The following is a 65940-nucleotide window of genomic DNA, read 5'->3' as shown; positions in this document are numbered from 1 at the left end:
AATGAATTCCTGTTGGTTTTGGGCAGTGAGCGGAGCATGAGATCACTACTGGAACACACACGGCATGGGTAGCAGCAAAATACAGTTTTTTGTGAAGTCGGTTTTGAATTACCTCTGTGCCATGTCTGGCCGCGGTTCCACTGCACTTTCACATTGTTCTCCATTGAAAGTGAAGCTGCTCCTGATCTCCTGACACGCTGTTGATTGCCCATTGCAGGTTGAGACTTGAAAGCTTTGATGCTGCTTGTGTATTTCCTGGCATCTCTGAATAATGTGAACACAGGGTGGACTATTCCAGCCAGACGTTTATTGCTTGTACTGTACCTAGTCACCGTTTTATAGATGTAATAGCTGCGGTTTCTTGAATGACCAGATTTTGTTTATTTGATGCTTTCGAGGAGTTAAGACACAAAGAGATACAATCAATGGAAACTCCTTCCTCCCGAGTTTTGTTAAAACCCTTTGAGAAAATGCTTGGACAGATCATTTTGAGGAACTCTGTTTAAAGGTAAGTCGATAAAATGTGTGCAACAATCTTGTCTTAAAGGGCATAGTCAATAAGCTGTGGGGGTTCATATAAAATGAACCTCTCTAGCTGCCTCTCTGTCTATATCTCTGTCTCTTTGTATCTTTCTCTATCTCTCAGATAAATCTGCTTCGTCGAAGTGTTAGGTACTAGCCGTGGCTCAGTGGTCGCACTCTTGCCTCTAAGTCAGAAGATTGTAGATTCACAGTCCCACTCCGGTGACTTGAGCACAAAATCCAGGCTGACACCCCAGCGCAGTACTGAAGGAGTGTGGCACTGTCGGAGGTGCCGTCTTTTGGAGGAGATGTTGAACCCCATCTTCCCTCTCGGGTGAACAAAAACGATCCCATGGCACAGTTCGAAGAAAAGCAAGAGAGTTCTCCTGGTGTCCTTACCAACATTTATCCCTCAACCAAAATTTAAAATATAGATTAGTTGGGATGTCTGGTGGTCGTGAAAGGCGCTTTAGAAATGCAAGCCTTTCAGTAAAAGCTTGACAAAATAAATTCCAATTTCACAGCAGAAGCTGGCGCCATGAACACATTATAAAGGAACAGAAAGAGGAAATGAGTTCAGCGATAGCCTAGCAGCTAAACACACCACTTCAGACCCGTACAGATAAATAAGACCGCAGGTTCAATCCCTGGTCTTTGCAGAGTTTGCTGATCTCCAGCAGTTGGAATCCTACAATTGGCCGCAGTGCCCTGGGCTTGGGAGGAAAGTGAAATAATGTTGTTGTGTGATATCTCAGTGACTCACTCTTCCCCTATTTATGAAGCACCTTGAATCTTCTTTACGTTAAAGCCACTATATAAATGGAATTTGCTGTTTTCACAGTAACGGCCTTCAGTGCTGATGTATTGCTGTCATTGCCTCCAGATACATTCTCTCTTTTTGAGGTTCCACTATTTGCTGCATACTAAGAAAGGCAAACAATTCTCTCTTGCAGCATGTTTGTGATCATAAGAACATAAGAAATAAGAGCAGGAGTAGGCCAATCGGCCCTTCGAGCCTGCTCCGCCATTCAATGAGATCATGGCTGATCTTCTACCTCAACTCCATTCACCGGCCCTATCGCCATATCCCTTGATGCCTTTACTAGTCAGAAATCCATCAACTTCTGTTTTGAATATACCCAATGACTGAGCCTCCACAGCCCTCTGGGGTAGAGAATTCCAAAGATTCACCACCCTCTGTGTGAAGAAATTTCTTCTCATCTCAGTCCTGAATGGCCTACCCTTTATCTTGAGGCTATGGCCCCTGATTCTAGACTCCCCAGCCAAGGAAAACATTCTCCCACATCCACCCTATCAAGCCCTGTAATAATTTTGTAAGCTTCAATGAGATCCCTTCTCATTCTTCTGAATTCAAGAGAATACAGGCCTAGTTTACTCAATCTCTTCTCATACGACAGTCCCGCCATCCCAGGAATCAATCTCGTGAACCTTTGTTGCACTCCCTCTATGGCAAGTATATCCTTCCTTAGGTAAGGAGACCAAAATTGTACACAGTACTCCAGGTGTGGTCTCACCAAGGCCCTATATAATTGGAGTAAGACTTCTTTACTCCTGCACTCAAATCCTCTTGTAATGAAGGCCAGCATACCATTTGCCTTCCTAATTTGCACCTGCACATTCACTTTCAGTGACTCATGTACAAGGACACCCAGGTCCCTTTGAGCATCTGCATTCCCCAATCTTTCACCATTTAGGAAATACTCTGCCTTTCTGTTTTTTTCTACCAAAGTGGATAACTTCACATTTATCCACATTATATTCCATCTGCCATGTTCTCGCCCACTCACTGAGCCTGTCGAGATTCCCTTGAAGCTTCTTCACATCCTCTTCACAACTGACACTGCCACCTAGCTTTGCATCATCAGCAAATTTGGAAATGTTACATTTAGTCCCCTCATCCAAATCATTGATATAGATTGTGAATAGTTGGGCCTAAGCACCAATCCTTGCGGTTCCCCACTAGTCACAGCCTGCCATCCTGAAAAAGACCCATTTATCCCTACTCTTTGTTTTCTGTCTGTTAACCAATTCTCAATCCATGATCACATTAATTTGTTATATAAAGCAAAATTAATTTATAGCTACTCCCTGAAGAATACACCAAGGTTTGGCAAAGTGCACCAGTTATCATGCAGATTGCGGCTCTGAGAAGCAGGACAGTTGGCCCATACAGATGCCTGATAGAAACATTGGGCAGCTGGTCCACTATAGACAGTGGCTACAGGCACTGTAGGAACAGGGCAAACAGTGGTGGCTGGGGGAAAGACAGAGCAGGTGATTGGTTAAACACAGGGTAGACATTCCTGCATAATGCAGGCAGCTGGATTCAATATTAGTAGCTTTTGCAGTGCTTTGATGTGTTATTTGAGTTTGTTGTGACCTCGTGATCAATCAAAGCCAAGTAGACAAGAGCCAAATCTCACCCTGGCTGCATACGTCAGCACCTTGTCATGGAACCTGGCTCCACTCCAGAGTTTTCCAGTTTCTTGTTTACTTCCTCATACTCGTCATTGTCTTAACTTTTTGAAAGAATAGTGTACGTGACTATCTGTTATTGACAGTGCACGTGACCATTTTATAGACAGTGCATGTTACAGACAATGTTTGTTATAGACAGTATATATGGGTTTTTCAAATATAGGCAGTGTATAAGACTAATAGACATTGTAGAATCTGTTACAGCGAAATTTGAGGTTGTAGCGCTGGCCATTAAGGCCAGTTTTGTTGAAAAAATAGTGGCCACCTCGCTTGTGCCCGCTACCGGAGCAGAACATGGCAGCCACCAGTTTGGAGTGGTCGGCAGCGCTGCCATTGCCTGTGCTCGCTTCTCCCATGTAAATATGCAGATCGTGACGTCAACCATCATGCAAGGCCTGAATTGATGCACGCTGCGATTTTGGACATTGCCGCTCTCCATAGCGTCCTCTCCTGACCACGCATGGAAGAACGTGTGTGCAGCAGTTCTACAGAGACGCAATCAGCGCTTCTTAAAGGGACACACACATCTTTTGATTTCAACTTTTAGAGGTATTTTTTACATTTTATTTGAGTAGTGGCTTGGTGCAATACATTAAAAAAGTTATTAAAGTGTGCAGGGAGTGCTGCTGGATGCTTGCAAGGCTTTGGATATTAAAGGACGGCCTCTGAGAACACCACTTGCTGGGGGATCTAGTTATAGTCCCCTTGGGCTGCAGCATCACATGGAGATGAAGCAGAGGCAGCAAAGAGGACAAGCTGCTCATAGAGGGAAGAGGGAGAAGAAGAGGAGGAAGGAGGCAACCCAGACAGCCTCTTTCTGGTGGATATCCGAGATTGAATCATCTGCCTGCGGTACCAGTGACCACAACCCCAATTCCCCTTGCAGCATTTGTCCCACACCTTACCTTCCCTCTGTTACTGACCATCACAGCATCCTCTTGGCAACAATGCTGAAATAAATGCCACCACAAAGCAAACTTTCCAATCCAACTTTATCCATATATGCATCCAATATTACATCAAAAAATCAACTAATCACCCTTGTGCATTCCCTTAGTGAGTGTCTTGCATGTGCCTTTGCCCATCCTAGTGCTGTTACACAGAGCTACCTCAGTGGCTGCAGCATGGCTGGTGGAAGGCTGCTGACTTTCAGTGGGGGACACTGCAGATGGTCTTGCAGGACGACCTCCTGGATGGGAGTGTAAAAACAAGTGACGGTGTCTCTTCTTCACGTTCCTCTCCCTCTTCTTGGTCAACCACTGGCTGGGCAGGCTGGATTTCTTGCAGGTCTGAAATGTGGAAGGCACAAGGGTGGGGTTGTTGTGAGGGGAGAGGGGGAAAGCAAGAGGTGCATGCTTACACCATGTGCAGCTTGTAAATCACCATGTGCAGCTTGTAAATCACAAGAGATTGTGGGATGAGGGGGAAGTGGGGTGTGAGAAGGAGGATAACGTATGAGGAGACCGACATCTTGTATTCTTTCAGCCCCGCCGCTGGCCAAGGGCTCAGCTATGCCTCTGCCAAGACTGGCCAGCACCGTCTCCTCCAAGGGGGTGAGGTGATGCTAGGAATGTGAGGTGTGCCTCACGTTTGGTAGAGATTGTAGGTGATGAGGGGGGGGTGGTCGTGAATTGAGCAGGGTGTGAGGCTAGTGGTGCAGTTGGTAGGAGACGGCTTTTGAAGATGCAGTCACTGACCTTGACCACTCAGCTGAGGTCATGAAATTTCTTTGGGTACTGGAGCCAGATCCTGGGGGCGACACTGCTGGCAGTGACCGCCTTGGTGTTCTGGTCCCACATCCTTCTTTCTGGAGGGCCTCCTGGCCCTCTGTGGGTAGAGGACCTCTCTTCCAGTGTTGACCCACTGCAGAAAACTGGAGTGCTGTGTCCGAGACCCTGGGTGCTCTTTCCCTGGCCTGTCGAGCCATTTGTGTTAGTGCTGAAGCACTTTTACCATGTTTTACGTGCAGAAGGCAGTTCAGCTTTAAGAGCTGAAGACTGCCTATTCTTGAATGATTTTGAATTTTTTTTTTCAGAAGGCAGTTCACCTGTAATTCTGAGTTATGAAGAAAATTCATAGAAATAAACTTATTTTCATTAGAGAAAGATAAGACAATATCCAGTTTTTTTAATGCATACAGGAATGAAAGATGAAAGGTAAGTAGGATATTTAACTATGGACCATGAACCTAGAACTAGAGGACAGGAATATAAAATTAAAGACTTGAACAAGATTTGAGATTAGGATTTTTTTCCTCCTCACGGAGGTCTGGAAATGGGGAATTGACTCACAGATAAAGCAGTTAATGCTGTTTTGATTAAAACATTTTTTTTTTTTTTTTTTTTTTTTAAGTGCTAGATAAATATCTGGTTAGGAGAGGACTGAGCATTAAAATAAGTACAGATGGAGAGAATCAAATATGCTGTGGAACATAATTCCATGGCTCCAGTAGGTCAGGAACTATCATGCTGAAAACAAACTCCAGCATATATATCGTATGACTGCTTTTAAAACTGACAGCCTTGCTTTAAGAAAATGCAGTGTTGCTACAGCGACACGACATTGGGCCTCCTGCTGAGCGCACAGCCTGAAGCGGCGCATTTATCGCTGGGCTGTGCGCTAAAATCATTCCAATTAGCAGGCAGCACCAAATTAACGTGCTGCCTGCGCTTTCTAAACGGGTGCGAGGAAATCTCGCCCCGCGGTGCCCCCGCCTGTTTTTGGGACTTATCGAATTTCAGCCCCAGTGTCTTTTAGTGCAGATGTAAATGTAAGTTCTTTCTTTCTACGCCAATGTCTATTACGGTGCATACGACTGTCTTTCCATTATAGAGCATATATATGACTGTCTCTCAATTATATACTGCGTCTACCCATTATTGACAGTGGATATATCCACACACACATACCAGAAACAATGAATGTGTTTTTTCCCCATCACTTAAGAAATCAATAATTATGCTTTATTATAAAATAATAAATAACATTTTATTCAACAAACATTATATGGCACCATCCAGACATTAGAGGGCTTGCAGAAAGTGCTCTCACCTCTTATCAGGCTATGAAGCAAACTGCAAATGCTGGAAATAAAAACAGAAAAGGCTGGAAATACAGAAATCTGTCACATCTGTAAAAAGCAAAGACAGGTTAGTGTTTCGGGTATTAACCTTCCCGTATAACACTTGGGGTTTGACAAAGGCTCTACACCTGAAATATGAATCAGTCTTTTCTCTTTACAGATGTTGATGGAACACTGTCCATTGCCAGCAGTTTGTATTTTTACTACACATTACCAATTAGAAGAGCCACCCCTTTATTTTTTTTTAAACTTTATTAATCTCTGATTATAAACAAAGCGCCTCATCAGCTTCATCCAGTCTGATTGGAAGCTGAGTAGATCCAGTGTTACATTGTGTAAAATAAACGTTTTTAATACCTGTTGCTGTTTTGGCAGCCCTTGCATCTTCTGCTGTTTAACAGCGTACCTCGATAGTTTGTTTTGCCACTTCTGTAGCCGCTGCCTGCAGGACCTCTGCAACACTGAAGTTTCACCTTTTTTCATCTTTAGCCTTTTTACCTTTTTGTTGTTTTTTTTCCATTTCCCCTTTTCAAAATAATTCTGTAACCAGCGGCCTACATTCTCCGGACTTCACTTTTTCTCATGATCAATAACCTCTGCCATGAATTTTAATTCTAGATAACAATCTTGAAGATAGTCGGAGTCCCTGGAGATTTATTACACTCAGTTGAATAGTCTCTGGCCTAGAAATTCGTCGCGGGCGGTGGCACAAAACGGACGGTATCGGATCGGCCGCCCGTTATATGCAACGCCCGAGGTGAATTTCCAGCCCTCTCAGTCTATCAGCTACATATCTTACGATTGTTCGGGAAAGGCTGATATAAAGATTGAAGTAAGGATGTCTGAGGCAACCAGTGTTCACATCTTAAACAATGAGAGGAAGCCTTTTCCTTCGGGAATCTGACTCCTGGTCCTGCGGAGAAAGGAGTGGCGATGTTTGGAATCCCTGTACTCGCTGCGGTTTTGGGCGGAAGCATTCCAGGTCTGTTCAGTCTGCTGCTGGGTTTTGAGTTGCTGACTTATCACAAATTGCATGTCATCCTGTCAATAACACAACGGCAACAGTAAATCCTTCTGTCCATCAGGCAATCTAACAATCAAACCATGTATCTGTCAGTCTATAAGGTCTTTGAATCCATTTTTCATCAGTCCATTGACCCATTTATCTATCAATTCATCGATTGGTCCATCCAGCCAACTATCCCCCAATCTATCTCTTGGCATCCATTTATCCATTGAGCATTTCAGGATGAGATATTAAACCAAGGTCCCCATCAGGTAGGCGTAAAAGATCTTATAGGACTTTTTATGTGCAGGGGGTTCATCCCTCAACAAAGAACATCAAAACAGATTAACTGGTCATTTATCCCTTTGCTGTTAGTGGAACCTTGCAGTGTACAAATTGGCTGCTGTGTTTGCCTATAAAACAACAGCGAATTACACTTCTAAAGTGCGCATCAGCTGTGAAGTGCACTGGGACATACTGAGATTGTAAAAGGTGCTATATAAATGCAAGTTTGTTCTTTAAGTAAATCAAGCCATCTTTTTTTCAATCTATTTCCTCACTTATCAGTCCATGTTTACACTGGTTCATATATCAATCATTGCTCTATCAATCCATTTATTTATCTACCACATCATTCCTTCAATCCACACAATCGACTGCACTACATGTCTTGTATAATAGTCTTTTGATATACTGAACACATGGGTATAGAACCATAAAATGTTACAACAAGAAACAGGCCATTCAGGTCTGGGTTGGTGTTTATCTCCATGAGACACCTAGTCTAATCTCACTCTCCTGCTCATTTCCCATACCTATCAATATTCCTCTTTTTCAAGCAGTTCCCTTTCAAAAGAATTTATGGACTCTGTTTCGCCAATGATTTGTGGCAGAGAATTCCATATTCTAATCATCCTCTGTGTAAAAGATGTTTTCTAACCTTTCCTTTAAATCCCTTTATGATTATCCTAAGTTATACCCTCTTTTTTTTGCTTCACCCTCTAGTGGAAACAATCTACCACTAGTTACCTTGTCACAACCCTACATAAACTTGAATTACGTCATCCCTTGTAAAGGCTGCAGACATACCTGCCAGGCTTCTAGCTCCTGTGACAGGCCCACTTTCTGCTGAATGGTCTCCAGAAGCTGGGAATTCAATAACTTCATGTCTAGTTGACACTTGACCAGCTCCAGCTCCACTGCATTCTTCCTGTAAAAACACAATCCATTACTTATTACTTCTTCTGGTTTGACTGGTACAAGGTAAAGGATTGTTTCCCATTCATCTCTGTGTTCAATAAATAAGCCACCCCTCCCTTACCCTTCCACAAAAGAGTTGGTGTTGTGCCCAATTCCATTGGTCACATTAATAAAGACATCAGGACTTAAAAACAGCACAGTCACCCAACTAAAGCCTAATAAAAGATAGCTCCAGGACAGGGCAGGGCAATGGCTGAGCTAATATCCGCTAAATAGCATCCCTGCTAATAACAAGGAAGAGGGTCATATAACAGCTTAAGGCTCTGACTAGAAGGGGTAAGTGAAATAAAACAAGCTCTGTCACTCACTTTGCTATCGCAGTGTCCCGTTCACAGATGGCTTGCTGGAGGTGCTGATCACGAGAATCATTCTCCAGGCGGTGCCTCAGATCATCATTTTCCTTCCCGAGATTCACCAGATCAGTGGTTTGCAACTGCACCTAGAGGATTCAATCATATCACAACGTTGAGTGAAACTACAGCCTGAACTCTAATTGCACCAACCACTGCCTCACCACATCCACCCCAAAGCAGATCATAAGAGCCATGACCTGAACTTTACACTGTGCCAGACACTCCCCGCAACCCCGACACATCCTCGCCTAAACAGAAATAGAGACAGCAATTACATTTTAAATGATAAAGTCACTTAGTTGGAAGGATTTTTTTAGGCGAGGACCTTTCATCTCCTCAGCTCGAGACTGGTTGGGTGTTAGCTGTAAGAGTCTTACATTAAATGACTCTGGGCGCTCTCAATCCAGTCACAGTTCCTCGTGGCCACATGCCCAGAACACAGACCTAGCAAAAACATTAAGTCAGCAATCTCACTCAGCTAGGTTGGTGTGAGAGATGGAAAATTGTCACGCTGGTGCAGAGTGGGTCGGCTTCTGACATTAAAGCATACTGATGAGCAATGCAGTTGGAGCTTCATGCTAGATCGAATCTATGTGTAGTTTGGCGAAGATTTCAGTATTTCAGGCAGAATTAGAAATCCATTCTTTTACAACGGAGTTACAATTGCACTAGAAACATAGATTAGATACAGAGTAAAGCTCCAACTGCATTGCTCATCAATATGCTTTAATGTCAGAAGCGGACCCACTCTGCACCAGTGTGACAATTTTCCATCTCTCAACACCAACCTATCTGAGTGAGATTGTTGACTTAATGTTTTTGTTAGTTCTGTGTTAGAAACTGCATGACAGCCAGAGAAATCATTACCAGTGTCTTACCAGTAGATTCCAGCTTTCCAGTAGGATAGTGAGTTAGAGCAGGAAACCCTGACTGATTTTGCACTCCCCATTCCCAGGGTCTATTTTACCTCCACATCTTCCAGGCATTGGCCCTGGGACTTTGTCAGTCTCTAGATCACACCAGGTGGTTCATTTATCAGGGAGCCGGCCTGCGGCGTGTGGCTATGTCACCTCGTGTGCTGCAGGCAGCATTACCTGTCTCTGAAGCTCGTCAATCATCTGCTGCTTCTCTTTGCTCATTGCCTGCTCCCGGTAGAATTGTTGCTGCTCCTCCTGCAATCTCTTCTGACCACCTTCCATGAGACCCTTAGCAAAATGATAGAAAATGATTAAATATCAACCAGAAGGGGCATGTATCAGATGATTTTTATGGTTTCCTCTCCGAGTAAGATTAATGCCGCATTAGCCAAATTAGGGAGAGTTTGGGGCTGTGAGCCGATGCCCGTGTGGAAGTGGATTGGGATTGTTGAAACTCCCTTCTAGCCAGCAGACAGAGGAGACTCTCATTCCATCAGCCCAGGCTGGATTTCAACTCACATCCCAGAGGTGAAAGGCCAGTGCCTCACTTCGTGTGAACCCTGTCCAACCCCTCCCGTTGGTCCATTCCGTTCCCCACTGACGTTAACTGGTCGATAGGTGTAAGAACTTCTTTACCTGTGTAGCTGGGCCATGTACTAGACTGTGTACAAGATCCTTCAGGTGTGAGATGGTTGCCTGGAGACTGCACGTCTGGCATCCAATCAAGCTGTTGGAGCTCTCCACACCCGTCAAGGTGAGTAACTGCTGATGGATTTTCTCGATTTCATTCTTTATCTAGGACAAAGTACATGAGATAAGTAGTTCAGAAACAGCAAGTTCAGCAAATCCCCTGTCAAATCATGTCAGCTCTAAACTACTACAAAATTTAAGATGCTATAACCGAAAAGTCCTACACATTGGCTCCAGTAGATGCCTGTACCTGATCTTTCTCGGCCTCCCAGGTCTCAGTCTCAGTCTCCAGACTGTGCTCAATTTCTGACAGAAGGGAATCATTGCATTTTATGGATTCCTGCATCATCAGCTGTTCGCTCAGCTCCTGGAGTCGGGTCTGCAGCGGTCGATTTAGTGCCTGCAACTCGTTAACATCCTCCTGTGACAGGGTTAGCTACAGGTTGAAGAGAACGGCAAACATTCAGAGAGAAGTCACATTCTCAGCAATGTGTCATTATTGTAGAGATACACACACACACACACACACACACTGTAGGATTACAGAAGATAAGACAGATTGGAACAAGAGTAGGCCACCTGGCCCATCAAGACCACTCCTTCTGCACACCAACTTTCAGCAACCTCACCCGCCCACCTCCTCAAGCCGCTGACTCCTTCTGGGGGACATTCTATGGAAAGCATTTTAGCCAAGTGACCATTCCTGATGTTCAAGGCCAGCGAGTATCAGCAGGCCATTCAACTATAGAAGGCATCACCAGAGGACCAAAGCTTTTCTCAATTGACACTCACATTCCAGTAGGCATTACTGGAAATTGACCAGGGTCAGTCTGAGATTCCCCCTCCCCCTTTCAAGCCCAGGGGAACCAAGATAAATTGCAGAGATCAGCTGGCAGCACAGACTAATATTTGAACCTGGGACTTCAATGCTATGTCAGGTGGTGTTTTTGCCCACAAGGAGCTATCAGGTGAGCTTGACTAGGTACAACTTACCTGATCATGGACTCTCCCCCACCTATTCAATCTCCTAAAAGAAAGTTCTATAGATATATTCCCTGATACCCCAAAGCAGTTCCCTGACCACAGCAGCACAGGAACTATTGTGTCTGTGGAACGTTTAAACATCACAGTCTGTTTATCCCCACAACTTCCAGTCCCGCTCTTAACTAGAGATTTGTCCAGCTCTTGTTTTGATTGAGTTAATCAACACACACAGTATTACTGCTAAAGGAAAATGAAAACCAGTAAGTGCTAGAAATCTGAAACAAACAAGAACCGTGTACAGTCACACGGCAAGTAACATTAACCTGCCGATTAAACATAAACTCCACATAGTCACACAGCAAGTAACTGAGAAGCCTGTTGTCCTCACCTTTGGGCTCTACATGGACGATTGTTCTTGCTCACAGAAGCACTCTGAAGGGCTGCCTAGAACGTGAATGAAGGCACTCAGCCATCCCAAATGTGGAAACTTCTGAAAGTCCCACTTCCTCTCTAGAGAATTAGCTGACTCCGACTAATTAGCAACACCAGTAAAAAGCTCTGTCTGTGTGTATGTGTGTGTGTGTGTGTGTGTGTATGTGTATTGTGTGTATTTGTATGTGTGTGTGTGTATGGTGTGTATTTGTATGTATGTGTGTGTATGGTGTGTATTTGTATGTATGTGTGCGCGCATGTATATTTGCGTATGTTAGTGTATATGTATAATATATATGTGTGTAAGTGTATGCGTGCGTGAATATATGTGCATGTGTATATGTATGTGTATGTATGCATGTAAATATGTGTGTGGGCGTGTGGAGGTTGTGGGCGTGTGGAGGTTGTGGGCGTGTGGAGGTTGTGGGCGTGTGGAGGTTGTGGGCGTGTGGAGGTTGTGGGCGTGTGGAGGTTGTGGGCGTGTGGGTGCCTGAATGTGAATGGTTTGTGCCTGCTTTTGTTTACATTACAAGATAGGTACAGTTGATCTTAATTGATCCATTCAGAAAGCTCTTACATTCTCCCATCACTGCATCCAGTTATTTCTTAAATTATTCCTGGATTTTTGGCTTGACCGTCCACTGTGTGGGAAGAACACTTCCTGATATCAGTCCAAAATTTGCCTTTTACTAGTTTGAATTTGTGCCCGAACCTGCGTAGGGGTATACAAGATGGTAAATTATGTGGAAAAAGTAGATCCAGAAAATTACTCCGAGCTAAATGGTAAATGTAGGACAAGGGACCTTTGTCTTACACTTATGTTTAGTTTGAAGTAATTGTCTTTATTTACCTTTTTTTCATCCCGTTTACTATCTGATGTTTACCTCTGTACAGGCACCTCACACTCACCTCTTTTCAGGGCTGTAAAACCCAAAAAGGTTGATTTTAACAGCTGTCAGAGAACGGGCGGGCAGTGGGTGGAGCGCGGCCATCGTCTGCCGGCAGGAGGCCCGAACTATTTAGAGGCCTGGGCTTCATTTCCATTTCGCCGGCGAGCTCCCTGCCCGAACAGGTGTCCTACTGCAGCTCGCCGGCACAGGTAAGTTGCTGGAGGTGGGCGGGGTGGGGGGCGTTGAGTTAATGCAGGGGGCGGGGGGGAGCGATCCTGGACTGGGAATGACCCACAGCCAGGAGGAGCGACAACAGTGGTCACTTTAAGAAAATCATTTTGGGCAGTAGCGCAAAATAGGCAATAGCAAATTGGAAAAGAAAATTGGGTGGAGTGTAAAACCGGCTGCCGGCTCGCTGTTGCCAAATTTGCACTATTGCCCCAGATGAATTTCACGCCCCATTGACTGTTAAATCTATTAAAACCCCAGAGTCTCTCGCAACTTCATCCTTAGACACCATTCATGGACTGCTTATGGCAATCCATGTTTTTCTCTATACTGACTACTGACCCTGTCCTATAAACCTATATACTGGCTCCCAAAGACTGTCTTGTAGTTCTGTGTACTGACTCCTGACCTATAGGTCTCTGGCCTGTCTCCAGACGTCCAGCCCATGGCTCTCACCTGCAGCAGCTGCTCCTGGTTCTTTTGCTGCAGCTGTAAGAATCGTTCCTGCATCGTGTCGAGGCTGCTCTTCAGGGACAAGCTCTCCGTCTCCACTGTGACTATATGCTGCTCCAGTTTATGTTTCTGCTCAGACAATAGAGCTATCTGTCGAGAGGCAATGAAGAACTTTACCAACAGTGCCCACCTTAAAAGAGCCTCCTTAAGGTACTACTCAATAAATCCAGGGGGCAGTGATTCTCCGGTCACTGTCTGTAGTAGGATCATGAATGTGTTTGTGAAGATTTCCTCTGGTTTGTATTTCCAGCAGAATCAGAAATACTTTTGAAAAAAAAAAATCAGTTAAAATAGTGACCAAGAAATTGTTGACTGCTGGGGTTTTATCCCTTCACCAAGCAGTTAGCTCATGCTGGTCTACAGTTTCATACTCGCCAAGAGCTCACTATAGCACAAACCTGTTAATTAATATACATAAATAAAAGAAAGACTTGCATTTATATAGCGCCTTTCATGAACTCAGAACATCCCAAAGTGCTTTACAGCCAATGAAGTACTTTTTGAAGTGTAGTCACTGTTGTAATGTAGGAAACACGGTAGCCAATTTGCCCAGAGCAACTTCCCATAAACAGCAATGTGATAATGACCGGATAATCAGTTTTAGTGATGTTGATTGAGGGATAAATATTGGCCAGGACATCGGGGAGAACTCCCCTGTTCTTCTTCAAAATAGTGCCATGGGATCTTTCACGTCCACCTGAGAGGGCAGGTGGGGATTCGGTTTAGCGTCTCACCGAATGACAGCACCTCCCACAGTGCAGCACTCCCTCAGTGCAGCACCTCCCACAGTGCAGCACTCCCTCAGCACTGCACTGAAGTGTCAGCCTAGATTTTGTGCTCAAGCCCCTGGAGTGGGACTAAAACCCACAACCTTCTGACTCAGAGGCGAGATTGATCCCACTGAGTCACAGCTGACACCATAGATAAACCATCTGAACTTCTCCATAACTTAAGAAATTCTGGATTGTGAGATTCAGGACAAGGATACTCAATTTGAAATCAGCCCTATAGTTTGAATGCATGCATCTATATCACTGTTCCTATCCCCAGACAGTGCCTTTGGGTAGCCAGTTTACTCAGTACTGTTGAGTAATATCTTGCAGCAAATAGTGTATTAAATATATTCGAGTATTAAAATATCAGCAGGGAAGGCCTGATTTACAGGAGAAGTGTTTCTGGGCTGACAATTCCGTGCAGTTTTCAGGGACTGCTACATTGTCAGAAGAGACATCTTTCAGATGAGACATTAAACCAAGCGTCTGTCTGCCTGTTCAGGTGGATGCAAAAGGTCTGACTGCACTTTTCTGAAGAAGAGCGGGAAGTTCTCCCAGTGTCTGGGCTAATATTCATCCCACAACCTACACCACTAAAATACCATTCGTCTCATTGCTGTCCGTGGGATCTAGCTGTGCAGAAGTTAACTCTCACGTTTGCCTACATAACAAATGACCACGCTTCAAAAAGTAGATAATTGGCTGGGATATCCTGAGAACGTGAAAGGCGCAATACAAATGCAAGTTCTTTCTTTCCTTGATGCACCTGAACCTTTTAACGCTTCAGCGTGTAGATTATTAACGTTCCAACAGATGGAGTATTTCGTTCCAGAGAGAGCGAACGATAAAGTACAACAGAACGAGAAGGCAAGCACTGGCTAGGCTGGCATGAATACTTTGTGGAATTAAAGAACCAAGCCCCTCACCCCCCACATGGCTCGGTTAGTGAATGGACCACACTGTGTGGTGCAGAACTTAGAATGACATACAAATTACAACATGGAAACAGGCAAATTCGCGCAAGCAGTCTGTGTTGGTGCAATAGTCCGAATCTCATGTGCCTGCCCTGCTCCCATATCTTGTTAGTCCCCTTCCATTCAACCATTTATCTAACCTATTCTTCATTCACTAACTCTGGTAGTGCATTCCACAACCTTATAACTCTGTGTAAAGACATTTCTCCTGCTCTCTGTTCTCAATCTCTTACATTTAATCTTATATCTATGTTCCCTTACTCTAGGCCCCTCAAGCACTGAACACAATTTATTTCTATTTGTTCTGTCCCATCTCTTCATAATTCCAAATTCCTCTATCAAATTACCCCTTAATCTCATGTACAGATCAGGAAGGCGCTCGGCCCGGACTCTGGTCTGTGCTGAGTTGGCTGATCTTCACCAGGCCAGCAGTAAGGGTGCTACGATTGGCCTCAATGCCCGTGCGTTAGGAAGGAGACAAGCCAGCCAAGACTGTTGCTCCTGCTCTTGATCATCAGCCGATAGCTCCTGCTGTGAAGTGTGAGACTATGGATGTCGGGTAAAGACAGGATTGAGCTCAGCTGTAATGTCTCCCTCGAAGGAATAGCCCGACACTTGTTACATAGGCTTGCAAATGAAATATGGTCACTTAAACATAGTGGGGTGTTGGCACCTTTGAAATGTAGCTCAGCATTGGCCAGTGCCTGTGGGTGGGGGTTTGGAGGGGGGGCGGGGAGAGAATGACAGAACCGGCAAGAAAGGTATCAGCAAATTAATGTGTCAGCAGGAAGAGTATTAAAGTGCCGAGAGGGAAAGTGTTCAGACCCAACATGGACAGCATTAGTAAGTAGCAGAGTACATCAAAAATACTGACGAATACTTCGTTTTCAGCAGATTAAGTATTTAATTGCTGTAAGTTATGATAATATAGTCACTCAGGTTAGAACCGGAGCATGCAGTCAGGTGAGCAACCATAACTTCTAATATCTGCAAACTCTGTACCCACCTTAGGCCCAGGCTCTGTACCCACCTTAGGCCCGGGCTCTGTACCCACCTTAGGCCCGGGCTCTGTACCCACCTCAGGCCCGGGCACTGTACCCGACCTCAGGCTCAGGCACTGTACCCGACCTCAGGCCCAGGCACTGTGCCCAAACTCAGGCCCAGGCACTGTATCCACCTTAGACCCAGGCCCTGTGCCCAACCTCAGGCCCAGGCACTGTGCCCAAACTCAGGCCCAGGCACTGTATCCACCTTAGGCCCAGGCTCTGTACCCACCTCAGGCCACAGGCTCTATACCCACCTCAGCCCGGAGACTCTGTGCCCTTGTTGCATTCTCATTCAACAGAAGTTCCTTTCCCGTAAACCTGTCCCTCAGTGTGTGGATCTCATGGGTGAGGGTCTGCTCCACCTTCGCTGCCTGGAGAAAGAGGTAAATGAGTTACTGAGATGTGTACATATTTCACCTCCACTTCTTCCCACACAGTTCTCCAAACCAACACAGTTTCATTTACACGCAAAATATCTTTAAAAGCGGAACAAATATGTTATGAATGCTGTTTATTAAACCCATAACCTTGGGCATGTGCTCCTAGCTCACATTCCCCACGATGCACTCTTTGCTGCCTGCATCTATCAATAAACAAATATTAAAATGTACTAAAGATAATGGAATAGAGCTGCCTGATGGCTGATGGGCAAAGGCACTGCCTTGTGTAACACTGAGCCATGCAGCCTGAAGATCCCAGGTTGAATTCCCGACCTGTGCAGAGTAAGCTGATCTCAGTGGGGGCAGTAATTGAGGCACCTCAGCTGACCTCAGTATTCCTGGGCTAGGAAGAACAAAAATCACCCAGAATTCTTGCTCTGGATCACTATCCAATGGCTTTTACTGGCAACTGTGCTTGTGGGGGCGTCAGATAAGGGACTGGGTCAGATTCAGCTGTACACCCCCTCCTGGTTGAATGGCCTGCCCAATACCTGCTGCCAAGACTCTCACATGACAAATAGCCACTTGGATGAGGTCCTGGAGATGCAGCTAGCATCAGTGCAACGAGGACCCAGCACGAAGCAGCAACCTCAGCTAGAGGAGAGGAAAAAATTGGGAAAACAAAACAAAAAATGGATAGTGACCAAAACAGGGAATGGATACAGTGACCAAGCACAGAGTGGATGCTGTCACAATCCATACTACTTGCTGTCTGGTTGTTTTTCAGGCACTGTATCTGCAGGTGCGATCATTTCCTATCCTGCTGTATAATGTTTTCTCAGCACCAGGTGTAAAGTTCGCAGCCTTGCACTTTTACCTCCCCAGCCAGTATCTCCACTTCATGACTCACCACAAAAATTTCTGCTGTGCTTATGTTATTGTTATCTCCTTGTGTATATCCCAATACAGAAAACAATAGCACTCAACCTAACCAGCTTCAACCTAGACCAAGCACATTCTACGCTATCACCAGGACAATGTGTCCTGTACTTAGAACTGAGTGGGAGGCTTCAGGAAAGCAGGAACGAAAAACCTACATGTTTTATGTGCACGGCCAGCCACTAATGGAGAGATGAGGTGGGTGTGTTTAAAGCTGGCTGAGACGGCCTCACTGAAAACCTACCCAGGAAGGTCAATACCTAGAAAGGAAGTAACTTCCAATTTCTTCATTATTTGTCAGTTTCGGTTTTCTCCCCTCCTCTCGGAGGTCCTGACTCCTGTTGGGACCTGGTTTCACAGGCACCAGCTGTCCTCTGCTACCTCAGTCCAATTGCCATTCTTCACAGCTGAGCTTAGAGAGTGGCAGCAGGCACTATAACTGAGCCCACTCCCGTCCTCATCTGGCACCCATACATTTCCCGGCAGGAGTCACTGGAGAGTGAGCCTGATCACCTCCAGTTTCAAATGCTGGTGACAAAGCAGTGTGGCACAGCGTGAGGGCAGTAGGAGTCCGTGCCCGTCACTAATGCCCATCAGTCCGAGTGCCCGAGGCGCAATAGATATGACAAGTCGAGTCAGCTGCTATAACGTTCTCCTCTCTTCAGGAGAAGGAGACAAAAAAGAGAGATAATTGTAAGCACATTCTTTTCTTTAAAAATGACAATGGAACAGATCCTGTCACAAAACAAAGAATGGAGTATTCGCAAATCTACTCCGGTGCTGTGTGCTTGTTTTTCAGGCACCATATCTGCAGATGAAATTTCCTTCTATCTCGTTTCCTCACCATGTGACTTTTCTGTCATAGAGGTCCTGCCAAGCATTTTTACATCTGCAGCCAATATTTCCATTCAAAGGGTCATCTGCTATGCTTCTGGCAGGCCCCTACACCACATCTCTGCAACTCCCTGTCCCTACATCACACTTGTACAGGTACCTGCCCCTACACCACATCTCTGCAACTCCCTCCCCCTATATACCTGTATAGGTACCTGTCCCTACATCACAGCTCTACAGGTACCTGTCCCTACATCACAGCTCTACAGGTACCTGCCCCTATACACCTCTACAGGTACCTGTCCCTACATCACAGCTCTACAGGTACCTGCCCCTACACCACATCTCTGCAACTCCCTCCCCCTATATACCTGTACAGGTACCTGTCCCTACATCACACCTGTACAGGTACCTGCCCCTACACCACATCTCTGCAACTCCCTGCCCCTATACACCTCTACAGGTACCTGTCCCTACATCACATCTCTACAGGTACCTGTCCATAAATCACACCTCTACAGGTACCTGTCTCTACATCACATCCCTACAGGTACATACCCCTATACACCTCCACAGGTACCTGTCTCTACAGGTACCTGTCCCTATACACCTCTACAGGTACTGGTCCCTGCACCACACCTCTTCAGGTACCCGTCCCTACATCACACCTCTATAGGTACCTGTTTCTACATCACACATCTACAGGTACCTGTCTGTACATCACACCTATACAGGTACCTGTCTCTATATCACACCTCTACAGGTACCTGTCCCTACATCACATCTCCACAGGTACCTGTCTCTACATCACCCCTCTACAGGTACCTGTCCCTATATCACACCTCTACAGGTACCTTTCCCTATATCACACCTCTACAGGTACCTGTCCCTACATCACACCTCTACAGGTACTTGTCCCTACATCACACCTCTACAGGTACCTGTCTCTACATCACACCTCTACAGGAACATGTCCCTACATCACACATCTACAGGTACCTGTCCCTACATCACACCTCTACAGGAACCGGCCCTACATCACACCTCTACAGCGACCTGTCCCTACATCACACCTCTACAGGAACCTGTCCCTACAACACAGCTCTACAGGTACCTGGCCCTATACACCACTACAGGTACCTGTCTCTACATCACACCTCTACAGGTATCTGTCTCTATATCACACCTCTACAGGCACCCGTCCCTATACCACACCTCTACAGGTACCTGTCCCTATATACCTCTACAGGTACCTGTCCCTATATACCTCTACAGGTACCTGTCCCTATACACTTCTACCTGTCCCCACATCACACCTCTACAGGTACCAGTCCCTAAAATCACACCTCTACATGTACCTGTCCCTACATCACACCTCTACAGGTACCTGTCTCTACATCACACCTCTACAGGTACCTGTCCCTATACACCACTACAGGTACCTGTCCCTACATCACACCTCTGCAGGTATCTGTCTCTGTATCACACCTCTACAGGTACCTGTCCCTACATCACACCTCTACAGGTACCTGTCTCTACATCACACCTCTACAGGTACCTGTCCCTACATCACACCTCTACAGGTACCTGTCTCTACATCACACCTCTACAGGTACCTGTCCCTATACACCACTACAGGTACCTGTCCCTACATCACACCTCTGCAGGTATCTGTCTCTGTATCACACCTCTACAGGTACCTGTCCCTACATCACACCTCTACAGGTACCTGTCCCTACTTCACACCTCTACAGGTACCTGTCCCTACTTCACACCTCTACAGGTAGTTGTCTCTACATCACACCTCCTCAGCTGCCTACCCCTGGTGTGAATTTTGTGCCTATTAAGCTGAAGAAATTTGGGGAATTGAACACTATTTGAGTATCCAGTGTCAGCATTGAGCACTCCCAGACCAGGTATAGCATGGTTCAATACAGACTAAAATCCTTGGGGGCTAAATTCGGTTGATTTGCGCCTCCCGTTAGTGCCCTAAAACTTAAAATTAGCGCCCCCGCAAAGGTAGTGCTCCAATTTTTAACCCTTGTCCTTTGCCCAAACTTCAAAACAGTACCCTATTGCACCAGTGTGGCATTTTTCCATTTCCCACACTAGCCATCCTGTGGCTTCTGTAGGTGAGATTACCAATAAATGCCTATCAGTGTTGGCTTCTGTAGGTGAGATTACCAATAAATGCCTATCAGTGTTGCTCTGGGGCAATTTTGTGCTGCGTGTCCATACCCACTAGAAATTGGATTGAGATTGGCAAAAATCATTTCATGCTGCGTGCATTTAGTTGATCCAGTGTTCCAGGCAGAATGACTTTAGGAATACCCAGGTTTTACCCAAGGATGTCAGCCTGGCTCAGTTAGTAAAATTCTCACCTGAGTTAGAGGGTTGAGGGTTAAAACCCCAGTTCAGAACTGGAACATATAACCAAGCCAGACTTGTCAGTGGAGTACTGAGGGATTGTTGGAGATGAAACCTTTTGGACAAGACATTAAACTAAGGTCCCATCTACTTGTCCAGGTGGATGTAAAAATTCCCAAGGCAGCATTTGAAGAGCAGCAAATTGTCTCATTGTCCTGGCCAACATATGCCTCAAACATTACCACCAAGAACAGATTAACTGGAATTCATCTCAATTCCTATTTAAGAGGCCTCACAATAAGAACATAAGAAATAGGAGCAGGAATAGGCCAGTTGGCCCCTCGAGCCTGCTCCGCTATTCAATAAGATCATGGCTGATCTTGGGCTCAAAGCCACTTCCCCGCCCGCTCCCCAGAACCCTTCACTCCCTTATCTTGTAAAAATCTGTCTATCGCCACCTTAAATGCATTTAATGACCCAGCCTCCACAAAATGGCTCCGCTTGCCTACATAACAGCACTAATTGCACCATAAATAGTAATTAATTCCTCAGAGATATGCTAAGGCACGATATAAATACAGTCTTTTGTTCTTAAAGGGATTTGTGGTATGCAAAATGTACTTCAGTTTTACTGAAAGATGATTCAAGCTCCCTAAAAAATCCACAGGAACACACAGAACAGAGAGGAACAGGTCCAGCCTTATATTAAACAGACTGACTTGATATTCAGAGACATCAGCAGCACTGTGACCTGTCAACAGGACTAAAGAGAGAATACCACTGGCTGATTACACCACTTGTGCCAAAAGCAATCAACTGTGAAAGCTTTGAAACCCCCGAGTCGATTCTCAGGAACACAAAGCACTAGGGAGCAGCCTGACGCTGGTGCAGTCAATGTAATTAACAAGGTTTGGCAGTGCCCCCCGCCATCACCGTCACACGCTCCTGTGTCATACGAGCACAGGGAAACCTCAAATACACCATCCTGTATTTAAAATGTGAGACCTAGAAGTCTGCAGACACACAGCTAGAGGGGTTCAGAGGTGTGCGGAGATGAAACTCCAAGGTAAACACAAGCTGATTAGCTATATACAGCAGGTAAAGTACACCCTGGGTACAACACAACCGGTACAACACAGGCCGAGTACGGTACAGCACAGGGGCTGGGTACAGCACAGGGGCTGGGTACAGCACAGGGGCTGGGTACAGCACACTCACAGACTGGGCACACTCACAGACTGGGCACAGCACACTCACAGACTGGGCACGCTCACAGACTGGGCACGCTCACAGACTGGGCACGCTCACAGACTGGGCACGCTCACAGACTGGGCACGCTCACAGACTGGGCACACTCACAGCACAGCACAACATGGGTACAACACAGCACTTAAAGCACAGGCTAGGTACAGCACCATAGGCAAAGCACACACTGTACAGCACCGCAGGTACAGCACACATTGGATACAGCAGGTAAAGAACATACTGGGGTTGTGTGGGAGGTTAAAGAAGTTGAAAAACTGGATCCCAACCCCAACCTGCCCACTTACGATTTTAACGGAGCCGGGATGAGGGGAGCAGCCGCCAACCTTCTCCCAGGAGGCGGGTCGGCCATTTAAATATTATAATGTGGCTGAACGTGACTCATGGTGATCCACCATTACAAATTTAACTCTGGCTGGTCGGGTTTCATGGGCCTCGGGGAACCCCCAGCTAAAGTACAGTGAGGACTGCTGGATCCAGGAGGTAAGTCGCTGCCTCATCCACCCACCCGCGATCGGACACCTCCCCCAGGCCTCTGAACCTCCCACCCGCCGAGGCTTCCAGTTTTCCCCCCTCCCCCCCACGAGGCCTCCGATCTGTCCCTAGCCTCCACCCACCCCCACCCCCACCCCCCACCCCCCCACACAATGCTCCTCCGGCCTCCCCCCCCCCCCTCCGGTCCCAATTGTCCTCTGGCTCCTGACCACCCCCCACCCCCAATCCGAAGCTCCTCTGGCCCCTGACCATCCCCACAATCCTCCTCCGGCCCCGATACACCTCCGTCCCTCCACCCCCATCATCTTCCAACCCCAACCATATCCCCTGATCACCCTCCGGTCCTGATTCCCATCCCCAATCCCTCCCTTCCTCCTTGCTGCGGCCTAGTGCTGCAGGCCTACCCACCCGCAGCCAGCCAGCCTCTCCATCTGGCTGGCTATGGGCGGGAAACAGAGCTTTGAAATGTTAATCAGGCCCTGTGGTAAACCACTGTTTGTATTCCTGTTTGTCCTGTTTGTATTCCACTGTGTACATGCCTGGACATGCCTCGGCTGACTCCTCCCACAGGTCCTAGTATAAAGGTGACTGCTCCCCAGCCCTTGGTATCCTGGACCGGTCGACCACTCGAGGCAGACCTCCATTCTGTTGTTAATAAAAGCCTTTAGTTACTCTTCTAACTCTCAGTCTTTTATGAGTAATTAATAGCGCATCAGGCCCTGCCGTTAAATTCAGCAGGGCCTGCGGGAAACCCATTCTCCCGGGTTTCCCGACCACTTTCTAGCCCGCCCCCACTCCTCCCACTCCCGACGCGCCTCCAGATTAAAATTCCGGCCAGTGTTTCTGAGTGCTTTGCGTTATGAATCACTCAGCTATCTGTGCTTTTTGCCATTGCACGTCCCACTTGCTCATACTCTACAGCAGGGGATTTATTGAGGTTTAAATTCAGGCATAAATGAAAAGTAATGGAAGAGACTAAAGGAATCACAGAGAGGAAATGGTGCATGTTTCGCTAAAGTGGAACCACTTAAATTAAATGTTCCAGAGTATGCAGCAGTTTGTGTGAGAATGGCGCAATCTGCTGCCCCTGGTATCACCGTGGGGTTTCTGTCCTTTATTATTCAGATGCAAAACTTCCTGGAACACGTGTGGCTGCTGTGGGCATTTTACCTGCACTATTTTTAACTTACATCATAAAAAGAACAGGTCAGATTGTTGCCTGGAGCCAGTTTACATTATTGCTCTGGGTGGGGCAATGCAACCTTAGCAGCTTTGTGGGATGACGTTCACAGGCCAAAAAGCATTCAACACCATGACGTTACTGAAGGTTTTTCCAGTACAGTAACATATTGTGTAACCCACGCACAGTGGGCTTGACATCAATAAAAACAATGAGTGGAGCCAGCACAGAAACTCGTGAGAGTCTGGCCGGCCAGTCAGAGCTGCCAGGAAGATGCCAGCATCAGAGCAAAATGATTCACTTCAAAGTGTCCATTCCCTAATGGGAGTTAATGATGGAATCTCCACTGGAATGCACTTAATTAAAACTCATTTCCTTATGTTCCTATTATTCCAGCATGCACGATTTCACCCATTCGGACTGTTTAGGACCAAGCTGCACATTAAAGCAACAGGAAGCATTTATCCTTTTCTATATGTGCAACCCACACATCTTGTCCTTTAGCTTACTAGATAAACCCCTTTCCGTCCCTTGAAATCTGCACAGAATGTTCTGGAACCAGCTACAGTCTGTCCTCAGAACAAGGCCACCTCCTCTTCTTGCAGTGGACAGTTAGAACACGATTAAGATCAGACACAATGATCAAGATATTTTTCTATGTCTGTACATATGACGACATTTGAGGACAAGTGGGACAGGTTGAATTGAAGAGGGACAGATTATTGTCATAAGCACTGGAAAACAAATGACACTGATCTACAAGTTGCCTGTCAATAAATCCCAAATTGGGGCAATATAGTGGACACGTGCAGTATTGGTCGAGTTAGTTAAAGTATATGGGGACGGAAACAACAAATTACATTTACATAATGCTTTTAATGTAGAAAAATGTCCCAAGGTACTTCACAGAGGCTTAAGAAAAAAAGGATGCTGAGCTAAAGAAGGAGATATTAAGAGAGCTTGGTCAAGGAGGTGGGTTTAAGGTGAGTCTTAAAGGAGGAGAGGCAGATGCATGTGGGTTTAGGGAGGAACAGAGCATGGCCTTAGGTAGCTGAAAGCCTGGCCACCAATGGTGGGGAGAAGGGAGAGGGAGGATGGAGGAACAGAGGGTTCCGGGGGGGGGGAGGGGTTGTATGGCTGAAGGAGATTATGGAGATAGGAAGGGGCAAGGCCATGAAGGGATTTAAACACAAATACAAGAAATTTAAATTTAAGCTGTTGGGGGACCAGAAGTCAATGTAGGTCAATGAGGACAGGGGTGATTGATGAGCAGGACTAGGTGTAGGATAGGGTACGAGCAGTACAATTTTTGGATGCGCTGATATTTACAGAGAATGAAGAAGGGAGGCCGGTCAGGAGAGTATTGGAATAGTCGAGTCTCGAGGTTACAAAGACATGGATAAAACTTGTATTATTTGAGTTAGTTGAAACATTTGTGGAGAAGGCAGTGCATTGAAGTTCTGAAATATTGTTTGAGGAGGCTGCACTGTTAATGGAGTTAGTTTAAGCTCTCAAAGATCTAAACACAAAATTCAAAAGAAAGTGATTTGCAACTGTGCAGTTAATGGTATTTAAAACCAGAAAAGGTTTGTTACAGCTAGCTCCAATAAGGTTTTTTGTCAGTGAACATAATAATCAGATGAGCTATATTTGGGCTGCATCTAATAACCAGGGTAGATTGCTGGAGTTAAATCCAGTCACCATATAAACTGCCAATTTAAACTTCTAAACTTGAGTTTAGAAGGTTGAGGGGTGAGCTAATCGATGTATTTAAAATGATTAAGGGATTTGATAGGGTAGGTACAGATAATCTATTTCCTCTGGTTGGGGAATCTAGAACAAGAGGGCACAATCTTAAAACTAGAGCTAGGCCATTTAGGAATGAAATCAGGAAATACTTTTTCACACAAAGGGTAGTGGAAATCTGGAACTATCTCCCCAGAAGGTTATAGATGCTGGGTCAATTACATTTTTCAAGACTGAGAGTGATAGATTTTTGCTAGGTAATGGTATCAAGGGATATGGATTAAAGATGGGTAAATTGAGTTTAAGGTACAGATTAGCCTTGAGTGACAGAACAGGCTTGAGGGACTGAATGGCCTACTCCTGTTCCTATATACTAATCACACCTTGAACTATTCATTAAAATAACACTGTTTGAAGACCTATTTAAACCTGAATATCTGCTATGCAGGCTGGCTATCAAGTAGTCCCTCTGCTTTGGCCCTAAGTATGGAAGGATTGTTTAGTGAGCTTCACTTAGCCCTTGATTTAATAGAAATACAGTTCACAGAAAAATTAATAAAATTTAACAATTCCAATGCACACTGTGTCTGTAATAAAACAGGGGAGCTGGAGGCAATCATGCATTGCGAGGAACCTGACATAGTAGGGATTACTGAGACATGACTACAGAAAAATCAGGGCTGGGAATTAAACATTGCAGGGTATAACATATTTAGAAAAGGTAGAGAGGGGAAAAAGGGGAGGTGGAGTAGCTGTACTTATTAGGGATAACATAATGGCAGTAGAAAAAAGTGACGCAGCTATCAGCAAGACAGAAATAGAATCCATATGGATAGAGATAAAAGATAATAAAGGATCAATCACACTAATAGGTGTAGTCTATAGACCACATAATAGTGGAAGGGAGGTGGAGGAAGAAATATGCAGACAAATTAGGGAAATGAGTGCAAAACAGAATAATAATCATGGGGGATTTCAACTACCCTGATATTAATTGGACAGAAGAGATAGGTAAAGGGGATGGAGTTCCTACAGTGTACAGGACTCCTTTCTATATGTAAAAAGCCCAAGGGAGGATTCGCTATTGGATCTAATAATGTGGAATGAACCAGAACAGATAAGAGAAGTAAAAGTAGGGGAATATCTAGGCAATAGTGACCATAATATAATACGCTTTAAGATGATAATTGAGAAGGACATAAGTATGACGAAAACCAGGGTAATAGATTGGAGAAAAGCTGATTTTGCAGGGCTGAGAATAGAACTTGGGAAAATAAAATGGGCAATAATATTGGCAAACAACAATGTAGAACAGCAATGGGAAACATTTAAAACGGTGTTCAACAGAGTGCAAGAACAATATATTCCGCTAAAAGGAAAGAACAAACTAAATACTAATGAGACTCCATGGATGAATAAAGCCATAAGGGAACAATTGAGGGTAAGGAAAGAGGCATACATTAAGTACATAGACATCAGGGGGTGCATGATAAGGGAGAATATGAAGAGATTAGGAGAAAATCAAATGAACAATCAGGAAGGCAAAGAGGAACTATGAAATAAAATTATCAAGGAGCATAAAACAAAATAGTAAAATATTTTATAGGCACATCAATAAAAAAAGGAAGGTTGGGATGGGAATAGGGCCATTAAGGGATAGACAGGATAATACCACAGGTAACGACAGAGAGATGGCCGAAATATTAAATAATTATTTTGCTTCAGTATTTACCAGGGAGATAGAACAGGTGGACATGACAGTGGTTGATGAGATAAGTGCATTTAAAATAAAAAGAGGGGATATATTAAATAAACTAATCAAACTCAAAGAGGTAAGACCCCTGGTCCAGATGGATTGCATCCACACATTTTAAAAGAATCTAGGGATGAGATAGCAGAGACATTACTACACATATTTAATAATTCGGTAGAAAAAGGTGTGGTGCCAGAGGACTGGCAGATAGCTAACGTAATACCTATATTTAAGAAGGGGGATAGAACTTGCATCAAGGCTACCCTTTATAAATTACTCCAAATCCCAAGGGTTGAGGGGAAGGCATGGGGTCTTTGCATGTCCACCTCAGAGTCACTGCACACCCACAGTGTTGGTGCCATTCCTTGCTCAGTTTTTAGGAAGGATTGGAAAAGAAAAAGAGTGGCAAAGATGAGATGTATCCCTCCTCGAGACTTCCCATAGAGCTCAGCCCGGTAACTGACTTAAGTCACTGGCAAACTGGTTGTTCAAGTTCATGATAGTTAACTTGTAGATAACAGTACTTCTGTTTAATGCATCAAAGTCTTACTTTGTTCAGTTGCCCCACCAGTCTCTGGTTTTGTTCACTTAGATCGCATTCCATGTCTATTTTGACCTTCTCAACCTCCCGTAGGTATTGTTGCTGCTTCTGGAGCTCTAGCTGTAATCGTTGAAGATCACTTTCCAGTTCTGCTACTCGAGCCTCCCACTCACTCTCCCTCCCCTCGTGCTTCAGACGTGATGTGTATTTCTCCTGTTCAAGCTCCTAATGGAAATATAGACACAATGAGGAGGTTCAAGCAAATGACATTACATTACATTATTACTGTCATCACATATTTAATGCAGGAATTGGTGCTTAAACAATGACTCATATCATATCCATATTTGTTATGAGAAATTACTTGCACCAGAATAGTAAGTGATGATGTAGACAAACTGTGGCGATGAACTTCTACTGCTGCTGATTATTAATTACAAGATAATTATGAACAAGGAAAGCAATTTGGCCCATCACAACTCATCATTCCAGAAAGACCTTACAGTCCTCCCATTTCAGCATCTGATTGTTTTTTAAATTATTCCAGGGTCATCACCTCTGCTATTCTATCTGGGTGTCCATTCCAGGTGTTGATTGTTCTTTGTGTGAAGAACTTCCTGATACCTGTCTTTAAAATACCTTTTACTAATGTGAGCCTATATCCCTCACCCTACTTTTGCAATTTAATTCTGGATTTACCTTTTCCATTCTCTTAACCATCTTAAATACCTCTGTAAGATCACCTCACGCCTCCTTTCCAGTCTCAAAAAAACAAGTTGCTCTGGTCTTTCCTCATAACTCAGACCTTTAACACTAGCAATCAGCCTTATGGCTCTGCTCTGCACTGCCTCCAGTACCTGAATATCTCCTTTGTTTCTTGGTGACCAGCACTAGACACAGTACACAAGCTCAACTTCCTTAGCCTTTGCTTAGAATTTAAATTCTTGGTATGCAGAATCACCTTTATTGTTCCTTCTGGACTCGCTCAAGGGCAATAACATCCTTCCTATGATTGTTAACAGACTGCACACACAACTCCAGTTGGGAACTAGTCAATGCCTTATAAAATCTCTTTGGCTTTGTACTCTGTCCATTTAGTAATGTACCTTTTTTCACTGTACATGAATTTAAACATTCATCCAAAGCCCCGGCAATGTAACATGCATTAGTAATGCAGCAGTAATTGCTAGATTGCTACCATTGGTCTTATTTCAATTCTACGTAAAACGATGGATCAATTATCAGGAGCAAACTTGAAGATTATCTGTATAATATTAACTGAATAAACAGCAGTCAATGTGGCTTCAGAAGGGAAAGATCCTGCATGAAAAATCTCCAAGACTTTGCTGAGGAAGTTGCAACCCAAATAAACTATGGGAAAACCTATGATGTGGCTTAGGAACATAGAACAGGAGTAGGCCATTCAGCCCCTCGAGCCTGTTCTGCCATTCAATTAGATCATGGATGATCTGTATCAACTCCATCCACCTGCCTTGGCTCCATATCCTTTTATACTATTGGCTAGCAAAAATCTATCAATCTCAGATTTAAATTTATTAATGGAGCTAGCAGCTACTGTTTTCTGTGGGCGCGAGTTCCATGTTTCTATCACCCTTTGCGCGAAGATGTGTTTCCTAACTTCTCTCCTGAATGGCCTGGCTCTGATTTTAAGGTTATGTCCCCTTGTCCTAGACTTCCCCATCAGCAGGAAAGGTTTCTCTCTATCTGACCTATCAATTCCTTTCAAAATCCTAAAACATCAATCAAATCACCCCTTAACCTTCTATATTCCAAACAAGTAATCTTTCCTCATAATCTAACCCTTGGAGTCCTGGTAACATTCTGGTTCACTTAGACTTCCAAATGAAATTTCACTGGTTAAGTTCAAACCTGTGAGGATTCCGTCAAAAGACTAAGGAAGTCAGGCTTGATTTATTTGGTGACCTAATTGACATTTTCCAGATTATGAAGGGGTCTGAAAAAAATCAATCAAAGCAAATTGTTCACTGTGAGGAAACATTAATATCCCAGGGACATAAGTTAAAAATGAGGAAATTAGGAGCAAGAAGATAAATCACATAAAGGGTAAGAGTTGTGCAATAAGTTACCAGGGAAGGACTGTAACAAGCTTAAGGTCTTGCCTCAGGTACAGTAGTACCTAAGAAAGGATATACTTGCCATAGAGGGAGTGCAGCGAAGGTTCACCAGACTGATTCCTGGAATGGCAGAACTGTCATATGAGGAGAGATTGGGTCGACTAGGCCTGTATTCACTAGAGTTTAGAAGAATGAGAGGGGACCTCATTGAAACATATAACATTCTGACAGGGCTAGACAGACTGGATGCAGGGAGGATGTTTCTCCTGGCTGGGGAGTCTAGAACGACGGGTCACAGTCTCAGGATACGGGGTAGGTGGCGGTAGGGATTGTGGATGCATTGGTAATAATCTTCCAAAACTCCCTGGACTCAGCAAAGGTCCCGGCAGACTGGAAAACTGCTAATGTAACACCCTTATTTAAAAAGGGCAGTAGACAGAAGGCTGGAAACTATAGACCGGTTAGCCTAACATCTGTGGTAGGTAAAATTTTGGAGTCCATTATTAAGGAGACAGTAACAGGACATTTGGATAATCATAATTTAATAAGACAAAGTCAGCATGGTTTTATGAAGGGGAAGTCATGTTTGACAAATTTGCTGGAGTTCTTTGAGGAAGTAACATATAGGGTGGATAAAGGTGAACCAGTGGACGTAGTGTATTTAGACTTCCAAAAGGCATTTGACAAGGTGCCACACAAAAGATTATTGCTTAAGATAAAAAATCACGGGATTGGGGGTAATATTCTGGCATGAATAGAGGATTGGCTATCTAACAGAAGGCAGAGAGTTGGGATAAATGGTTCATATTCAGACTGGCAATCAGTAACCAGTGGTGTTCCGCAGGGGTCAGTGCTGGGTCCCCAACTCTTTACAATCTATATTAACGATTTGGAGGAGGGGACCGAGTGTAACACATCAAAGTTTGCAGATGATACTAAGATGGGAGGGAAAGTAGTGAGTGAGGAGGACATAAAAAACCTGCAAGGGGACATAGACAGGCTAAGTAAGTGGGCAGAGATTTGGCAGATGGAATACAATACTGGAAAGTGTGAGGTTATGCACTTTGGCAGGAAAAATCATAGAGCAAGTTATTATCTTAATGGCAAGAAACTTGAAAGTACTGAGGTACAAAGGGATCTGGGGGTCCTGGTGCACGAAACTCAAAAGGTTAGTATGCAGGTGCAGCAAGTGATTAAGAAGGCCAATGGAATGTTGGCTTTCATTGCTAGGGGGATAGAATATAAAAATAGGGAGGTATTGCTTCAGTTGTACAAGGTATTGGTGAGACCGCACCTGGAATACTGCATACAGTTTTGGTGTCCATACTTAAGAAAGGACATACTTGCTCTCGAGTCAGTACAAAGAAGGTTCACTCGATTAATCCCGGGGATGAGGGGATGGACATATGAGGAAAGGTTGAGTAGATTGGGACTCTACTCATTGGAGTTCAGAAGAATGAGAGGCGATCTTATTGAAACATATAAGATTATGAAGGGGTTGGATCGGGTGGATGCAGGGAGGATGTTCCAGATGATGGGTGAAACTAGAACTAGGGGGCATAGTCTTAGAATAAGGGGCTGCTCTTTCAAAATTGAGATGAGGAGGAACTACTTCACTCAGAGGGTGGTAGGTCCATGGAATATGCTGCCCCAAAAAGCTGTCGAAGCTACATCATTACATAAATTTAAAACAGAAATAGACAGTTTCCTAGTAGAAAAGGGAATTAAGGGTTACGGGGAGCGGGCAGGAATTTGGACATGAGTCTAGGTTTGGATAGGTCATGGCCCTGTGGGTAGCGGAGCGGGCCCAGGGGCCGTGTAGCCTGATCCTGCTCCTGTTTTCGTGTGTCTAATGCTGTTAGATTCAGGAGATAGTCCTGTCATAGTGGATTGGCGGTTAGGATCAGATCAGCCATGATCTTATTGAATGGCGGAGCAGGCTCGAGGGGCCAATTGGCCTACTCCTGCTCCTATTTCTTATGTTCTTATTTAGGACTGAGATGAGGATAAATTTCTTCACTCAGAGGGTGGTGAACCTGTGGAATTCTCTACCACAGAAGGTTGTGGAGGCCAAGTCACTGAATATATTTAAGAAGGAGATAGATAGATTTCTAGACACAAAAGGCATCAAGGGGTATGGGGAGAGAGCGGGAATATGGTATTGAGATAGAGGATCAGCCATGATCATATTGAATGGCGGAGCAGGCTCGAAGGGCCGAATGGCCTACTCCTGCTCCTATTTTTCTACGTTTCAAAGCGGTCTGAGCATCTTACATTTAGGGGTGTGGTTATACGCCCCAATATCTGACTATATTATAGTGTGATCAAAGGGTGTAACAATAGTATCACTTGGTGATCTGAACTTGATATTTATGTCTTCCGACATGTGCTTCTTCAATCTCTTTGAAGGCGAACAAAGGAAACACTTGTTAAGACGAAGCCAGATACAAAAAGTTACGATGCCTTATTTCACAGTGAGTGAACATATAGAACAACAGTTATGAGCAGATTCACTTAGTTCAAACAGCATAATAATACAAAAACAATAAACATGTTAAACTTCCCTGTACCAGTGGTCATCTAGCTTGATTTAAACAAAACTCCTAACTGCATTCCTGCCTTTTCCTTCTGAACCTGGTGACAGCTTGTCCTCGTGCCTTTCTGTTTAAAACCTGACAGACTCTGTAGCCTTTGCTGGGCCTCACTGACTGGTTTTTTTTTTACCACCTTCTGTTCACTGCCAGAAAGTACCAGAGACTTTCCAAAACAATGTGTGTGAGGTGTTTATCAATCGTCAAGATAGGCTAACAAATTGTTTCGTTTTTAGAGTCTATGGGGAAACAACATAAAAGTTTAGCATTTAAGCCACATATGTCAGTGTCATTTTTTTAAAACTTGCGTGAGTACATTTTACTTAAAAAAAACATTTAAAAGTAATTTTCCCACAATCCTTTCTATGGAAAAATAGTCAAAAATCCTGAAGCGTGAGAAAGACTTTAAAATAGAAAGTATAAATAAATTCATAATTGACTGTGTTTCTGGAGAGAAGGGGTTGAGGGATACGTTAAGAAGTGGGGTTGAAATCGATGAAAAATGGCTGGGCTTGTTGGATCTAATGGCCTTTTCTTTCTCATAAAAATTCTTTTGTTTGAATGTCTGAAAGTTAGGTAACTAAATTGTTACTTTCTTTGATAAATATTTTTTTTTTGTTGATGCTGATTTGAAGACTCCATCAGACAAGCTTGGACTTTTCCATGGCTTCCGATGCCAGCCAGCAAAAGTTACACCTCAGGTGTGGTGATATAGTCCAGATGTGCCCATCTCCAGATGTGCCCATCTCCCAGGAAGAGGGCCACACAGTAGAGTCCAGCTGTGAATCCACAACTTCATTGTACAAGTGATGACCAGTGCTGAAATTTGAAACTGCAACCATGGCATATGCAAGCATGCATTGCACCTGCTGCTCTGTCCGCCTCCTCTTGCTGGCCCTGGTTCAGAGGAAGGTGAAGTAAAATGATCCACATCTGCATGAAAGTTGACCCTAGTGGTAAAGCTGCCACTATGAAGATGACTTTCCATGAGATGTACACACTGGCAGCATGGGCACCATTTCTAATTAGCCTGACACTCACCACTGACATCACTTCCCCGGATTTAAATGTAGCTGGTAAAGCTGCCTAGGTCTTGGAAGAGGATTGTTCATTGCAGTCACTTTTGGCAGAACAGGCTCGAGCGGCAGAATGGCTTACTCCTGCTCCTATGTTTAGGGGTACTGTGAATCGTTCCTCTTCCAAGACCTGAGCAGCTTTACCAGTTACATCTAAGCCAGAGTTTGTTATGCCCCTTTCCATTGGAGTTAGTTTTTGATATTATTTCAACAAACACAAGGAACTACTGACAGAGCACACAGGAGATAGCCACTAGCAGACTGACAAGGACTATGTAGCATGGATGACAGCATTTGTATTTTAATTCATAGCTGCTCCTGTTTATCACCACACATCAAATACAACTCAGATTACCATGTTTATCCCCATATTGTGTTGTTCAGTGTGCCTGCAATATTTTGTTGCTAGCAGTTCCAAGACAGATGTGGGACATCAGGCCATTAATTCAATGCAACAGTTATTTACTATTTGCAGAGATCCAGTTAGGAGCTAGCTGAGCCAGTCAAGGCAGGCTAGGGGCTCCTGGGCAATTAATATTGCTACCTGCTCCAATCCTAGTCTGGACTATCCACATCAGGAACACAGCCTCACAAAAATACCCCTCAAATGTCAACATGGAGTGCTTGTTTTAACCAGGATTTTACATAAAAACATAATTTTATAACTGACTAAACAGGAGAATAGTTATTTCGATTATTAACTATTCTAAATTCAGAAAAGGGAAAAAAAGATAGAAACTGGTCTTTGGCTAATGCTTCTACTCTATATTTATCACCTTGCTTCAAATCACAAATCCTCAGTGCCCACAGCCACCAGTTCGCCAGCATAGTTTTTTGGTTGAAGGACCCTTTTTCAAATCGATCTAAATTATAATACTATATAATACATAATATGAAAATGCTACATGTAAAGAGCGTTTTAATAATGCTTTTAAGTAAACCGGTGTTCACCTACAGGTATCAGTGAAATGGGTGTGCCTGCTTCTCACACCAGTTCTGGGCACTCCGCAGCAACAGATGGCCACTATTAGCCACTCAGTGCTGGACAATTTTTAAAGCCGTCAGCGGGCTGGCCAAGGTGAATGATGTCCATGCACATGCTGGGATGCCGCTGGAAGCAAGACTCACTGCCATACTGTCCCACTGGCATGCTCTGTAACAGCTGCACTGTGGGATTGTACGTGTTTGCAAGAACACGTTCAGGCACGTGCTTGAAGGGCCCTGTAGGCGCTCTGCTCACACGTCGGGAGGATGCCACAGGGCTACGGTGCCAGGGAGAGGAATTGGCTTGACAGGCAGGGAGCGCTCATTGCAAAGTGACGGACCCCCGGGAAAGTCTCTACGGACCCCCAGGGGTTTGCGGGCCCCAGTTTGAGAAACAATACTCTAGCAGGGAATCTTGATCGCCTCCATGCCCTTCAATGGGACAGAGAAAATGTGTTTCTTTCTATTCTCCAAAGACAGTTTTATGATGTCTCTCACAAGTCTAACCAGCAAAAGTATCAAGGATGGTGAAAAACTGTGAATGTTGGAAACCTGAAATTAAAATGGTAAATACTGAGAATACAGAGCAGGTTTATAAGTACACAAAAAGGGAAAAGGTAGGTTCATGTCTGGATGTTAATCCTTGTTCAGAACGAAGGGCCTATATCTGAAACATTAGCCATTGCTTTCTATTTTTTCAAATGTTGATGGACCTGCTGTGTATTTGCAGCATTTCCTGTCTTTATTCCACCACTCCATTTGATAGCTCTAACCTTTGCCAGCTCAACCCCTCTTCATCTGTTGACATTCGTGGCTTCACTATCTGTGACCTCAACTGGAACTCCCACGTCTCTTCCATTGGTATATCTTATTCTAAGAAGGTCAGGCTCCTCTTTCATACCAAAGATTTCTCTGCCCTCAAAAAATCTTAACTTAGTCACACTCCAGGACATATAAACATATAAAAGCTGATCAACTGATTGGTCATCTTCCTCTCACCTCTAGCTTCCAGCTTTTCTCTTTATTCCAACCCTTGTTGTATTTTTCTATTTCATCTATACTACTATGGTCAACTTTCCTCTCTCATTCTTTCTAAGCTCCAATACAATAACTGAAGAGGTCTCCCTCGTCCCTATATCTCCACTCTGTTAAAAGCAAGATTTACTGCACTTATGTGTCTAACTTATTCTTTCCTAGGATATTAAAATCATGGAGCTCCTTAACTCCCTTTGTCTTTCCTTTTTCCTATAATCTTCAGGTTTTCAAACCCCAGCTTGGTGTCACCTAATTATTCTTCCTGATTTTACCTCATCTTCTGCTTTACTCTTTCCAACATTAGCAGTGCCCTCATGGGCTTTGGTGTTTCGCTGGCTTTCTCAATTTTTTTTTAAAACTGGAAAAAAGATCAAATAAAAAAATATTGCTAGACACACCAACAATCTTATTTGACATGACCCCATTCATTGACTCCTAATGTACCAAATTCTCCCATTGTTTGAAATTTCAATGGACATAGTACACCAATCTATCAAATTCCCCTGTCTGATAAAATCACCATTTATCAAATCCCTTCTTCATGAAATGGGATCCCAGTGTCCTAAATTCCCATGTCACAGAAACCCAAAGCCTCCTTGAAATGCAATGTTTCCCTTCCTGCTCCTTTGAAGGTAGTGGGTCATGGTGAGGCGATGTGAGGTTTCATGGGCACTCTCTGCTACTTCTCCAAGTACCCATTCTTCCTGTGTGAGCCTCAACAGTAAATGTTGGCAAGTTATTCATCCACAGAAGGCATCATAGCTGAGCTTAATTCTCTCATTGCCCAAAAGAAAAGAAAGACTTGCATTTATATAGCATCTTTACAGCCAATGTAGTCACTGTTGTAATGTAGGAACACGGAAGCCAATTTGTGCACAGCAAGGTCCCACAAACAGCAATGTGACAATGACCAGATAATCTGTTTTAGTGATGTTGGCTGAGGAATAAATATTGGCCAAGACACCAGGGAGAACTCTCCTGCTCTTCTTTGAAATAGTGCCATGGGGTCTGTTACGTCCACCTGAGAGAGCAAAATGGGCCTCTCATTCAAAAGACAACACCTCTGACAGTGCAGTGAAGCACTCCCTCAGTATTGCACTGGAGTGTCTACCTAGATTTTTGTGCTCAAGTCTCTGGAGTGAGACTTGATCACAAAACCTTCTTACTCAGATCCCACAATCTTCTGACTCAGAGGCAAGAGTACTACCAACTGAGCCACGGCTGATACTAATGTCCAGAAACAGTCACTTTTCAGATGTGGTAACTGAATAGGGATCCATTCCGATCAATGTGTAGTACCCCTACACTTACCCATCTGAAATCAACTAAATCCATGCAGATTTAGGATATAAATTAAGAGTTTTATGGTTCATAGGACTTTGCACCGCGGGGGAGAGGGTTGTACTTGGACACTGGGTCCATCCATACACTGTTAATGTTTCACCCTCAGTTCCCTTATCACTAACCTGATCTATTCCAGTTACCCAGGTTTCTCTTGGGGACTCGCTGTGCTTGACAGGCAGCTGCTTTTGATTTCTTTAACAACTCACAACAGTTAACCGACTAACCCCAAGCCTTTCAGACACGTCATCAGCTGGCCCCGGTACCTGAAATCTGCAGTCCCTTGCAGCATTCATGCCTTGGCGGAAAACAAAAGTAGCATAAACTGAACGAAGGTTCCTGAGAAACCTCCGTCTGTGGGGGTCAGTGAGAGTCCCTGAATCATCGAGTCAGGACCAAGGCTGCAAAACTATCCAAAAAGACTGTATTAATCGCAAAGCCGAGTGCACAAAATATAGAGGCGGCGCTAGGGTTGCTATCTGACGGCAGGGTTCGGGTTAGGGTCTTCTCCAATACACGTTCGCCTGCCAAGAAAGTGTAGCGTTTTATTCGATATGGACATAGAATAATGAAGAAAGTGCCGAGTCTGGGAGCTGTCCCCTTTATTCTCGCTAGATTCAGTGATAGATACATTATAGAAATACAGGTATATACATGGGTGATGCCCATCCCACTGATGTGTCCCCTTCCTGGTCACTCACCTCCAGTTTCTGGCCGTATTCCTGGTGTAGTTTCTCGTTCTCCCTCTTCAGGTCCTGGTTCTCGGAGAGCAGAGCTTTGCCCAGCTCGGCCGCCACATGCACTTCTTTCTCTCTCTGTTGGAGAAGAGACAGCAGGTCGGCGGGATCCACGAAAGCCGACACATCCCCAACACAGTCCCGAGCGAACGGGAAGAGCTCCTCCTCCAGAGGGGACTTCATCTCCAGAACCCCACCAGCGGTCATAGAGGACAAGCGGCCCCGACCCCGAGCCTCACCGCCCTGCAGGCATCGCCCGGCGGGGTTGGAGATTGGGTCCCGAGGAGCCGCTGAAAAGTTAGTGGGAAGTTTGCTCAAAGTTTGCGGAGGGCACGGGAGCTGTTGGTCCAGACTGCCCCAGGGTCTGGGGTGTTTGGGGCTTGGATTATATAGCCCAGCACGATGGAAATAAATGAGCGTCGCCCGATCGGCGTCTTTCCCCCAGAGGAGACAGATGGTGAAATGGGAGATGGAGGAGAATGAGAGGATAAGATCGGTTCAGGAGCTGCATCCAGCGTCAAACCTCCGCACCTTTCAATGGGAGTTCCGCGTTAGTGGGAGTGACTGAACCAAACTAATCACATCGGGGACTCCGGGGCAGATCCAAGCCGTCAGTCACCTGGAACAACGCGAGCCCATGAAAACAGTTGAAGCCCAGACAGCGTCCAAAATGAAGAGACAGAGTCCGACAGCAGTGACTGAGTCGCATCCCAGCTTAAATCAGGCATCAAAAAAACACAACCGCACAGAGCAACAATCACCATGGGTAAACACTGATTTAGACTGTTCGCTACCCGCGCCTCCGTTTCGTTTCTGACCCCTTCACACCAACTTCCACCTCTCGAACATCTCCCGCCTCCGGTCTATCTGCTGCTGGAACCCTTATTTATGCATTTGACATCTCCAGCCTCCATTATTATTCCAATATTCGTCAGCTCCCTGGGCCCTAAGCTCTGGAATTCCCTCCCTAAACCTCTCCCTCTCTTTCCTCCTTTAAGACGCTCCTTAAAACCTACCTCTCTGACCAATCTTTTGGTCATCTGCCCTAATATCTCCTTAAGTGGCTTGTGTCAAATTGTGTTTGATAACGCTCCTGTGAAGCGCCTTGGGACGTTTTACTATTTTAAAGGTGCTATATAAATACAAGTTGTTGGTGTTTGCCTCCACCCTCCATAAACTTCAGTTCATCCAAAACTCTGCCGCCCTCACCTGAACCCACATCAGGTCACACGTGCCCATTATACTCTGTCCTGGTTACCCTACGTGAGTGCCCACTCTCCCCAAGGCTCACACTTGATGGTGCGGGTATGAGGTGCTGTGCAAGTGCCGGTTTCAGGCACGTGAAGCGTAAGCACTGAACCCGCCACTGGCGATCAGATCATCCGCCTGCCCAGGAAAAGGGCCTCCGCGGGTGGAGAGTCGCGCTTTTTGCACAACTTCCGCCCACTGAATGACTGTCAAGTTCTTACGCCTGGTAAAAGGCCTGCTTTTACCAGCTTAAGTGTTTTAAAAAATAGAAAAATGAAAATTGATAACTCATTTATAAATTTAAAATACTCTTCAAAAAGGTAAGTTTATTTTTAGCCCTGTAAAAATATTTAATTATTTTCAAGAAATTAAATTTTTGTTTAAAATTAAATGGCATTTTAATTCATTTTAATTATGTATTTTAAAAAATTATTTAATGTTTTAGTGTGTTTTTAAATGTGATCCCCATTCATACTTTTGACAGTTCTTTGCGTACGGAACTGTCAAAAGTATGAAGGGGATTCCCTTCTTTGATTGGTTCACCTGGCCCACGTGATCCCAGGGGCGCTTGTGAACCGCCTGCGCCCCTGGGATACGTGGGCCTCTGCGCATTTCTACCAGGAGAGGCCCAGGATCGGAAGCCTCGGGATCTACGGAACCAGCAGGTAAGTTCGTAGATTTTTTTTCGATCGGAGGCATCCGCCCGCAGGAAGCCTCCGATTGAAAATTCAGGGCCATTCTTGTGTTTAAATTTCCCGTGGCCTTGCCCCTCCCTATCTCTGTAGCTTCCTCCAGCCCTGAAACCCCACCCTGAACCCTCTCTCCATTTCTCTGACCCTAACTTCTTGCGCATCCCCTTCCCTCATTTCGCTCTATCATCGGTTGCCATGTCTTCAGCCACCTGGGTCCTACTCTGGAATTCCTTCCCTAAACTCCTTAGTCTCTTCACCTTCTTCACCTCCTTTAAGACCCCCCCTTAAAAACCATCTTCTTTGTTAGATCCGTGTGTTAATGGAGACACGGAATGCAGGAGTTGATTTAACAAGTGTTTACTGAACAAAGTCTGGAGGTGAACTAACTACACAAGACGCTATACAGGCTTATATACCCGAGTGGTCACTACTGGTACTACAGTATACAGGGGCTTCAAAAACATAGTTCCTTTTAAATAACAACAGAAAATGCTGGAAAAACTCAGCAAGTCAGGCAACATCCGTGGAGAGAAATTTGAGTTGACGTTTCGGGTTTGACCCTTCTTCAAAACTGGAGAGAAAAGGAACTAGATCGAAGGCAGGGCTGCGATCGGACAAAAGAATAAAAGAACCAAAAGAAGTAAAAGAGATTAGAAGCTAGACGAGATGGTAATAGGCTTTTAAAGGTACATACACTACATTCTTGACCTAATCTCTCCTTCTTTAGCTCTACATCAATTTCCTTCACAACTCTGAAGTGCTTTGGGTTGTTTTTCTAGCTTTAAGGCATTATATAAATGCAAATTATCTCAGGCAGTATTGGTGTATATACAAAACTAATTTGAAAGGAACATCACTACCGTTATTTTATTGTTATTGCCCATTAGGAGTAGCACCTGATGCAAGCCATGGGTTGGGTTTAGCCTAATCCCGACTGGCCTACTTAAAATTCACATTATATCAACCTATTTTAAAATCGGAATAGAATCCTTTCAGGTTACCCATAGCTTACTGCTGTTGACTCTTGAGTATCAACATGTGGGGTCTACCAGCTCACTAGAAGCCATTGTGACTGGTGGACCATGTGGAATTTTTGTTTTGATTTCCCTTCATTTTAATTTCATTTTATTTACTTTTTGTCAGTTTGTTTAAAGCTAGATTGGGTGAGCCATCCCTCCTTAGAATTTTAATGCTTCCGATATATCTTCCTTTTTCCCCACCTGAGGATTCCCCTCTACTGTGGTTGACATGGCCCTCGACCGTGTCCGTTCCATTTCCCTCACTTCTACTCTCACCCCTTCCCCTCCCTCTCAGACCATGATAGGGTTCCCCTTGTCCTCACCTTTCACCCCACCAGCCTCCACATTCAACGGGTCATCCTCCGCCATCTCCAGCGTGATCCCACCACCAAACACATCTTCCCCTCCCCCTTCAGCATTCCGAAGGGACCACTCACTCCGTGACATCCTGGTCCACTCCTCTATCACCCCAAACACCCCTTCCCCTTCCCACGGCACCTTCACATGCAAGCGCAGGAGATGCAATATCTGCCCTTTTACCTCCTCCCTTCCCACTGTCCAGGGCCCCAAACACTCCTTCCAGGTGAAACAGCGATTTACTTGTACTTCTTACAATTTAATATACTGTATTCGCTGCTCACAATGCCGTCTCCTCTACATTGGGGAGACCAAATGTAGATTTGCGGAACACCTCCGTTCAGTCTGTAAGGGTGACCCTGAGCTTCCGGTCGCCTGTCACTTTAATTCTCCGCTCCACTCCCACTCTGACCTCTCCGTCCTCAGCCTCTTACACTGTTCCAGTGAAGCTCAACGTAAGCTCGAGGAACAGCCTTTCGATTAGGCACTTTACAGCCTCCTGGACTCAACATCGAGTTGAACAATTTCAGACTGTAACCTCGACCCCTATGTTTTGTTTTTTCTCTCACATGGCAGCTGTCGATCATTCTGCCATTGCCATTTACACCTTATCTAGAGTCATCTTTTGTTTCTTAACTTGTCCCATTACCATCTCCTTTTGCCTTGCACCATCATCCCTTTTGTATTTTAATCCCTCCGGCCTTCCAACCTATCACAGACCTTCCCTTTTGCTCTTTCCTCCCCTTCCCCCTTTTCCTGCCCCACACTTGCTTAAAAATCTGTTACTTCTCCAACTTTTTCCAGTTCTGACGATAGGTCATCGACCTGAAACGTTAACTCTGTTCCTCTCTCCACAATGCTGCCTGACCTGCTGAGTATTTCCAGCATTTTCTGTTGTTGTAGCAAAGCTCACTGTCTAGGCTCCCATGTGTAAAATAGCCCTTTGGTGAGGTACTAGCTTCAAGCACTTGAGGAGAGGAGGGGAGAATAATGGAGAAGAAAAAACATCTGCAAAGCATATCTGAAACAAATTACTGACAAAAGTTAGGGTTCTGCTTCTCCGTAGTTGATAATCCTAATTTTCTGACTTGATTAACCCATAAATCTTTCCTCATGAAACCTTTCATATTTTCTACTGGGACCAAAGTTTACCCAAACAGGAGTTAAAGTTAGCACAGGAAATCTGTCCATTTCTGGCCATTGCCGGTCTCACACTTCTACATCGGCTCAACAACCATTTAACTCATTCAAGTAGCTCCTTCACAGAACAGATTCAATTCACAGTACAATTTCCCAAAAGAAAGTATGAGATAGCTGACCAGAGGAAAAGCCCCATTTGCTGATACAGCTCTGTCAGGGTGCAGCTCTGTCGGGGTGCAGCTCTGTCGGGGTGCAGCTCTGTCGGGGTGCAGCTCTGTCGGGGTGCAGCTCTGTCAGGATGCAGTTCTCGAGGGGCAGGATTCACCATCGCAAAGGACAGACAGCAACATCACTGCCTCTATTTTGAATCTGGGCCAATTCAGTGACATAGGGCATAAGCTAAATGCCACCAGGACAAATACCTCTACAAAGGCTCCCCGGGAGAAGGGCACCATTAATATAGAAGAGGTGGCCCAGTCAAACTAAAAATGAAATGGTGATTCATTCTCATCATTAAGATAGACAATATCCTGTGGTGCCCACTGGATGTAGAAAGCTTCAAGTGAACTGGCAGACACTGCCTGATCATACTCCAAGGCCACTTGGTCGTGCACTGGGTCTTTATAAAAGCAGCAGACGTGTCCCTGGCAAGATGCTGCAGTTGGGGCAAACCTTTTGTCCTAACGCCTTGGACACAGGATTAGGTCGGCAAAAAATTCAATGACCTTTGAAATGCCACCAAGAGAAGGTAAGAGCAGTTAAAGGAAGATAAAAGAACACATTGGGTTTGGGAACTATTGGAAACCACTTGTAATGTAAGCATCCTGTTACCATCACAACATAAGCTGCTTATGGTTATGATAGTTTAAATTAATATGTAAATGTTACACAAAGACCACTATTCTTTACTTATTAGGCAATCAACCTGTCATATTTATAAAGAAACCATACACTATCCTATAAAGGCATGTGTCTCACTGAGAGACAGCTTCATATCAGTATGCTGTATGCGTGCCTACTGTCATTCACGTTCTATGTTTGAAACACTGAGTGAATGGGTATGTATGATTTTGCACAGCAGGGCATAAATGGCACATGTTTTCCTCTGAATCTGAAGTGCTACCCCTGACTCACCCATGCATATAAAACAGCTCCATCTGTTAACTTTTCACCATTACCAACATTTTGTAGAACTATACTTTTTACTTCTGCTAGGCCAAGTTATCGTACATCAAGAAGGGGAGGATTGGGAACTTAATATTTTTGACTACCAGGTATTCAGGAAAGACAGGGAAGGGAAAAAAGGATGGTGGTGGCAGTATTGGTCAAAGAAACTATAGGGATGATGCAGTTGAGGGGTCAGAGACCAAATCTATATGGTTAGAATTAAGGAACAATAGAGGAGCTGCTATGCTACTGGGTGTATACTATAGGCCACCAAATAGTGGGAAGGACATAGAGGAGAATATTTGCAGGCAAATTACAGATAGATGCAAGGACTATAGAGTAGTGATAATGAGGGACTTCAATTATCCTAATATAGTCTGGGATAGTAACAGTGTAAAGAACAAAGTGCGAGAGGAATTCCTGAAACGTGTACAAGAGAACTTTCTGGATCTGTATGATTCCAGCCCAACGAGGAAGGAAGCCGGGCTGAATCTAGTTCTGGGGAATGAAGTGGGGCAAGTGGAGCATGTTTCAGTGGGGGAGCATTTGGGGAACAGTGATCATAATATCATCAGGTTTAGAATAGTTATGGAAAAGGACAAGGAACAATCAAGCATAAAAATTCTGAACTGGAGGAGGGCTCATTTCAGTGAGTTAAAAAGGATCTGGAATCAAAAATTGGTATACAAAACAGTAATTGAACAATGGGAGGTATTTAAAGAGGAAATAGTTCAGGTACAGAGTAGACACATTCCCACAAGGGGGAAAGGAAGGGCATCCAAAGCTAAAGCTCCCTGGATGACTAAAGATATGAGGGGAAAAATTTGCCTCCTTTGTGCCTGCCGTTAGTGCCTCCGGGGGGCGCTAACGGGGTGCAAAGGGCTTATCGCCCAGTAGGGGGGGGCGATAATAACGCCTCCCAAGAAATTGATGTCATCGCCGAGCGATGTGACCCCTTACCACCCCGTTGCGGCCCCTTACTGCCCCGCTGCAGTAATTCGGCTGCGCCCTGCGAGGCTGGCGCAGGCGATGTCAGCGACAGCCTCGCGGGTCACACCACTGGTGGGGTGGTAATTAAAGGGGAGATCCAGCTGCACCCTGCATCATCACTTTATTCTTTTGGCTGACCTCCAGGCCGGCCCCTCGTGGCAGCCCTTGGTGTGGTCCGTGGCCGCCATCGCGCAGCCCAACACCGTGTCTCAGTGCTGGGCTGCGGCCACGGCACCACACCACCCTGGTGGGGAGATAGCCCAATTCAGCGGCCAGGGCGGTACTCCCGCGCTGGGCACTAAATGTCTGGCGCTAATTCAGTTACCGCTCCCAAACAGGGCATAATCAAATTTTGCCCCCATAGAGATTAAAATGAAACAAAAAGGAAGCTTATGACAAATGTAAGATTCATAATACAGTAGAGAACCAAGCTGAATACAAAAAGTACAGAGGAAATCTAAAAAAGGGAATAAGAGGGGCAAAGAGCATGAGAATAGACTAGCGGCTAACATAAAAGGCAACCCAATAGTCTCCTATAAACATATAAATAGTAGAAGGGTAATCAAAGAAAGGGTGCAGCCAATTAGGGACCAAAAAGGAGATCTTGTGGAGGTAGAGGGCATGGCTGAGGTACTAAATGAACACTTTGGCCTCAATTTTAACTGACCCATGGAGTCGGGATTAAAGTCCCGAATTCGGGGGTTCCGACACCATCCCGCCCCTAACCCACCTCCATGTAAGTTTCAAAGGAGACTGGGACCCGCCGACCCGAGGCTGGAAGGGATTAGTGACAATTTTTAAAAACAGGCAGTTTTTAGCCTAATCCCTATTTTTAATCTTGAACTGTGGGATTCCCAATGGCTCCAAACCACGCCAAGTTAGAGGAGTCGGGCCGTCGGGTTGAAGGACTTGGAGGGGTCGAGATGTCGGTGTTCAGGTGAGTGATGGGTGCATGAGTGCAAAGGTAAGTGTGTTTGGTGTGTCTAAAGTGTGTAAAGAAGTTTAAGTTACCTGTACTTACCTTTTTAGCCTTCCTTCCTCTAGGTTTCGGGAGTCCATCATCCAGCTGGCACAGAAAGCAGAACGGCTGCGAACTGTCAAAAGTGACAGCCTGCAGCTTTCTCTGCCGGTGAGATTTCTAACTGAGTCTGTGGAGAAGGACTCAGGTTAGAAGTAAGACTGTCAGTGTTTGACAGCTTCAAGCAGCTATGAAACACTAATATTTCATCTGTCAAAACGTCTTGACAAATGAAATTTCAGTCTGTGACGTCACCTGTTGCAGGGTGGCCCTTAATTGGCCTGCTGAGCCCACTGGGCAGGCTCAACAAGGTCAATCAAGTTAAAATCGCGTGGATTGGCCACATCTCAATGGAGGCGGGACTACAACCCCGAAAGTTGCAGTCCTGCCTCCTTCCCGACTTCTGAGTGAAAATCACCCCCTATGTATCTATATTCACTGGAGAAGAGGATTCTGCCAATGTAGCAGTAAAGGAGGAGGTAGCAGTAATATTGGATAGGATGAAAATAGATAAAGAGGGGATACTTAAACGGTTGGCAGTACTCAAAGTAGAAAATTAACCCAATCCAGATGAGATGCATCCCAGGTTACTGAAGGAAGAAAGGGTGGCAACTGCAGAGGCTCTAGCCACAATCTTCCAATCGTCCTTAGATAAGAACATAAGAACATAAGAAATAGGAGCAGGAGTAGACCAATCGGCCCCTCGAGCCTGCTCCGCCATTCAATAAGATCATGGCTGATCTGATCCCAAACGCCAATCTACTATCACAGAACCATCTCCTGAATCTAACAGAATTAGACACACGAAATAGGAGCAGGATCAGGCTACACGGCCCCCGGGGCCGCTCCGCTACCCACAGGGCCATGACCGATCCGAACCTAGACTCATGTCCAAATTCCTGCCCGCTCCCCATAACCCTTAATTCCCTTTACTTCTAGGAAACTGTCTATTTCTGTTTTAAATTTATGTAATGATGTAGCTTCTACAGCTTTTTGGGGCAGCATATTCCATGGACCTACCACCCTCTGAGTGAAGTAGTTCCTCCTCATCTCAGTTTTGAAAGAGCAGCCCCTTATTCTAAGACTATGCCCCCTAGTTCTAGTTTCACCCATCATTGGGAACACCCTCCCCGCATCCACCCGATCCAACCCCTTCACAATCTTATATGTTTCAATAAGATCGCCTCTCATTCTTCTGAACTCCAATGAGTAGAGTCCCAATCTACTCAACCTCTCCTCATATGTCCATCCCCTCATCCCCGGGATTAACCGAGTGAACCTTCTTTGTACTGACTCGAGAGCAAGTATGTCTTTTCTTAAGTATGGACACCAAAACTGTATGCAGTATTCCAGGTGCGGTCTCACCAATACCCTGTACAACTGAAGCACTTACTCACCAATAACCTGCTCACCAGTGTTCAGTTTGGGTTCCACCAGGATCACGCAGCTCTAGACCTCATTACAGCCTTGGTCCAAACATGGACAAAAGAGCTGAATTCCAGATGGGGGTAAGGGACAAACTCTCTGGCTGGAGTCATATCTAGCACAAAGGAAAATGGTTGTAGTTGTTGGAAGCCACTCATCTCAGCCCCAGGATATCGCTGCAGGAGTTCCTCAGGGCAGTGTCCTAGGCTCAACCCATCTTCACCTGCTTCATCAATGACCTTCTCTCCATCATAAAGTCAGAAGTGGGGATGTTCGCTGATGATTGCACAGTGTTCAGTTCCATTCGTAATTCATCAGATAATGAAGCAATCTGTTTCCTCATGCAGTAAGATCTGAATAATATCCAGGCTCAGGCTGACAAGTAACATTCCTGCCACACAAGTGCCAGGCAATGACCATCTCCAACGAGAGAGTCTAACCACCTCCCCTTAACATTCAATGACATTACCATTATCAAATCCCCCACCATCAACATCCTGAGAGTCACCATTGCCCCAAAACTTAACTGGACCAGATACATAAATACTGTGGCTACAAGAGCAGGTCAGAAGCTGGGTATTCCATGGTGAGTGACTCACCTCTTAACTCCACAAAACCTATCCACCAGCAACAAGGCACAAGTCAGGAATGTGATGGAACACTCTCTACTTGCCTGGATGAGTGCAACACTCAAGAAGCTCGACACCATCCAGGACAAAGCAGCCCGCTTGATCGGCACCCCATCCACCGCCTTAAACATTCACTCCCTCCACCATCGGTGTACCGTGGCTGCAGTGTGTACCATCTACAAGATGCACTGCAGCAACTCGCCAAGGCTTCTTCGACAGCACCTGCCACACCTGCAATCTCTACCAACAACAACAACAACTTGCATTTACATAGCGCCTTTAACATAGTAAAATATCCCAAGGTGCTGCACAGGAGTGTTATAAGACAAAAAATTTACACTGAGCCACATAAGAAATTAGGGCAGATGTGGTCAAAGAGTTAGGTTTTAAGGAGCATCTTAAAGGAGGAAAGAGAGGTAGAGAGGCGGAGAGGTTTAGGCAGGGAGTTCCAGAGCTTAGGGCCGAGGCAGGTGAAGGCACGGCCACCGATGGTTGAGCGATTATAATCAGGGATGCTCAAGAGGGCAGAATTTTAGGAGCACATATATCTCGGGAGGTCGTGGGGCTGAAGAAGATTACAGAGATAGGAAGGGGCGAGGCCATGGAGAGATTTGAAAACACCTAGAAGGACAAGGGCAGCTGACGCATGGCAACACCACCAGTTGCAAGTTCCCCTCCAAGTCACACACCATCCTGACTTGGAGCTATATCGCCGTTCCTTCATCGTCACTGGGTCAAAATCCTTCTCAAGGGCAATTAGGGATGGGCAATAAATGCTGGTCTTGCCACACCCACATCTCATAAATGAATAAATAAAAGTTAAAAAAAAGGCGGGGAAACTTTTAGAGCCAATAATCTAGGACAAAATTAATTGGCACTTGGAAAAGGTTGTGGTAATAAATGAAAGTCAGCACCGATGTGTTAAAGGCAAATCATGTTTGATGTGTATGTGGACCGTCAAAAAGAGGTTTGACAAAGTGCCATGTAACAGATTGGTAAGCAAAATTAAAGCCCAATGGGATTAAAGGGACAGTGGCAGCATGGTTATGAAATTGACTAAGGGACAGAAAGCAGAGAGCAGTGGGGAATGGTTGTTTTTCAGACTGGAGGGAAGTATATCGTGGTATTCCCCGGGGGGTGGTATTAGGAGCACTGCTCTTTATATTAATAACCTGGACTTGAGTACACAGGGCATCATTTCAAAGTTTGCAGATACACGAAACTTGGAAATGTAGTAAACAATAAGAAGGATTGTAACAGTCCTCAGGAGGACATAGACAGACTGGTGAAATGGGCAGGCATATGGCGATGAAATTTAACAGAGAGAAGTGTGAAGTATTTACATTTTGGTGGGAAGAATAAAGAGAGGCAATATAAAGTAAATGGCACAATCTTAAAGGGGGCGCAGGAACAGAGAGACCTGGGGTGGGGGGCGGGGGAATGTACACAAATTTTTGAAAGAGGCAGGACAAGCTGAGAAGGCTGGTGAATAAGCTTTATGAATAGAGGAATAGAGTATAAATAGAGTATTGTGTTCAATACTGGGCTCCACACTTTAGGAAGGATGTGAAGACCTTGGAGAGGGTGCAGATGAGATTTACTAAAATGGTGCCAGGGACCTCAGTTATGTGGAGAGATTAGAGAAGATTAAGAGGAGATTTAATAGAAGTGATCTAAATCATGAATGGTCTGGATACAGAAAATAAGGAGAAACTGTTTCAAGTGGCAGAAGGGTTGATAACCAGAGGACACAGATTTAAAATGATTGGCAAAAGAACCAGAGGCGACATGAGGATTTTTTTTTAAACGCAAGTTGTTGTGATCTGGAATGCACTGCCTGAAAGGGTGGTGGAAGCAGATTCACTTTCAAAAGAGAATTAGATAAATACTTAAAGGGAATGAAATTACAGGGCTATGGGGAGTGGGATTAATGGCTGGCACAGGCTTGATGGGCCGAATGGCCTCTTTCTGTGCTGTATCATTCTATGATTCTATAAATGAACACAGCATGTGGGCCAGCATCATCTGTTAAAAGGTTTTATTTTAAAACATCGCTCCACCAACACCACCAAAAAATGAATTAACTTGTATTTCATCTCATTTGTATTTTATGGGATTTTACTGTGCACAAATTGACTGCTATTATACAACAGGTAACTGCACTTCAAAAATAATCCATTGGCTGTGAAGAGCTTCAAGACGTCGAGGATATAAAGCACTGTACTAAATACAAGTTCTTCAACTTATCACGAGGTTTCTGGGTGGTTGGGTCTCCATGTAATATCTTTTGCAGGGTCTCCATGCAGAGAGAGTGCTTCCACTTGTGGGGAAGAGCAAAACTAGAGGCCATCAATATAAAATAGTCCCCAAGCAAACAGAGGGAATTCAGAAGAAGCTTCTTTACCCAGAGAGTGGTGAGAATGTGGAACTCGCTACCACAGGGAGTGATTGAAGCAAATAGTGTAAATGCATTTAAGGGGAGGCTAGATAAGCATATGAGGGAGAAGGGAATAGAGGGTTATGGTGATAGATGAGGAAAGACACGAGGAGATTCAAGTGGAGCATAAATGCCTGCATGGACTGATTGGGTCGAATGGCCTGTTTCTGTGCTGTATATCCTGTGTAATCCTTTGTAGAATCTCTTAATGGCACCACCTTCCCCATAATCCTATTCCCTTCACTTAAGGAAACTACCTCTACATCCAAAACTTGTGAAGCAGTTGATGTGTGTGTCATATTCCTGCAATGTAGAAAGGAATTCTAACACAATGTAATGCATTTCAGATCACAACAACTCACTATGTAAAAAAAATGTTTCCTCTTGTTCTCGATCTGTAATTTGTAGTGTGAAGCAAGGTCTGGATGTTCTGAGAGTCAGCCACAGATCTTGAACATCCTAGATAAGAGGATTGAGAAATACATTTCTAGCCTGAGATCTGTGATGCAGCGAATCCAAGTTGTGGCATATGCTATAGCAGCCTCAATGATAGACCCCATAACCATTGTGCATGTGAGATGCACGCACTCTCACTAAGGAATCGTTGAGAGACAAGCTACAGGAACCCATGAGGGCCTGTTTAGAAGTTACACTGTAGGCCATCTTGGAGAAGGGATTGCACGAGCTGATACAGGTGCATTATTCAGTTCGGCAGCAGGCCAGTGCAACTAATGTGTCCATGTCTTCCAACAGCGTGAGATGCGGCACTGGACAGGATTTTCTAGTTGGCTCTCATGTTGGCAACTGCCCCGTACCAACACCAACACAAGTCTTAATGGGAACACTACACATTGAACATCAGAGCAACATCTCAGGAAATTTCTGGGATTGATGCTCCTGAATCACGATTGACTTCACTGCATAGAGGCAATGGCTCCTCTGCTTGCCCAGACACCAACCGTACACTATCCCCACAACTGTAGGTAGTTTAGGATATATAGTTTGAAGAAGGAGCACTCTGACCACCCAATCTTCTTCTTCTTCTTAGGCAGTCCCTCGGAACCGAGGATGACTTGCTTCCACATTAGAAATGAGCTCGCAGGTGGCTGATGAGTCCAATGCGGGACCTACAGTCTCTGTCACAGGTGGGGCAGACGGTGGTTGAAGGGGCGGGTGGGTGGGGTGCTTAGGTTGACGTGCGCTCCTTGCGCTGCCTGCGCTTGGCTTCGCTTGCTCCCGGCGAAGAGACTCGAGGCGCCTTCCTGGATGCTTCTCCTCCACTTTGTGCGGTCTTGCGCCAGGGATTCCGAGGTGTCGGTGGGGATGTTACACTTTTTCAAGGAGGCTTTGAGGGTGTTCTTGACAGCACAGCAGTAAACACAGTCACAGTTAAGTCATCTCCCTTTATTCATTTATTCGCACTTACATCCATAGTCTAGCACAGAAATTGTTACACATTAATGTACCTTTTCACACCACCACAATTCTGTATATACTCTCCATAGTAAAATGCAAAGCACAGTCAACACAGTTCTGTACAATAAGGCACGGTAACAATAAATGTTGTTACTAATTAAAATATCATGCTGTCTATACCTGTTCTGTGTAGACCAATTCAGTGGATACCAGGAGAGCAGCACGGCATCAGCATGTACCATGACAGAAACATGTGCCATGACATTAGCCAGTAACCATCACAGTTAAAATGTAAAGGAGTAGTGCTGAGCAGCCAGTCACTAAAAGCATCTTTATATTTGCCATGGGAAGGGGTATCATTAACCTCACCAGGTGGGATACAGTCCAGTTGGCGTTTAGCAGACTTGACCAAGCCTTTAATTAGCATTAACAGTGAGCAACAAACTAACAACAAAAGATTAGTGCAAATAAAAGCAGAAAACCAGCAGTGCACCAGAAACTGTAGCCACACAACTATCCTGATATTCGGTCCCATTTACAGCCACCTCTATTGGTGCTAGCAGCAGAATACATAGCCTAAGAGGCACTAATCATTGAACAGGCATTAAACTGCACAACGGTATTCCTTGCAAAAAAATAGAGAATTAGGTATCTAAAACACTGACTTTAATAAATGGATCTCTCAACCTGCTCACATTAGTGCCATCAGTCAATCAGGTTTCATTATAGCAAAAGCAAAATACTGCGGAAGCTGGAAATCTGAAATTAAAACAGAAAATGCTGGAAATATTCAGCAGGTCAGGCTGCATCTGTGGAAAGAGGAACAGAGTTAATGTTTCAGGTCGATGACCTTTCCATTGTCTACAATGGATTTTGCCTCACTCTGATGAATGGCCTACTTTAGTCAGCCCTGGGGTAAAGAAGAAGGAGATAAAAAAGGATGAGAAGGGAGCCACCAGCTCTTTCCTAGAAACAAACATAAATCACAGAACACAGATAATCAGAGGTCCTAACGTCTCTCAATTATACAGGGAGCAAGAAGGCACAAGGCAAATCCCTGAAACCCCAAGCCACACCCCCTGCCATTAGTTGCACCACCGGGAGATGTGGCGAGACCATTGTGCCCAATGAGGTCACACATAATATGCCAATAATAAAACCCAATTAGAGGGGCCAAGTCTGAAGACATTTATACTGCTGGAAACATAGGCCCGGAATTTGCAGTCAGCGGCGAAGCAAAGGCGTTCATCGCTGGCTCTGAAGAAAGCTGCCCACAGAGATCTCGCAATCTCGCGATCTCTGTGACAAGAAGTTAGCCTTTGTCGACGTATAAGAGATTGCAGCGCTCTATTATGGGGAATCCCTAATGCGATCTGCTGTGATGGCAACAAGCTGTCTAAGCAGCCAATCATAATGCAGAATTCTCACAGACGAGGAAGCAGGAAATGAAAACCTGCTTTTATTCCGACTTTTTAAAAATGTTACAGGGAGCAAAGCAAAGATTGGAGCTCTCCCATGGGTATAAAGTAGAACCTAAAATAATCATGAGTAAACTTTAAATATATATTTAAAAGGTTTTTTCAAAAGTTTTTAAAAACTGTAATTTTTATCATACTAGAGAAATTTGACACTCCACAAAATTAAAATGAGATTTTAAGGGCTATAACATTTGTTTAGCAGTTAATACGCTGTTCAAACCCCAGTTACACCGAATCCAATAAGGCCTAACATTTAATGGGTATTTAACAGTGATATTACCGTGGAAAAGCCCAAGTTTTTGTCAATTTCACTGATTACACTGATTGCTGGCTTGGGGGTGGGGGGGGTGCACCGCGCAGGCATTATCAGAGCAGTGAATGACTGATCACAACTTCAGGATTTCCGCGTTTAGATGCGCTTGCGCGACATCCTGAGTTTCAATGGGGCAATAACAGCAAACGCTGTTAGTTCGCCGTTATTACCCACTGCAAATTCTGGCCCATTGTCTTCTCTGACTGGGATTTTCCAGCTGATGTTAACCCAAGCAGACTGCAAAAGCAAATTAGGGAAAATTAAAGATAAACAATTGTGTTCACGCAAGACAGGTGAAATTAGCTAATCACTTAACTGAAGGGCACTGTAGTAGTTAGAGAGCCATTGTGTGTTTTGTAACACCATCTACAGTATTTTATTAGTAATCTCCGCTCCATGATTTATGACCGATGCAGACAGCAAGGATTGCATAGTGGGATAAGTCACGAGCGCACAGCTAAGAATGATGAAGTTACATGTGAACAGAAGGCTGGTCCGTGTCCTTTATTTACCACAAACACATGCTCAAAATAAACTCTCCTTTTAACCACATCTACCAGGTAGCAGATGAAAATGAGCAGCAGACGAATACAATTTCTCAGCTGGAGATATTCAAACTCACCCCCCCCCCCCCCCACCCCTCCCCACAAACTAAACCCGTGTAGCAGGTTAGGACCAAATCTGCCCCCCATTGGATGTGAATTGAAGTTAATCCACAAGTCAAACCAAAATCTGCTCCCACATGTGCTGGATGTGTCAAGGTTGCCCCCTATGGTTGAAATGAAAATCTTTATCTAGGAATATGAAACTGTCATTTGCTATCCTGTACCAGGTTAGCATCCATCAGTGAGAGAGACATCACATACTGGAAGGGAGTGGGGGAAAGAGAAGAGTAAAATGGAGGTAAATGTTCTTCAAGGGGCTCAGGTGACAAGGAGGCAGGCATGCTGTATATATGAGAAGTCAGCCATTATTATATAGAGAGCACTTTTTGTTGGTAAAGTCTTTTCTTTACTTGTTGATTTTACATAAACCTGCTACTAGCTGGGACGTGCCCTCTTCCAACCCCTAAGAAGCACTCGACTTTGCCTCAGTGTTCCTGGATTAGACAGGGGAACCTCAGCCAGGTGTCCAGGTCTCGATTGCTATCCAAAACCTCTGCTGAAGTGCGTTTGTGTGGACATCAGGTGAGGATTTGGACAGACTCAGTGATATTCGGCAAGGTTAAATAGCATACCGACATTTGGTATCTAGGGAACTAAACCTCAGCAAAGAATTAGCAACTTCAGGAGAGGTGAGGGAAAAAAACTTTTTATATCTAGCATATGAAGAGCTCGTTCATGCCCCAGTAGGTAAAGGCACTAAAGGTGTTGTGGCACTAGGCCACAGACAAGGTGGTTACCGATTTTATTCCTGTTGTGTTCGCTGTTCAGGCAGGGCAGCAGTTCAAGGCTACAAACACCATCCAGGACAAAGCAGCCCACTTGATTGGCACCCCATTCACCACCTTAAACATTCACTCCCTCCACCACCAGTGCATCATGGCTGCAGTGTGTACCATCTACAAGATGCACTGCAGCAACTCGCCAAGGCTTCTTCGACAGCACCTCCCAAACCCGCAACCTCTACCACCTAGAAAGACAAGGGCAGCAGGCGTATGGGAACACCATCACTTCCAAGTTTCCTTCCAAGTCATACACCACCCTGACTTGGAAATATATCATTGTTGGGTCAGAATTCTGGAACTCCCTCCTTAACAGTACTGTGGGAGTACCTTCACCATATGGACTGTAGCGGCTCAAGAAGGGGGCTCACCACCACCTTATCAAGGGCAATTATGGATGGGCAATAAATGCTGGCCTTTCCAGCATTGCCCACATCCCATGAACGAATTTTTAAAAAGCCTCCGTGTCCCTATGTGGGAGAAATCACATCGGGTTCCTGCTCCTGATCCACTGACTCCAGCTGGAAATCATTGGCGGAGGACAGGGTCAGGTTTAGCTATGACAGTAAAATTGCCTGCTGACTCTGTCTAGGCTCACAAAGAAACAATAGCATCTTTAGGAAATGTATCAGAGGGTGCCTTGCACTAGTACCCCAACAAGAATCAGTGCCTTCAGGAGAGGAGCAGACAAAATCGGCAGGAAGGGGGAGTAGACTGGATTTAAAGTCACAAACTGTAATGCATTCTTCATAAGATTGATGAGAGTAAATATGAACTTCCCATCAAAGTTATCAGAGTGCACGGACCAGCTTGGCTGGCATTTCCCTGTTCAAGCTGTGGAAAAGCCCATCTCTCTCCCCTGGAGCTCTGTACACTGGTTGACCTTAATAAATCCAGGAATTCATCTCAGTTCCGTGAGCACTGATTTATAGTCAGACTCCTCCCAATCAACAAGTAGCTTTGCTAAACACCTCAAGCTTCTGGGTTACTGAACAAATGGCCCAGCGTGAAGTAGCATTCAGCACATTGTGGAGGGGGACCCTGTCTTTGTATTGCCACGAGTATCAGGGTTAGAGAGGTCAGTGAAGGGACAGACGCCCAGTTGATTATGTTACTCACAGGTTGCTGAAGTTGCCTTATCATGTAGTGATCAGTCGCTGTGGTGCTTGGTTTGCTTCAAGCCATCTGCTCTGCACACAGCATTTTAGTATAGCAGCCTCAGCCTTGGCTCCAAGAGTCGAGTTCTCAACCATTATGCTCCAATACTTGTGCTCACAGTAATGCCTGCACTGTGAGCTTGCAGTAAGCAATGGATGAGTGAGTGCTGAAGATAGTTCATTGAAAAAAAGCTCGTAATCCAATATGTAATTCCTATCTCATCTCCAACCTTCACACACACGCACCTGTCCGTCAACATTTTTTGAACCTAGTTTCTCCATTTTAATGATACATCAATAGTCATCAATCCACTTAACTTCCTTCCCAAGCTGAAAATGCATCACCTTACACATACGCTCTCCTCAGTGTGTTGAAATCAAGCCTCACCACACTGGTTCCTACTCTAACTCATTCTTCCCAAGACCTCAAGTCTGTGGAACTCTCTCACTTCCCTCAACCTTTCTTTCCATCTGTAAACTAGTTTTCTTCCAACCTAATCTTATTATCTAATAACTACTTCCTAATTTATCCCATCTTTATGGCCTTAACAACACAAATTGATAAGGCCATAAAGAGTGCAAACAATGTACTTGGGTTAATTTCTAGAGGAATAGAGTACAAAAGCAGTAGGTAATGTTAAATTTATATAGAACTTGGGTTAGACCATACTTAGAGTACTGGTCTCCATTAGGTTGCCAACTCTAGTTGGAGGCATTCCTGAAGGTTTGATCACGTGGCTTCTGCAAATATTATTGCATTTATCTTCGAAAGGTTGGTCCCCTGTACTTGTGCATCTTTGCTCGTGGTTTCGCGCCAGCAGCTGTTGAATGAGAAGTTCAGGAGGCACATCCGACACCCCCATCCCCAGTCTCCCTCACTCCACCCCTCAACACCCCCCTTCCTCAGTCTCCCGCTCACCCCCCTGACACCCCCCATCCCCAGTCTCCCTCACTCCACCTCTCGACACCCCCCTTCCTCAGACTCCCGCTCACCCCCCTGACACCCCCCTTCTCAGTCTTCCGCTCACCCTCTTGACACCCCCCATCCCCAGTCTCCCTCACTCCATCCCTCGACACCTCCATCCTCAGTCTCCCTCACTCCACCCCTCGACACCCCCATCCCCAGTCTCCCTCGCTCCACCCCCCGACACCCCCCTTCCTCAGTCTCCCTCACTCCACCCCTCGACACCCCCCTTCCTCAGTCTCCCTCACTCCACCCCTCGACACCCCCAGTCTCTCTCACTCCACCCCTCGACACCCCCCTTCCTCAGTCTCCCTCACTCCACCCCTCGACACCCCCTTCCTCAGTCTCCCTCACTCCACCCCTCGACACCCCCCTTCCTCAGTCTCCCTCACTCCACCCCTCGACACCCCCAGTCTCTCTCACTCCACCCCTCGACACCCCCCTTCCTCAGTCTCCCTCACTCCACCCCTCGACACCCCCCTTCCTCAGTCTCCCTCACTCCACCCCTCGACACCCCCATCCCCAGTCTCTCTCACCCCACCCCTCGACACCCCCCTTCCTCAGTCTCCCGCTCACCCCCCTGACACCCCCCATCCCCAGTCTCCCTCACTCCACCCCTCGACACCCCCCTTCCTCAGACTCCCGCTCACCCCCTGACACCCCACATCCTCAGTCTCCCGCTCACCCCCCTGACACCCCCATCCCCAGTCTCCCTCACTCCACCCCTCGACACCCCCATCCTCAGTCTCCCGCTCACCTCCCTGACACCCCCACCCTCAGTCTCCCGCTCACCCCCCCGACACCCCCATCCCCAGTCTCCCTCACTCCACCCCCCGACACCCCCCATCCCCAGTCTCCCGCTCACCCCCCCCCCGACACCCCCATCCCGTCTCCCTCACTCCACCCCCGACACCCCCATCCCCAGTCTCCCCACCCCAACCCCCCTTCCCCAGTCTCCCTCCCCCCCAACACCCCCATCCCCCTCTCTGCACCCCCGACCCCCCTTCCCCAGTCTTCCTCTCTCTCCCCCGACCCCCCTCCCCCAGTCTCCCTCCCCTCCGCCAACACCCCTTCCCCAGTCTCCCTCTCTCCACCCCGACCCCCTCTCCCTCAGTCTCCCTCTCTCCCCCCGACATCCCCCATCCCCAGTCTCCCTCTCTCCACCTCGACACCCCCATCATCAGTCTCCCTCTCTCCCCCCCGACCCCCTTCCCCAGTCTCCCTCTCTCCACCCCCGACCCCCTCAGTCTCCCTCTCTCCCCCCGACATCCCCCATCCCCAGTCTCCCTCTCTCCACCTCGACACCCCCATCATCAGTCTCCCTCTCTCCCCCCGACCCCCTTCCCCATCTCCCTCTCTCCCCCGACACCCCCTTCCCCATCTCCCTCTCTCCCCCGACACCCCCTTCCCCAGTCTCCCTCTCTCCCCCCGACCCCCTTCCTCGTCTCCCTCTCTCCCCCGACACCCCCTTCCCCAGTCTCCCTCTCTCCCCCGACACCCCCTTCCCCAGTCTCCCTCTCTCCCCCCGACCCCCCTTCCCCCCTTCCCCGTCTCCCTCTCCCCCCGACACCCCCTTCCCCAGTCTCCCTCTCTCCCCCCGACCCCCCCCTTCCCCATCTCCCTCTCCCCCCGACACCCCCTTCCCCAGTCTCCCTCTCTCCCCCTGACCCCCCTTCCCCGTCTCCCTCTCTCACCCCAACCCCCCCTTCCCCAGTCTCCCTCTCCCCCCGACACCCCATCCCAAGTCTCCCCCTCTCCCCGAACCCCCATCCCCAGTCTCCCCCTCTCCCCGACCCCCCATCCCCAGTCTCCCCCTCTCCCCGACCCCCCATCCCCAGTCTCTCTCTCCCCAATCCCCCATCCCCTCTCCATAACCCCCCATACCATCTCTCCCTGACCGCCCATCCTCTCGCTCCCCGACCCCATCCCCTCGTTCCCCGACCCCCCAATCCCTTCACTCCCCAAGCCTTCATCCCCTGCAGGAGTTCCTCAAGGCAGTGTCCTAGGCCCAACCATCTTCAGCTGCTTCATCAATGACCTTCCCTCCAACATAAGGTCAGAAATGGGTATGTTCGCTGATGGCTGCACAGTGTTCAGCGCCATTCAGAACTCCTCAGATAATGAAGCAGTCCATGCCTGCATGCAACAAGACCTGGACGACATTCAGGCTTGGGCTGATAAGTGGCAGGTAACATTCGCGCCACAGAAGTGCCAGGCAATGACTATCTCCAACAAGCGAGAGTCTAACCACCTCTCCTTGACATTCAACGGTATTACCATCGCCGAATCCCCCACCATCAACATCCTGGGGGTCACCATTGACCAGAAACTTAACTGGACCAGCCATATAAATACTGTGGCAACAAGAGCAGGTCAGAGGCTAGGTATTCTGTGACGAGTGTCTCACCTCCTGATTCCCCAAAGCCTTTCCACCATCTACAAGGCACAAGAAAGGAGTGTGATGGAATACTCTCCACTTGCCTGGATGAGTGCAGCTCCAACAACATTCAAGAAGCTCAACATCATCCAGGACAAAGCAGCCCACATGATTGGCACCCTATCCAACACCTTAAACATTCAATCCATCCACCACCTGCGTACCGAGTCTGCAGTGTGTACCATCTACAAGATGCACTGCAGCAACTCACCAAGGCTTCTTTGGCAGCATCTCCCAAACCCGCGACCTCTTCCACCTAGAAGGACAAGGGCAGCAGGTGCATGGGAACACCACCACCTCCAAGTTCCCCTCCAAGTCACACACCATCCTGACTTAGAAACATATCGCCGTTCCTTCATCATTGCTGGGTCAAAATCCTGGAACACCCTCCCTAACAGCACTGTGGGAGTACCTTCACCACATTGATTGCAGCGGTTCAAGAAGGCAGCTCACCACCACCTTCTCGAGGGCAATTAGGGATGGGCAATAAATGCTGGCCTTGTCAGCGATGGTCACATCCTATAAACAAATTTTTTTTTTTTAATTCTCGTCATAGGGCAATCACCCCATCCCAGGAATCAGTCTGGTGAATCTTCATTGCACTCCCGCTATGGTAAATATATTCTTCCTTAGGTAAGGAGACCAAAACTGTACACAGTACTCCAAGTGTGGTCTTACCAGGGCCCTATATAATTGCAGTAAGATGTCTTTACTCTTATACTCAAATCCTCTTGTAATAAAGGCCAACATACCATTTGCTTTCCTAATTGCTTGCTGTACCTGCATGTTAACTTTCAGTTGTTCGTGTACAAGGGCACCCAGGTCCCTCTGAACACCAACATTTCCCAATCTCTCACCATTTAAAAAATATTCTGCTTTTCTATTTTTCCTACCAAAGTGGATAACTTCACATTTCTCCACATTATATTCCATTTGCCATGTTCTTGCCCACTCACTTAGCCTGTTTATATCGCCTTGAAGCCTCTTTGCATCCTCCTCACAACTTACATTCCCACCTAGCTTTGTATCATCAGCAAACTTGGATATATTACATTTGGTCCCCTCATCCAAATCATTGATGTAGATTGTGAATAGGTGAGGCCCCAACACTGATGCTTGCGGTACCCCACTAGTTACAGCCTGCCAACCAGAAAATGACCTGTTTATTCCTACTCTCTGTTTTCTGTTTGTTAACCAATCCTCAATCCATACTAATAATTACCCCCATCCCATAAGCCCTAATTTTGTTTAATAACGTTTTGTGTGACACCTTATCAAATGCCTCCTGAAAATCCAAATACACCACATCCACTGGTTCCCCTTATCTATTCTGCTAGTTACAACCTCAAAAAACTCTAACTGATTTGTCAAACATGATTTCCCTTTCATAATTCCGTGTTGACTCTGCCCAATCCTATTTTTATTTTCTAAGTGCCCTGTTACCATATCCTTAATAATAGATTCTAGCATTTTCCCTACTACTGATGTCAGGCTAACTGGTTTGTAGTTCCCTCTGTTCTCTCTCCCTCCTTTCTTAAATAGTGGGGTTACATTTGCTATCTTCCAATCCATGGGAACCGTTCTAGAATCTATGGAATTTTGGAAGATGCATTCACTATCTCTATAACCCTAGGATGTAGGCCATCAGGTCCAGGGGATCTGTCAGCATTCAATCCCATTAATTTGTCCAGTACTTTTTTTTACTAATACTAATTTCTTTCAGTTCCTCATTCTCGCTAGACCCTTGGTTCTCCACTATTTCGGGAAGTTTTTTGCGACTTCTTCCGTGAAGACAGACACAAAGTATTTGTTTAATTTCCCTGCCATTTCCTTAGACCCCATTATAATTTCTCCTGTCTCAGCCTGTAAGGGACCCACGTTCAACTTTCGCTAATCTTTTCCTTTTTACATACCTATAGAATATGTTTTTATATCTCTCGCTAGTTTACTCTCATATTCTATTTTCCCTTTCTTTATCAATTTCTTGGTTCTCCTTTGCTGAATTCTAAAATCCTCCCAATCCCCAGGCTTACTACTCTTTTTGGCAATATTATAAGCCTCTTCCTTTGATCTAATACTATCTTTAACTTCTCTTGCTAACCACGGTTGGACCACTTTTCCTGTGGGGTTTTGGTGCCTTAAACTAATGTATATTTGTTGTAAATTATGTATTAATTCTTTAAATGCTAGCCATTGCTTGTCTACCGTTATGCCTTTTAATGTAGTTTCCCAATCTACCTTAGCCAACTCGCTCCTCATACCTACGTAGTTTGCTTTGTTTAGATTTAAGACCCTAGTTTTGGATTTCACTAAATCACTTTCAAACTCAATAAAAATTCTATCATATTATGGTTACTCTTCCCTAAAGGCCCCTTTACAACAAGATTATTAATTAACCCTTTCTCATTTCTAAAATAGCCTGTTCCCTAATTGGTTCCTGAACATACTGATCTAGAAAACTATCTTGTATACATTCCATGAATTCGTCCTCCACACTATTACTGCAAATTTGGTTTGCCCAGTCTACATGTAGATTAAAGTCCCTCATGATTACTGTATTACCCTTGTTACATGCACCTCTAATTTTCTGATTTATACTCTGCCCTACATTAGAACTACTGTTTGGGGGCCTATAAACAACTCCCACCAATGTTTTATGCCCCTTGCTTTTGCTTAGCTCCACCCAAACTGATTCTTCTTGATTTTCAGAGCCAAGATCCTTTCTCTCTGCTGTCTTTATCCCATCCTTTATTATCAGGACTACCCCTCCTCCTTTTCCATTTTGTCTATCTCTTCTAAAAGTTAAGTATCCTGGAATATTTAGTTCCCAACCTTGACCACTTTGCAACCACATCTCTGTAATGGCTATTAGATCCCCAGTCGCCCTCTCTTCCCAGACCACCACCCCCCCATCCCCAGTCTCCTCCTCTCCCCCAATCCCCAGTCTCCCTCTCTCCCCGACGCCCCCATCCCCAATATCCCTCTCTCCCGGACATCCCATCCTGTCTCTCTCTCTCTCCCTGACCCCACATCCCCAGTCTCCCTGTCTCCCTCTCTCCCCCTGACCCTCCATCCCCAGTCTTCCATCTCCCCAACCCCCCGTCTTGATGAAGAGTTTCGACCTGAAACGTTGACTCTATTTCTCTCTCCACGGATGTTGCCTGGCCTGTTGAGTTTTTCCAGCATTTTCTGTTGTTATTTCAGATTTCCAGCATCCGCAGTATTTTGCTATCATCCCCCCATGAAGCCCTCTCCCCATACCCAGTTTTGCCCTCTCTCGCCGACCCCCCCGTATCCCGTTTCCCTCTCTCCCCCATCCTGTCTCCCTCTCTCCCCCTCTCCTGATCCCATCCCCAGTCTCCATACCCCCCATTCCCAGTCTCCCTCCCAACCCCATCACGTCTCCTTCTCCCACGCCCCAATCCTGTCACCCTCTCTCCCCCCATCCCCAGTCTCCCTCTATCTCCTGAGCCCCCCATCCCCAGTCTCCCTCCCGCCAGCCCATCTCCCTCTCCCCCCGACCCCCCATTTCCCTCCTGACATCCTGTCTCCCTCTCCCCCCCATTCCCAGTCGCCCTCTCTCTGACCCTCCATTCCGTATCCCTCTCTACCTCCCATCCCTGTCTCCCTCTCTCTCCTGAATCCCCCATCCTTGTCTCCCTCTTCCCCCATCCCTAGTGTCCTTCTCTCCCCTATCCCCATCACTTCCCCCGACCCCCCATCCCCAGACACCCTCTCTCCCCCGATCCCACATCACCAGTCTCCCTCTCTCCTCGACCCCCCATCCCATCTCCCTTTCCCTCGACCCCCGCAACTCCAGTCCCTACTCTCCACTGACCACCCCAGCCCCAGTCTCCCTCTCTTCCCCCAACCGCCCATAGTCTCCGACCCCACGTTCCATCTTCCTCTCTCCCCGGCTCCTCCATCATCAATCATCTCTATCTGCCACCTTCCATACTAGTGCTTCCGACATGTCTTCCTTTTTCCTCAACCGAGGATTCCCTTCTACTGTGGTTGACATGGCTCTTGACCTTGTCCGTTCTATTTCTCGCACTTCTGCTCTCAACCCTTCTCCTCCCTCTCAGACCATGATAGGGTTCCCCTTGTCCTCACCTTCCACCCTACCAGGCTCCACATTCAATGGATCATCCTCCGCCATTTCCGCCACCTCCAGCACGATCCCACCACCAAACACATCTTCCCCTCACCTACCCTTTCAGCATTCCGAAGGGACCGCTCCCTCCGCGACTCCCTGGTCCACTCCTCTATCACCCCCAACACCCCTTCACCCGGCACCTTCACATGCAAGCACAGGAGATGCAACACATGCCCTTTTACCTCCTCCCTTCCCACTGTCCAGGGCCCCAAACACTCCTTCCAGGTGAGAGTGATTTACTTGTACTTCTTGCAATTTAGTATACTGTATTCGCTGCTCACGATGCGGTCTCCTCTACATTGGGGAGACCAAACATAGATTGGGTGACCGCTTTGTGGAACAACTCCGTTCAGTCCCTAAGGGTGATCCCGGGCTTCCGGTCTTCTGTCACTTTAATTCTCCACTCCACTCCCACTCTGACCTCTCCATCCTCGGCCTCTTACACTGTTCCAATGAAACTCAATGTAAGCTTGAGGAACAGCACCTCATCTTTCGATTAGGCACTTTACAGCCTTCTGGACTCAACATCAAGTTCAACAATTTCAGACCATAACCTCTGCCCCTATATTTTTTGTTTCTCTCTCACATGGCAACTGTCGATCATTCTGCCATTGCCATTTACACTTCATCTAGAGTCATCTTTTGTTTCTTAACTTGTCCCATTACCATCTCCTTTTGCCTTGCACCATCATCCATTTTGTCTCTTAATCGCTCCTGCCTTCCATCCTATCACAGTCCTTCCCTTTTGTTCTTTCCTCCCCTCCCTCCTTTCACTGCCCCTACACTTGCTTAAAAACCTGTTCCATCTCAAACTTTTTCCAGTTCTGACGAAGGGTCATCGACCTGAAACGTTAACTCTGTTTCTCTCTCCATAGATGCTGCCTGACCTGCTGAGTATTTCCAGCATTTTCTCTTTTTATTTTGGTAACATCACACCCCCATTTACTCTGCTCTTGGCCTCTCTGTACTTCAGCACCAAGGGAATATAAACCTCAATATTTCGTTTTTCTTCATGCTTTTCAAGGTGAGGATATTCATGCTGGGGAAGAACATAATTGGTATGGAAGGAAACATGGGAGAGAATTTCATGGATAAAAATATTGAAGATTGTGTCTTCCTACCACAATACTCTCCCTCTCTTCCCCCATCCAGCAAATGGCAGCAATACAATAGCAAAAGGCCATTGTGCATTTAATAGCTTGGTGTATTATAATCAGAGCCACTAGCTTACAGTGACTTAAGAGCAAGTCAAATTTCATTTTATTGCATGGTATTCCAAGCTTTTTACTGGTGCTTTGGGAAAGGTGCATTCTACAATTCCATCTGGTTTTCTATGAAAATCATAAACAGCCCTGGGGTATATCCATTATCACCACCATTCCCAGGGAGGGCTACTGCACAGGAAGTGCATGCTAGAGTCCACAACTCCTATAAGCATAAGAAATAGGAGCAGGAATAGGCCACTTGGCCCCTCAAGCCTGTTCCGCCATTCAATAAGATCATGGCTGATCTAGGGCTCAAAGCCACTTCCCTGCCAGCTCCCCATAACACTTCACTTCCTTATCTTGCAAAAATCTGTCCATCTCCACCTTAAATGTATTTAATGACCCAGCCTCCACAGCTCTCTGGGGCAGAGAATTCCACAGATTTACGACCCTCAGAGAAGAAATTCCTCCTCATCTCAGTTCTAAAAGGGCGACCCATTATTCTGAAACTATGCTCCAGAGTTCTAGATTTCCCCACGAGGGGAAACATCCTCTCTGCATCTACCTTGTCGAGCCCCCTCAATATCTTATATGTTTCAATAAGATCACTTCTCATTCTTCTAAATTCCAATGAGTATAGGCCCAACCTTTCTTCATAAGTCAAACCCCTGATCTCAGGAATCAACCGAGTGAATTGTCTCTGAACTGCCTCCAATGCAAGTATATCCTTCCTTAAATAAGGAGACCAAAACTGTACACAGTACTCAAGGTGTGGTCTCACCAATACCCTGTACAGTTGTAGCAGGACTTCCCTGCTTTTATACTCCAACTTCCTTGCAATAAAGACCAACATTCCATTTGCTTTTTTAATTACTTGCTGTACCTGCATGCTAACTTTTTGTGTTTCATGTACAAGGACCCCCAGGTCCCTCTGAACTGTAGCATTTTGTAACCTCTCCATTTAAATAATAATTTGCTTTTTTATTTTTCCTGCCAAAGTGTATAACCTTGCACTTTCCCACATTATACTCCAAATGTTTGCCCACTCACTTAGCCTGTCTATATCCCTTTGCAGATTCTTTGAGCCCTCTGCACAACTTGCTTTCCCACCCATCTTTGTATCATCCGCAAACTTGGCTACATTACACTCGATCCCTTCATCCAAGTCATTAATGTAGATTGTAAATAGTTGAGGCCCCAGCACCAATCCCTGTGGCACCCCACTAGTTACCGTTTGCCAACCGGAAAATGACCCATTTATCCCGGCTCTCTGCTTTCTGTTAGCCAATTCTCTATCCATGTTAATATATTACCCCCAACTCCATGAGCTCTTATCTTATGCAGTAACCTTTTATGTGCCCTGCTACTGCTTCCTTAATGAAGGACTCCAGCATTTTCCCAACGACAGATGTTAGGCTTTCTGTCTCCCTCCTTTCTTAAATAGGGGTGTTATATTTGTAGTTTTCCAAGCCGCTGGGACCTCTCCAGAGTCCAGAGAATTTTGGTACATTGCAACCAATGCATCCACTATCTCTGCAGCCACTTCTTTTAAGACCCTGGGATGCAGGCCATCTGATCCAGGGGACCTGTCGTCTTTTAGTCCCATTATTTTACCAAATACTTTTTCCTTAGGCGATAGTGATTGTCTTTAGTTCCCCCCTCCCTGTGGCCTCTTGATTATCCATTATTGGGATGTTGTTAGTTTCTTCTACCGTGAAGAC

At 45.6% G+C, this 65940-nt stretch overlaps 1 protein-coding gene across 3 annotated transcripts; it reads right to left on the bottom strand.

Annotated features, from left to right (window-relative positions):
* Positions 1 to 6562: 6562 nt before the first annotated feature.
* On the bottom strand, positions 6563 to 38873 carry LOC147102141 (BICD family-like cargo adapter 1). 3 transcript variants are annotated; one of them, XM_085964389.1, is made up of 11 exons: positions 38737 to 38873; positions 37492 to 37605; positions 27677 to 27892; positions 16424 to 16540; positions 13320 to 13466; positions 10580 to 10765; positions 10276 to 10434; positions 9817 to 9927; positions 8678 to 8808; positions 8199 to 8319; positions 6563 to 7144 (listed from the first exon to the last, which is right to left on the bottom strand). In XM_085964389.1, the coding sequence occupies exons 1-11, from the start codon at positions 38764 to 38766 to the stop codon at positions 6962 to 6964; spliced, it is 1515 nt and encodes a 504-aa protein (XP_085820515.1). In that variant the 5' UTR covers positions 38767 to 38873; the 3' UTR covers positions 6563 to 6961. The 3 variants fall into 3 exon arrangements, with proteins under 3 accessions (XP_085820515.1, XP_085820516.1, XP_085820514.1); XM_085964390.1 differs by lacking the exon at positions 38737 to 38873 and adding an exon at positions 38289 to 38441; XM_085964388.1 differs by lacking the exon at positions 38737 to 38873 and having other exon boundaries at positions 37492 to 38255.
* Positions 38874 to 65940: the final 27067 nt, after the last annotated feature.

This window comes from Somniosus microcephalus, chromosome 22 (genome assembly GCF_052327205.1).
Source record: "Somniosus microcephalus isolate GS21.2 chromosome 22, FLI_Smic_1.0, whole genome shotgun sequence".
NCBI classification, from domain to species: domain Eukaryota; kingdom Metazoa; phylum Chordata; class Chondrichthyes; order Squaliformes; family Somniosidae; genus Somniosus; species Somniosus microcephalus.
Note: the sequence above shows the minus strand (reverse complement) of the source record. Positions and strands in the feature narration are given on the sequence as shown.

Coding starts and splice junctions, on each gene's coding strand:
- LOC147102141 (XM_085964388.1), bottom strand. CDS start 37,734: ATGACCGCTGGTGGGGTTCTGGAGATGAAGTCCCCTCTGGAGGAGGAG. Junction 27,893..37,491: donor AATACGGCCAGAAACTGGAG/GTGAGTGACCAG, acceptor TATTTCCATTAG/GAGCTTGAACAGGAGAAATA. Junction 9,928..10,275: donor TACATGGCCCAGCTACACAG/GTAAAGAAGTTC, acceptor CATTTTGCTAAG/GGTCTCATGGAAGGTGGTCA.